Below are 72,089 nucleotides of genomic sequence, written 5' to 3'. Positions count from 1 at the left end.
TATATAATTCTGAAATTTATGATCAATTACTTATATAATTCAAAAATATCAAATTCTATATTCGTTATAGATAATTAAATTAACTTTAAATAACCGAATAGCAAAATTTTGTAGAATTGAATAAAACTTTCAAACATTTTTATGCATCAATCTTACTTCAAAAAAAATCATACTACAATTTACAATATACAGATAATAAAATTCCGGATTTCTCTTCAAAGCAAGAATATTTAATAGATTACCTTAGATAAAATCAAAATATAGCAAACATAATTTTTATTTTCTCCAAAATAATATTCTAATACTTTTCTTGTAATGCACAAAAACGATCAATTTCAGTTTAAATACATGAAAACAATGATATTAGATTATTTATTAGTCTAAACTTTATTAACTTCTACACCTCGAAATCCTCACAAGTCGGCAACTGCGTGCGAAAAACAGTTGATCAGAATGTGATCATCCGTTGTCGGATGATTAAAAACTGGGGGGAAATTGACAGCAGGTTTGGTCTGGAGAATACCGATTCGACCGCTGAGCAGCGCTTAATCATCAGCTGATATTTAACTACGGTTAGTGAATACGGCCGTCAGGTTTGTGCATACCATGATCATTGGTTAATGATCTTTCATTGATCATTGATTGAACGATCCGTTGTTTAGCAATCGGTTTGGTGAATACGGCCTTTAATTTGCAATTTTCTGAATTTACATCATATTCCATTATTCGTCCTACATACTTTTTCCTTAGTACTTTCCTGTGATGCGAAACAGGAAGTTCAATTCACAAAATATTGCATTTGAAAATACCAATGATATGCTGTATTGATTCTTAAAATGTTCTAATGCACCTAATGACTTTTTTTTTTCTTTACATAGAAATTCAGTTTTTTTTGGGGGGGGGGGATAATACAAATTTTCAAGCACGAAGAACTTTTTCAAAGTAATTGGGTGTGAATGAACGATTTCTTTTTCTTGAGGGACCTGTCTTCACTGCTCAGTTTAAAAAAACACTTATCTCTTAATTGTTCCGTATTCCCGGTCGTGTATCTACCATTCGAAACTACACAGGATGAAGTCTGAACTTTTCATGCGTTTTTCGCCGTACTATTGTCTTCCTTCTCACACTCACACATTTTTATTTTCATGTATACATACATATTATAGAGAAAATATTGCATTAGTCAAAAAATTTGAACTCGGTGTTTTAACAAATCTCCACATTTTATACCACTTTGAGTCCGGAAAACATATTTTTGGAAAATTTCAGTCTACCTGTAACAAAGACAACTCAAAACATAACAGATAGATGAAATGTGGTATACAGTCTTTACACCAAATTTGTTGATTTCTATCAAATTTTAAGCAAAATCCGTTCAGAGGAAGTCCGACTGTTCGAATATAATTTAACATGCTAACTACAAAACGAAGAGAGCTTGATGGATAAAATTCTGTTCGCAGAATTAACATTCATACCAAACGTTAATATTCCGTAACTATTGTACGCCACTGCCATGCAAGGCATTCTCTGAAAAAACACCTTTATTAGAGACTACGAGAGAAAGTTTTGGGTGGCCACTCTCACTGGTTTTTATTTTATTGCCATCGTTGAATTCATTTAAGTAAGATCGACAAGTTTTAAAATTAGGTCCTGAATGGTATTCAATTGAATACAGCTATTCAAGAGAGCTAGGATTGAGCAAAAATTTATTTATTTATCACGTCCGGGTCACCAATGTGGAGGATTGGAATGAGCGAGGTTGAAGGATCACGTCCGGATCACCAATGTGGCTGATTGTGATGAGCGAGGATAGAACTTGGGACCTTGTGGTTCGGAGCCCAGTAACATGACCATGATACAAAAGCAATTGCTCGTGCAGCGTAGTTGTTAACTGGCTTATAAGCTATTCACCACACTTATCCTTGCCAATGCACACATTGGGGCCCCGGTCCCCCACGTTAGAGGGGCCCCCAAATCGAATCGAAAGTTTTTTTTACGTTTCCTTCTTTAATGAACGTTTTTCATTACTGAAGTGAAGCAGAGGGAGCCCCCAAAGAAGTTTTTGCCCCGGGCCCCAATTAGACTAAATCGGTCCCTGGATTAGGAACTAACATTAGGTCAGAAACCAGAAATTAACCTGGCAATTAATAAGTGTTCACTCTACAGATATTAAATATGTTTACTGAATTTTATCTGTCAGCTCTCTTCATTCTGTAGTTATTACATTAACTTATATTCAAACATCCGGACAGTCAGACTTTCACTAAAAAATTTTCAAAATTTGAGTTATCAATAAATTTGGAATGAAGATCGTATACCAAATTTTTACTGTCTAGCTCAAAACGTTTTATTTGTTTTTTTATTGTTGTCACAGACAGACGGGCAAAAATTTAAAAAAAAGTTTTTTTTCAAACCTTGGGTTATTTAAAACATTGAGATTCGTCAAAATCTGGAATTCGAATTTTATGGGAGATACAATATTTTCTTTATATTTCGCGCACGATATGGTAAAAAGGAAATGGATGTCCTGAACTCTACTTTTAAAGGGTACTATGGAGACAATTAATAGTTTTTATTAATTATTATCTTAACTTTCAGTCTCAAACAGTTAGTAAAGGCAGTCAGTCCTTACAAATAATCTCAAATCAAGTCTTTGTTTCTGACTAATATATAGAATTTGTGATGAATTTCGTGTATTTAAATGAATGATTTTTCGTTTTGTTTCATTTTAATCTAATGCAGTGTTTCATTGAAATCATATCTCTAATGCATTTTTTCCCGTTTCCTTACAGGTAAATGCCTCATTCTAAATCAAAATAGAAGGAAAAAAATCATTCACATTTTCAAAGAAGTGGTGATAATGGATTATGCATAAAACCAAAGTATGTCAAATAGGTGAGATTATCTTACAAAGAGATGCATTTTGAAATAAAAAAAATTTATTTTATTAATAGCTATATGATTAAATACAGAACTTAAATTAAAAGCTTGAAACATTTCATTTGCACAAAAAGTATCATTTGTTTTGAAGTCAGATTTTTCAAAGTAACACTTTACTTTGCTGACGTCATAAAAATTACAGCGGTTACCCTCTATTCAATAACAATGGAGTCGCCACGCAGTTTCAGGTTGAAGTCACTCGAGGAAATGGCGCTCCGAACAGTGGTTGTAAATTTATGGGCTGAAACTGACATTTTATTTCAGATTAAGGATGCAAAATTCGAATATCATTCGAAGCATCTACATCCAACAAAATCTCGAATGACTTTTATTGATGAGGTAAAAGCCAAGATCACAAAACTAGTGCTACCTGAGCCACTGAAGAAAAGGATGATGGAAATACTCAAACCAATTGGTTCCGATTTAGTGGAATGAAAACATTCCATGAAAATATTTTATACTATTCGCATGATGAGTTGTCTGTGCATATTCTAAAACAATTGTGCTGGACATCAGCTGGAATGGTTGATTATCGAACAGCTGAAAACCTCATACGTCTTCATATATTAGAAGTTTTGAAGCGCTGTTTGTTAGCTTGTTTATATTGCTTCGTCGATTATTTTCCCATTCTTTGGAAAGAACTGCCTAAAGCTTGTAGAAAGTTTTACTTGTCCGCAGTGTTAGCTTTCCTCGCTCAACAAATGAAACTGAACCTTTATCGGTTGTCTGGACATTTCTTCCTGAAAGCGAATATGGCAGTCTTGTGCAAATGATGGCTAAAAGTATTACAGATTCAGGTTATTATTGTCCAGAGTCTTTCCGGAAATTTTTCCTGGACAGTCAGAACAAATTTAAAAGTCATTTTCTCAAGCGTAATGATCTGTTAATTCAGTTTTTGTTGGTAAATTTTTTAATGTGGAAGATACAGAAACAATCAGAATTATTTTAAGAAGTGTAGGTACAGAAGAAAGAATGAGAGTTATGTCTCGTTCTACTTTCTTTCGGTTTTGCGATCCTCTTATATTGACTGACAAGTGGCACTTGGTGAAAGCGTGCCTTGAAGTGGCCATACAATCTTAAGAAGACAAAGACCGGCTAAAAACATTTTACATGAAATTCCTCGCTAGCATTGGGGCGCACGATGCTTGTTTCAGTAAACGCCAATGGTGTCAGATTTTTCGGATAAGCGGCCAAACCGACTCTCGCCAAAGAAGCTTAATTGATGAGACTGTGACAAAAGCTAAAAAGTTCTGCGAAGAAGAGGAAACGAAAGCAAAAATAAGAGCACTAGAAATCCGAAGAAACATAATTGAATCATTATATCGAAACAAACGATTTTGAACGGAATTTTACTTTTGAAACAGTTTCAAAGAATAATTAATATTGATCACAATTGCAAATACTTTATTGATTTGAAAACTAAGATTTCAGTGATCCATAAGTATTTTTAATAAAGTAACAGAATAAACAATGATATTCTTATTACTCATGCTCAAAAGAAAGCGCACCATTAAAAAACAAACAAATCTGAGATATGTTTTTTTTTAATCCAATGTATGTATGTATCAAAATGAAATCTTTTAATTAATTGCATGACTTAAAAATGTATTCACTTTTCATTATTGAAGACATAAGGGCAGAAATTCAAGCATTTTTTTTTTTAATTTAATAGGACTTTCAATAATAAGTTATCTTTTATATAAGCCGCCTTTGGCGATCAACTTGTTCGCTGAGATTACTGATTTTTTTAGGTTGTTAAATGATTAATTTGGAATGTTATTTGATGCGACTGGAAAACATGAATTCGACTGAATCAGTTTACTGCAAATTAAAAAATAATATATATGACGTAAAACCAAATGTGATGATCTTATTATCGGAGTTATTAATCGTTGTACATGATGATTTGATGGATTTGAACTCCTTCATTACATTTCAACGATGGTCGTGTGTCAAATTAAACTAAAAATAATTGTTTTGAAAGATATGAACCCCAGTTTCTTTAGGCAAGTTATATCCATTACTTATTTGGCGACGGGGAGACCTATTTTTGTGCTCGATTAAACTTCTATTTCTTGATTTCTTTTAAATTTTCTTTCTGCTCACTGAATGTAATTGGACTGAGCCCTATATTTGGCCTACAACCTCCAACAAACACCCTCCAGAAAATTTCCAATAACATTTTGCAGCTCTATTAATAGCTAAGCGAAGAATTAAATTAAGTGCAGCTGTGAAAACATTAAATAAAGTTAGAAATGTTTGTATGATGCTTTGGCGGTTGCCATTGGACAATAAGTAATAATAGCGATATTTGCGCCACATATGTTAGTTTTTTATATATGTATAGATAATTAGAGTAGTAGGAGATTGAAAAAAAAAAATCGGCGAACATTTTCGAATCCTATTTAAAAATGATTGAAAGAACCATGCTTCAGTTTATTTGATCGGATTTTGTTTATTTTTTTCTTTTACTTAAATTGTATTATATAATTTCTATGTATAATCTAAATCACAACAAATAAGCCACTAAGAATGCAATAAAATAATTCGAAAATATGAATTTTCAATTTAATTTGAGGAATTAAAAATTATTTTACCTTATTAAGTACATTCTTTGAGTAATAAACAATTAGTTTTTTGGATTTTTTTTTAAATATAAAGGCAAAATGCAAATGAATCAAATGTGCATGAAACAAAAGCAATTTTATGTTCTTTTCTCTCTTAATTTTTGTGTCCCTTCACTGGCCGCATTTGGCGACCAGCCGGTTCGCCAATCTTAATGCTCGTTAAAATTTTAATAATTAAATATTTTATGTAATTACTACTTTAATAGCTTCTTCATCAAAATATTTTTAAAATTCAAATTTTGATAGTCATATGATTCACTCATAATATTATAAAGGCCTTTATTCATAACGTAATATGTATCTCCCTCATTTTCTGTTAGCTCCCGTAGAATTTATGCTTTAAATTAAAGTGGAAAGGATTAATCTGCAATTAATATAATAATACTGTTTATTGAAAGAAAGCATTTTTTTATAATATGATTACTGACAATAGAGTCACTGAGCATTTAAACTTTACGGGCAATAAAGGATATCTTAATTTATGTAATATCTGAAGAATTTGTCAACAAAATTTTCTCAGATTCATCATGAGCAGATCGATTAATTAACAATGTTTAATTTTCAATGCATCAAACACAAAGAAAATAAACAAAATCGTTTAAAATAATCGCTCGAAAACAGGTTTAAAAAACGATGTACTTAAAACTATAAGCATATACAGAATATATATAACTAACATGAATACAATTTAATTACAAAAGCATACAGCTAACCTAAAAATAATTTAAATCAAGTCCGCATCCGTTGAAAATAATTGTCAACAATCAGAACTCAATGCGCATGCGTGAATTTTTAACGCCTATTATGGCAACGCAAATGCATGAATTTTCTACGCCAGTTGGGGTTACGCTATGCAGATTAGAAATTTTTAATTTCCTTTATTCTGTTTTATTTTAATTCAAAAGTACTTCAGGATGAATCTGAAAGATCGATTAATTAACAATGCTTAATTTTAAATGCATCAAAATTAAGAAAATAAACAGAATCGTTTGAAATAATCGGTCGAAAAATGTTAAGCCTAATCTCATTAGCGTGGGGGAAAAAAAACCCTGAAACCTTACTCATTTGGCGGTGGGGAAATTAAGGTTTTTTCTGGCGAGAAGGTTAGTTTTCAATTAATGATTAAAATTATAATTAAAAATTCAAAAAAGGGACCCTAGGTGTACATTCCCGACCTCCAAGGTATACATGTACTATATTTGGTAGCTGTAGGTCAAACGGTCTGGCCTGTAGAGCGCCAACACACACACACACACACACACACATTGAACTTTATTATAAGTATAGATATAGATGGAATATAAATTGATACATAAAATTATTTTAGTCACAATTTAGCAGTGCAGCAATAATTTAAGATTTAGACCTGTAATTTAACATAATAATAATGTTTTTTTTTTTTTGAAATAATATTTACTATTTTTTAAACTAAAAATCTTTCAGATCACATTTTTTAAAACTCTCACAATATTTATTTTAATTTCAACAGTAATTTGTTTTTAATAAATTTACGATCACTCGTATTTAAGCTAAACAATTTTTTGAAAAGTTCACAAATTTTTCCAAAGTTAAAAGTCAAATTACATCTTTTTAACTGATTTTGCAGCATGTTATGATCAAAATAACATCAAATGATTTTATTGAACAAACAAAATAACCAACAAACAATTAAAATAAATAATACTTTTATTGCATAATATAAAATTCTATAAAGTAAAATTATTTATGAAGTTTATGTTTTTAATGAGAGGAATTTGTTAAACATTGATAAAAATTCTCATTTTAAACAGTGCAATGAAAATCCAAAAGCTAAGTATAATAGAATGACCTTCACATCTAGCCTGGCTTAACCAGGAGATTACAATCCTGGCACATTTTGTACAGTCTAGGAAAATGTTTTATTATGAAAATGCAAGTTTTCATTTCACATTATAAACATAATTTTTAGTGCAAAAATATAGCGGGAAATCTTTTTTTCCGTGCAGAAACAGCATTAAATTCAAAAAATTACAAGTGTAAAGCATATTTCCTTTTTTTTAGAACTAATGCAGGATTTCATTTTATCATTCAAACAAAACAGAATTTTTTTTTAATGACCTAAATGATTATTATAAAAAACTACTATATTAACAGTAAAAAAAAACAGTTTAATTTTTTTTTCTTTTTGTTTATACCACCTCTTTAAAACAGAGCATTGAAATATAATGAAAAAAATATCTTGTAAATTTATAACGTACTGTAATAAGCTTTTTACTGGCCATTTTAAACCAGATTTACTAACATATTCTTTAAAATACAAAAACCTGTATGATTATCTAAATTATTTACATCATCTCTCAAAAGCTTCTTACATTCTATGCAATCATGGCGATATATATTTTCTTCAATAATATGCAAGGTGTTTATATGTAAGCTCTCTGAATCGTGCTGTTACTGCTGTCAAACAATTCTTTTTTATTAATGGACATAAAAACAATCAATTAAAGTGTAAGCATTATCATCCTGACAATTTTTATTACTAAGTTGTTTTAATAAATTACTAATAATTATTTTAAAATAGTATGAAGAAACTGGTTAGCATACAGAATGCCAAGATTCTAGTACACAACGACAAGTTCATTTTGGTGCAACTTAAATAACATTGTACGTGATAAACCTCATTCAAATATTTTTGTCCTTTTAAAAGATATTCAAATTTTGCATTAGATTTAATTGTATCTTTTTAAGAATGTTTTAATTTTAAACACGAAAAGCACGTCTAACAAATGTTTGGCGCTGAATGACCAAAACTTGTGCCATAAAGCCAAAGCAATATCTCCACATTGCCTCACAGAAAAAAATACATTTTCTTAAGGATCATAATTGAAAATATTGGTCAGTAAAAATTGCATTTTTATTAACAAATATTTTGAAATTTATTTCACAACATTTAAAATAAAGATTCAACTATTTTACAAGCAGGTACAATTCTTCTTTTTGTAGTATTTAATTTCAGTTTCCATGTTTCAATCCATGAAATCATATCTTTCCAAAATACCAAATGGAAGCCATCTTTGTAACATATAATATTCTTTCGCTTCATGCTTCAATATTCTTGAATTAATTGAATCAAACAATTTTTTCATCTTCCATACAAATTCAGCTGTTTCAACTTTATGTTTTTAGAAGAAACATGTAAATTGAAACATTATAAGAAATTCACTGATAAGCAATTCTCCTTCCTAGTTTAAGATTTGTATGAACCTTTATTCTCTTTTAAAAAATTGTTTTAAACAGTTAATAAGCATATTATTTAAAAAAAGTCTAATTGAGAGTAAAGTGATTTATATTTGAAATACCTATACTTAAATATATAAGAGTGAAAAATGAAAATAATCATTTAAAAAAATAAGTTATCAGCATGAGCTCGGTAGCAAATATGGAAGGTTTTTAAATAGACTTGAACAAACAGAAAACAAAAGAATTAAATATTATGAATTTTCTTACTTGGACTGCAAGTTTCATATTCATTTTCTTGAGGCCTGTCACATAAATACTATGTTTGGTTAATTTTCTTCAAACAGGAAATTTCTAAAAGAAAGCAAATTGAAATAAAAATAAAAATAAATATCTGTAAAAATGATTCAAGCAACATTTGGAAAAAATATGAAAACTCATTATCTGTTTTATTTTGAAACGATTTTATTGGATCTAATTTTAAGTTTGAAGGACAGAAATCTAAAATAGATTTTTATTTATAAATTTTTAAATTTTACACACTTTTGAATTAATTATGAAAATGCACTATTTTAATATTTTAACAAATCAACGAGTTATTTACTAATAAATATGTTTTTTTTAAATACTGTATTCATTAAATTTTATCTTACATATTTTTGTATCTATCTACCGTTTTTTAAGTGACACCATGTAACACAGCATGAATATGGATCATACCAATACAAATTATCTTCAAAAAAAAAAAAAAAAGATTCCATGATTCTCGACACAGTTGCAAATAGACAACAGATGAGGTGGGTCATATATTACAAATATTTATTTTATTTGTGTCAAAAAATAAGGAGATTTTTTTTATCTACATTAAATTGTTTAAAAAGGTGTTGCTTAATTGGACCTGGAAATTGCACTTATAATACAGAAATAAGAAGCTGTATAACAGTATAATACATTCATTAAACACTAGTTGCACTTTTTAATTAGAAATTAATAAATTTGCCATATTCAGTGCATTATTTTATCAGTCATACTGTAAGCAACTGCTTAATTTTTCTAAGGATATTTTTTCATGTAATTAAATAAAAGAGCATATGAAACTTTGTTAATCTTGGTCACATATAACAGAGAAACTTCTAAATATAACATGAATGTAGAATGCCAAATACTTCATGTCCCAATTTCTTCAAAGAAAATGCTTCAGAATAGGAAATGAAATAATAACCCAATACATGAAATCAAGCCAATTCTTTTTAATTATTTGTTATCAATTGTATTTGTTATATCATGAAATCAAATTTATTCTTATAGGATAAATATTATTTAAGAATTACTGTAACATATCCGAAATTATTTCTCAACAAATATATATATATGTAATGATATTTTAAAATCTAATTTAAACTTAATTAATTTCCTAATTTTTAGCTCTACTCAGCAAATATTATCGAATCAGAAAATAAATGACAATAACCAATATGATCAAGAGAGTATTAATGATCCTGGTTTATGGCCCAGTATTATAACGGATAAATTTAGAATGTTTTATGGTAAAATCAGATCTGCACAACACAAAGAAGTTTTTGCTACAATTGCTGAAGGTAGATCATTTTCCACTTCGTACTGTTTTTTAAAAAATGCCAAATGATGAAACCCAGCTTCGTAGCTAGTTAATTTATTCAAAAACGTAAGACTCCGTATTTTGTTTATAGGTGGCCGATTTATAGGTGGCTATAATAGCTGTCAACTGTAATTCAAGATCATGATCTTTCTGTCATTTTGATTCGTTTATTGCTTGGAAAGAATTAGTAAAACGACTACATTTATGTTCGACTATTGATAAAACAAATCAAGCTAATATTTGAGTCATACCGTTTCCTTACTTATTACTATTTCAAAGAATTATAGATGTGCTTCTATTTTTAGCATGTAATAATCTTCCACTTCGAGGAACCCACGAAATAATAGGTACGCCTAACAATGGAAATTTTTTAAGTTTAATCAAATTATTACGTAAATACAACCCTGTGGTAATGGATCATATAAAAAAAAAATAATAAATTCTAAAAATGGAATTGTGCATCACTTGGCACATAGGTCACAAGAACAAACTGTTTCTGAGTTAGGAAATGAAGTCCTTAACAAAATTAAACACGACATAAAAACAGCCATGTACTATAGTATGAAAATGGATTGTACTCCAGATATTTCCCATAAGGAGCAATCATTATTATATATGTAAATTTTGAAGAGAAAAGTTTAACTATAAGTGAATTTTTTTATATGGTTTATTGAAGTCTGGAGAAGGACTAGCCAAAATTCTATTGGAGAGATTAAATGAGCTTGATTTAGATATTATGAATTGTAGAGGGCAAGCATACGACAACAGTAGCAACATGAAAGAGAAATATAAAGGTGTACAATCTAGAATACTTTCTCTAAATCCTCATGCAATTTATGTGTCTTGCTTATGACACTCCTTTAATTTATCAATTTTTGATTCCGCTTCCAGGAGTATATGTTGTAAAAATTTTTGGAGGATGTTGCAAGCTTATATTGCTTAATTTCTGCATCTACAAAAAGATGGGAAATTCCACAAAAGCATTTAAACATTTCTCTTAAACCATTATGTGACACTCGTTGGGAAGACAAAATAAATTAGGTGAAAGCAGTGTACATACACAGTTTGAACAAACTTGTAATTCCCTAGAAGAATTTATTAATGCAAGTAATGATAATACAGTGGTATTCGAAGCTAAAAGCTTATTGGATACAATACAAGAAATGTCATTTATTTTATGCTTAATAGTATGGTTTACAATATTATCCAAAATTAAGACTATCGATAAACTATTTCTAGCAAAAACAATTGTTCTTGACTCGGCTTTTAATTTAGTCAATAAAATTAAAACTGAAACCCAAAATTTAAGAACAAAATTTAACACATTTTTAGACGAAGCAAAATTGCTAGCATGTAATTTGAACATTTTTCTGCAAAACGAATTCGAAAAAGAAAAAGATTAAATTCGAATTAGCAGAAGACAAAGTTCTAAAAAACCTGGTTGAGGAATTTAGGTGTTATTTTTTTAACACTGTAATTGAACTGTTATTGTACAAATAGAATAGTATATCAAATATTATTTCTGATTTCAAATTAATCACTAATATAAAAACTTTAGAAAAACATAAATTAGAGGAATATTCCAAAATGTAGTTGAAAACTTAATCCAGGACACTGGTTTGGTATGGGATTTGATTTTGAATGAAAGAGATGCAAATAACGCACAAGACATATTGCAATACATACTAAATAATAATTATAAGGAGTTATTTCAAAATGTATTAACGGTGTTAAAACTTTTTTTTTTTTACGTTATCAGGTACTATAATAAGTGCTGAGTGCTCTTTCAGCAAATTAAAATTAATATCTTCGGTCAAGCATGTGTTCAGAATGCTTAAATGCACTTACTACATTAAGCATCGAATAAGAAATTGCAAAAAATTATAATTTTCAATAGCAGTAATCAATGAAGCAATGAATAGCAGTAATCAATAGCAAAACTAAAATCACACGTTAAATAAACATGCAATAGTAATCTGTATTAGTATTTTTTTTTTTTACTTTGCAAAAAGTTTAGGGCCCCAAACAATTTTTTTCACCTAGGCCACTTCCTAGAGAAGACAGGACCTGTCTCTACCAGATCTGAATGACAATATTCAGCGCCATATTGTTAATATTCCAGCAGACTCGCACTCACTCCAGTCATCAATAGAAAATATGATTCTCCAATTAGAGTACATTGTTGAAAGTGGGCATATTGAGCAATTTTAATTTTACTTTATTTAACAATTATAAACCATATTAAATGGTTTTATGTGTATTACAACGCCACCTACTGATGAATTTTTGTACTATTTTTAATTTAAAAAATGTAAAGCGCATCATCTCAATTAGTTCAAATTTCTGTAGTTCAAATTTTATTTCATTAGTTCTGTAGTTCAAATTTTATCTCATTTGTTTCAATAAAACGCATTTTAGAGCCCTCTGAAGTGGGCAACTTATTTCTTGCTAACTCTGTATTTGTTATAACTAGAAAGTAATTAATTTAGTTAATTATAGTTAATGCAACACATAATTTACATATTTAAAGGCATAAAAAATTGTTAGATTGATTTGAATTCATATGCTGAGAGCATTTAAGATTGTATTAAATGGATGTAAAAACCAAAAATTGATGAGAAAATGAGTATGGATATTAATCTTATATCTATAGTAGTATTTATTTCTATTTAAAAGATATTAATTTAACCACTAAAAGAGTTTTTTCAATAAATCAATTCATATAAAATTTTGACAAATGGAGGATTTTTTTATCTCATGTATAGCTAGCTGCCTTTCTTCGAAAAGCAAAAACTTTCTCAAAATCTTATAGGCACTTGGACTGTGGGCACATGTTTCAATATCAAATGGTTTTTCTTTGGCTGTCCAATGCCTTCCTTTGGTAGATCTACCCTGCATATGTAGTTGAAATGTAACAAATTCATACAAATATAGCTTATCTGCTAATTGCATTTTTAAATGACCCAAAAGTTGATAACAGAAAAAATTCTCTTATAATTTTTTTCAAAAAATTTGAAACACGTAAAAACAATCTTTTAAACCTTCCTTGTTTTAGGTTTTACCTGTAGATGATCTCCGATATGTAGGTGTAGGAGAGGACAAAAGATTTTTGATACATGAAAAGTATTTGCCACTAACTACAACAGATGTGCAATGGGATATTGCTGAAAGCAAGTCAGAAAGATTCGCATGTGATGTGTTTTATACATCATCTTCATCTGTAATGTGAGGACAGCCAATTTTATTAATCTTTGCCTAAAAAATTGTCGGTCACAACCTCGAGCATTTCTCAAAACATTATTGTTTCTTTTCAGGCACACCCCAATTTAAAGCTGAAAACCATTCTTTCATTTCCGGAGAAATAAAATCTTGCATAAAATATTCAACTCGGAAATAAAATTACATCTCAATAAATCTCAGAAATAATAGAAATAAATCGAGATATTGTAAATTAAAATACGAATAAAAATTACGAATATTACATAAAATGCACAAGACAAAATTTATACAAAATAGGCATAAAAAACATAGTATTTTATATATTATTATTTCCCACGTGTTAAACTAAGTTTTCTTTTGTTTTTAAACATGACATTGTCAGAATAAAAATAATCAAATGTAAATACTTCATAAAAATGAACAGAAATATTGGAGCTAGAAATATCCATCTGTATGATAAAAATTTATTATGAAAGTGATAATTAGCAAAAATTAAAAGGCAACAATTATTTCCTTCCAAAAACGGAAGTTATACATTTTTTTAAAGCAAAATCGAAACTCGCATTCTTAATTAACTTATTCGATTTTTTTTTCAATTTAAAACATAATTAAATACACATTTAATTCTTTTTAAACACACATGCTTTCATCTGAAGGAATCATAAATCCAGGGTTTTTATAAACTGAGCATTTCACATTCTTTTTTCGGCTTAACAGCTTTTTCATTTTCTTTACACTTTTGACGTTTGCATCCATATTGTTCTTGAAAAAATAAGTATACATAGAAAAGAACTGATACAAAACAACAAATCTAAGCAAAAAAAAATAATATTAAAATGTCAAATAGCAGGGAAAATAAATAATATTTTTATTGTCAAGTTTCGCTTCAACCGCAGATACCAAGGCACAAAAAGAACAATATGGCGCCGATGATTTTGGCCTGTAGTTTTAAAAGCTGCACCTGGGGGAATAATAATTTTTATTTAATTTTATTATTTTTATTAATAATAATAATTATTATTAATTTTATTTTTATTTATTGTTTTATTAAATTTTAATTAACATATCGGAAAGCGAGCAAAAAATCTATTGCAAAATTCCATTTCTAGAAGCACGAGATTAAAAAAAAAAAAAAAAAAAAAAACAAATCGAGTTAACATGAAAATATGTAAGAATACCAATTACTGTACTGGCTTTCAATTTATACTTTTCATATTTTAATTTGTAACTTTAAAAAAAAACATTATTTCTCGACAATGCATATTATTTATTCAATAAAAATTGAAAAGATTATAAATCCAGTAATAGAAATTGATCTTCTATCAAGAGGTTTTACCACTTTTTACTTTTTATCAGCTGCTTCCCCATTTGCATTGCCTTTTATCACAAATATTTTTTATACCATATTGTTTTTTTCACAAATTGACATATTCTAAAATCCTTTTTCCAAAATTGAATAAAAGTATGTACAACAAAATACAATGACAGTTCTTGGCATCATTTTAATTTAAAACAAATACATTGCCACAAACATTAACATAAAGCATCACAAACATTAGAAGTAAGATTTTGTAAAGTTGTCTAGGACTCAGAAGGATAATTTGAAACAAAATCGAGAAATCTTGTCCCCACATTTGCAGGAGTTTCCATAAAAATCGAAAAACTCTTATTATCTTCTAAGTAATAGGTTAACCGGTGGGAACCAGGTTCAGAAGATTTGCCTATATTCACCACAACTGCTGATTTTGCTCTCAAAACTGGATTGGTATCTGATGCAAAAATTTTACAGGGACAAAAGCGGAAGTAACAAGGTCATGGGATATAACAAAATGAATGTGATTGTCATTCATTTTTGTTTCCAAAATCGCAGAAGATATTTCTCATTTTATTTATTTCTATTAGATTATCAAATTCAGCTAATATTTTGAGGCAAACCCTGTGAAAATTTTAATTCTAGTCTCAAGTTGCTAAGCTTGATACGATTTAAATGGTCTCCTTTGCACAGATTTGCTGTTAAATTGAATGCAAATAATGCGTTCCCTTTTACATATTCTTATATTGACAGCACTATCCTTGGTCTCGTCTGAATTTATCAGTTCTAGAAAACAGACTAGAGTAGCCTTTAATGTGATTTTTTTTCTCCACAAAATTTAATTCAAGCGAATTATCAAGTACCGACTGACCATCAACATAAACTCGTACAAAACTGATATAAAATGTTTGAAATTAAAAGGACATTTTTGAAATGTATCATGCAAGGCATCATTTTCTACATATCCTATGATGACTCTTAAGTATTTGCCCCAAAACAATATTTTCTAGCTAAAATTTTTATAATATAACCATGAAAATATTTAATCGGACTTTAATAAGGAATACATATTTAAAAATCTTTTAAAATTCAATTCTAATTTAACACAATTCTTATTCTTTTGCATGTTTTAATATTCATAAAACATCTTATTAATAAGAAAAATAAAATAATCAAAAAGAGCTTGAATAATTTATAAATGTCTATTGTCGAATAATATAAAATAATATTTAATAAAATGAAATAATTCAATCTAAGAATGCATAAAAAGTATTTGTCTAAAAGTTACTAAGAATGCATGATTTGTTAAGTTTCTTTTCTCTTTCAAAATACAATTATACTAAAATGAATTAATACCTAAGAACTACCGGAATAAGCGGAAACATGGAAAAGTTAAATCGCATGTTTATTCTTATAAATCTCTCACAATTCAAAGGGGGAAAAAAATCACTTACCTTTGACAGCGGCACCTTGAAAAGTATTAGAAGTCTTATCATCTTCAGCTTTTGACGGAATAATTTCCCATGGATTCTTCTTTTTCTTCACATCCACTTCCAAGACTGGAGCTATCCGATTTTGTTGCTCTAGTTCAGGAGGTTTCACATTCATGTTCTTTTGGCGTAAGCATTGCCAAAGTGTTCTTTACACAGAACGCATTCAACTTTGGATCGATTGCACCTGGAAAACATTTCAAGTTAAATGAATGAAATGTATACTGTTATAATGATGGCAACATAAAATGAACATCGAAACTAAATCCAAACAGTATTATAAAAGAAATTAAGTTATAAATAAAGAAATAAATATATAAGAAATGAAGTTCAGGTTTCTTTCAAAGTTACCATTTTTATGTTCAAAACCTGCAAATTTCCTTCATCATATCTATATCCAAAACAAACATGAATACAATTTTAAAAAATATATAAACTTTAGAAAAAAAATTTCATAAGTATTTAAAAAACATTTTGAATACAGCATATTTTTTATTTATTTTTTTAATTTATATTACATTTTAACTAGCCACATTAATTTTAATGCAGTATATTAAAATAAAGCAAAATATAAAACAAAACCACGAATTCTTCATGTTCAAAAAACTTTTATATATAGAAACCTTCATTCAACATAAGAAATAAATGTGTTCCTAAAACAATTTTATGTAATGGTATTTTTATACTATTAATATATAATTAGTATTTACAAAAAAACAAAAAACAAATTGAGGATATAAAAAAATAAGTTCACTTAAATTATTTTATTCGTTTAAAATAAGTCATTGAAATTATTTCCATTTTGATAAGTAAAAATAACTACCGCCCCCCTCCCAACCTGACAAGAATTTCCAGTGAATTATTTAATGATGTAAATTATCTATTATGAAAATTACAAGTATGCTAGTTAATTTTTACTGTTTTTGGACTTTTACTTGAATGTCGATTTGTTACTCATTATTATTAATAATAGAATTTTTTTAATATAATTGAATGATAATTAACCATATTTACTTCTATTATTATTTTACACCTTATATTATATGTTTCGTATTTTACATTATTTTTTAAACATTACTGTAACCTACAAATTCCACGTACTTTATATTTTATAAGTACTGTTATTGTTCGGTAAATATAATCTAAATCTGTTAATAGACATTTAGCAAACGATTCCTTTTCAGACATTTTATAACTGCTACTATTTTTATTTTGTTGAAATATTATTAAAAAGTAAAAGCAAACGATTTTTCTTTGATAAATATATTTTGTTAATATTATTTCGTTTATTTTTTGTATAATAGCTGTTGTTGTTGTTGTGCGATTTTATTGGCGCAAGAGCCATTCTTGGCCATACTGCGCCAAGCGTATGGTTTTTGGTTTCATCTCATAATACAAGATATTTTTCTAGAATTTAAAATAGAAAGTTCTGATAAAAATTAATGAATTATTTTTTATTAAAACAATTGTCCAAATTCAAATTAACATTGAGTAAAGACAACAAAATTACTCCAAAAGAGAAAAATGATGCTGTTAAAAGCATAGTAATAGACAGTTGAATGATAAAAATGTCAGATACAAGTAAAAAAGCGAATAGATTTTAAAAATTTAAAAATATTTGGATGGTATGTTTCACCCACCAAGTCTTGCATGTTAAGTGACGAGTGGAAGAAGTGACGACGATGAACATTAAATTCAGGGCATTCGATCAAAATATGTTTAACGCTAAGTTCAGTACGACATTTGGAACACGTTGGCGCTCTCTCACCAAACAGGAGATGACGGTGAGTATGACGAGTGTGTCCGTGTGTCCTATACGGAGGCGAGTCATTTTGACATCAGCCTCGCGTTGTGGAAGAATGGGCCATAAACCAATTGTGGGTTTGATGAAATGTAATTTATTATTGATCTGCAGATCCCATGCCATCTGCCATTTAGAAAAGATTTGACATACAAGAGACCGCTTAGCATCACAATATGGAAGCGATTGCGATAGAAATAATGTTGCAGATTTGGCTTCAAAGTCTGCCCTTTCATTTCCGGATATACCTGCATGCCCTGGGATCCAACAAAAAATAATTTTGAAACCCCTATTTTCTAGGAGCCGTAATGTACACAAAATTTGAATGGCAATTGGGTGCATCTGATAATGATAATGAGAGAGTGTTTCTAAAGCACTCAGACTGTCAGTATAAATTATAAAATTACGCTCAGAAAGAGGCAAGATTTCGCGAAGAGCACAGAAAATCGCCACCAACTCAGCTGTGAATACAGAGGAATAATTATGTAGGCGATAGCTCAGAGTATCAGCTGGAATTATGATGCCGCAGCCGACATGCCCATCTGATTTGGAGCCATCTGTAAAGATTGGTGTGAAAGAAGAATACTGACAGCGATGATAAAGAAAAATCTGCTGGTAAACAATAGAAGCAGTAGAAGACTTATCGAATCCTGCAAATGGATTCAGAAAGGAGAAGTATGGGACATCCCAAGGCGGAAAGCAAAATGAATCCATTGTCATGATGGTGACATTTGAAAGACCCGAATCACGCAAGAGCAATTTTGCTCTCTCACTGAATGGAAGAATGTGAGAAGGACGGGCATCATATAGTCTACGAAGGCTAACTGGAAGGTTCATTTGACAAATGGGGTGATTGGGAACAGATTTTGTACGGTAAAAATATGAAATGGATAACTTCAAACGCCTTAAATGAAGAGGAAGTTGATGGCAAATGACATACAGGCTTTCTACTGGAGAGGTGCGAAACGCTCCGGAACAGATTCTTAGAGCAGCATGGTGAATGGTATCCAGTCGCCTCAAAACTGTAGAGCGTGCGGAGCCATACACCATGCAGCCATAATCAATGCGAGAAAGGATGACTGCTTGATAAATACGGAGTAGGGAGGTTCTATCAGCTCCCCAAGATGTTTTAGACAGAACTTTTAAAATATTCAATGCATTTTCACACTTCTTCCGTAGGTGTAAGATGTGCGGAAGGAAGGTGAGCTTCCGATCAAGAAACACTCCCAAAAACCGAATTTCATTCACAACAGGAATAGGGGTATTTTTAATGCAAATACTTGGATCCTGGTGAATGTTTCTTTTCCTGCAGAAATGAACGCATCTGCTCTTCTCAGGAGAGATAGTATGCCCATTGTTATCGCACCAATCTACAACTTTATTAATGGCATTTTGTAATTGTCGTTCGATTAAATTCATATTACTGCCTTCGCATGAGATCTGCAAATCATCGACATAAAGTGATCCCTGAACAGATGAAGGTAAATGAGTTAAAATTTGACTAAGGTGGACGATAAAAAGTGTGACACTGAGGACACTATCCTGTGGAACTCCCTCAGCTTGATTAAAATGAGTTGAATAAACATTTCCAACACGAACTCTAAAAGTCCGATTTAATAAGAAGTTCTGTAAGAATATGGGGAGGTTTCCCCTAAAACCAAAGTTAAAAAGTGTTGAGAGTATGCCAAAGCGCCAAGCACGGTCATAGGCCTTCTCGATATCGAAGAATATGGAAACTAGGTGGTTCCTCCTGACGAATGCGTTGCGTATTTGGGTTTCCAATAGTACGAGGTTGTCAAAAGTTGACCTACCTCTACGGAAACCACTCTGCAACGGGGAGATGCATCCTTGTTTCTCCAATTCGTGTATGAGACGTGCATTAACCATTCTCTCAAAGGTTTTGCAGAGACAGTTTGTCAGAGCAATTGGTCGGTAGTTCAGAGGGTTGGATGCGTCCTTACCAGGTTTTAATATCGGAATCACAATAGCTTCGCGCCATTGTGAGGGATACTTCTGTTCAGTCCAAATTCTGTTAAATAATAGTAACAGATTTGAAAGGGAAGTTGCATTCAAGTGGCGGAGCATATTGTATGTTATCCCATCTGGTCCAGGGCTTGTATCATGGGCATTAGATAAGGCCGTTTCCAGTTCAAACATCCGGAATTCACAGTTATATGGAAAAGTGCATCGGTCATTAAAGCGCAGAGGCAACAGTTCCGCGCGATTCTTAATTGCCAGAAATGAAGAGCTATAAGAATCCGTTGCGGAAACTTGTGCGAATGCTTGGCCGAGAATATTGGCAACATCTAATGGGGCTGAGTGCGCCACATTTCCTATATTTAAAATAGGTATGGTGGTTTCACTGTATATCCCATTAGCAGCCTTAACTTTTTTCCACAAATGTTTACTGGTAGTGGAGGATGTGATAGATGATACAAACTTAATCCAAGATTCCCTCTGACTACGGCGTCGAATTCGACGAGCAAGGGCCTTGGCACGCTTAAAAGCAACAAGGTTTTCTGTTGTCGGGTATCTTCTAAAAATATTCCAAAGTCGTTTTTGGTTTTTATAGCTGTCACGACAAGCTTCATTCCACCACGGTTTACGATATTTTCTTAGACGTGGGGAAGTCTTCGGAATGGTGGCATTTGCTGCACTTATTATGTTATCAACGACATGTTGCACTGCTTCCGTAATGTCGCAAGTGTTGACCATAGTCTCGGTGACATTTGCCAATCGCATGAAGGCACCCCAGTCTGCCCGCTGGAATAGGAAACGGGGAGGACAATGAGTCACACCACCTCTATCAGCATGGGAGACAATAATAGGGAAATGATCACTATTATAAAGATCTCTGCTCACTGCAAAGTTGTTGGTTGTTGGGTTTATTGGCGCAAGAGCCAATCTTGGCTATACTGCGCCAAACGTATGGTTTAATTCCATCCTAAAAATTATGTGGTTAAAATTTCAAAAGCAGACGATTCCAGTAAAAACCAGACATCTTTAAAAACAACAATGGATGTATCATTTTCAAACATAACAATGATTTCAAATGTACAAATAAAAAAATTAAACAAAAATTAATTTATATGTGGATATAGAGTTGAATAGCTTTTAAAAAGTTAAAAATATTCGGGTGGTAATTCTCACCCACCAGGTCAGCTAAAGTTAAAGACGGTGAATGGAAGAAACGAATACGATGAGAATTAAAAGCAGGGCACTGGACCAAAATGTGATATACTGTAAAATCCAGTTGACAAGTAGGACATGTTGCTGCTTTTTCGCCTAGAATCAGATGCCTATGAGTGAGGCGGGTGTGTCCTATACGGAGACGAGTCAGTTTGACATCCATCTCACGTATAGGGAGAACAGGCCACAAACTAATGGTAGGTTTGATAGAACGTAGCTTATTTTGAACTTGAATGTTCCATGTCTCCTGCCAAGAAGAATATGTGTGATTAAAAACAGCCGTCTTAACATCAGAAAATGGAAGTCCGATTCTTAAAAATTCCGTCGCAGATTTTGCAGCCAAGTCGGCCTTTTCATTACCAAAAATGCCCACATGACCCGGAACCCAACAAAAAATTATATTAAAACCATCGTTTTGTAATAAACGAAATGTAAACAAAATACGAACAGCAATCGGATGCATCCGATAATGATAATTAGAAAGTGTTTTCAAGGCGCTCATGCTATCGGAATAAATGATAAAATTACGCTGAGTAGAAGGCGAGATTTTTTGCAGAGCATAAAAAATGGCCACTAACTCAGCCGTAAACATAGAGCAGTAGTTGTGAAGACGATAGCTCACTGTCTCAGATGGAGTTACAATGGCACAACCAACATGTCCATCTGATCTTGAGCCATCCGTGAAAACTGGTATAAAAGAAGAATACTGATGGTGATGATACAGAAAGAGTTGTTGGAAAATTATCGGAGGAGTTGATGATTTATCGGTTCCAGTGAAGGGATTTAAAAAAGAAAATTGAGGGATATCCCAAGGTGGGAAGCTAAAAGAGTCATGAACTTTAACATGAACATCGTTAAGATTCGAATCGCATAGTATTAATTTAGTTCTCTCACTGAATGGAAGGATGTGAGAGGGACGGGCATCATATAGTTTACGAAGACCAACCGGAAGATACATATGACAAATGGGGTGATTGTGAACGGACTTTATACGGTAATAATATAAAATAGATAAATTCTGACGCCTTAATTGAAGAGGGAGTTGATGGCAAATGACATACAGGCTCTCAACCGGAGAAGTGCGAAAGGCTCCGGAACATATTCTTAGAGCAGTATGGTGTATGGTATCTAATCGCCGCAAAACTGTTGTACGTGCAGAACCATACACCATGCAACCGTAATCAATGCGGGAAAGGATGACTGCTTGGTAAATACGGAGCAGGGAGGTCCGATCGGCACCCCAAGTTGTTCTAGACAGCACTTTTAAAATATTCAATAACCTCTCACACTTTTTCCGCAAATATAAGACATGCGGAAGGAAGGTGAGCTTCCGATCAAGAATCACTCCCAAAAACCGTATTTCATTAACAACTGGAATTGGAATATTCCGAATATGAATATTCGGATCAGGGTGAAGATTTCTTTTTCTGCAGAAATGAACGCATCGGCTCTTCTCCGGCGAAATAGTGTGCCCATTGTTATCGCACCACGATACTAATTTGTTTACAGCAGTTTGTAACTGTCGTTCAATTATATTCATACTACTTCCGTGGCAGGATATTTGTAAATCGTCAACGTAAAGACTGGAATGTACAGATGAAGGTAAATGAGTTAAAATTTGACTAAGATGGACGATAAAAAGTGTGACACTGAGGACACTTCCTTGTGGAACTCCCTCAGCTTGATTAAAATGAGTTGAATAAACGTTTCCAACACGAACTCTAAAAGACCGATTTAATAAGAAGTTCTGTAAAAATATGGGAAGGTTTCCCCTAAAACCAAAGTTAAAAAGTGTTGAGAGTATGCCAAAGCGCCAAGCACGGTCATAAGCCTTCTCAATATCAAAGAATATGGAGACCAGGTGGTTCCTCCTGACGAATGCGTTGCGTATTTGTGTTTCCAATAATACGAGGTTGTCAAAGGTAGACCGACCTCTACGGAAACCACTCTGCAACGAGGAGATGCATTCTCTTTTCTCCAATTCGTGTATGAGACGTGCATTGACCATTCTTTCAAAGGTTTTGCACAGACAATTCGTCAGAGCAATTGGTCGGTAGTTCAGAGGGTTGGATGCTGCCTTACCAGGTTTTAATATTGGGATCACTATAGCTTCACGCCATTGTGAAGGATACTTCTGCTCAACCCATATTCGGTTGTATAATAGTAACAGATTCGAAAGAGAAGTTCCATTCAAATGGCGGATCATATTATATGTTATCCCATCTGGTCCAGGGCTTGTATCATGGGCTTGAGTTAAGGCAGTTTTCAGTTCGAATATTCTAAATTCACAATTATATAGGAAAGTACTTCGGTCATTAAAGCGTAAAGGCAACCGTTCCGCGCGATTCTTTATTGCCAGAAATTTACGACTATAAGAATCTATGGCAGAAACTTCAGCGAACGTATGACCAAGAATATTGGCTACGTCTAATGGGGAGGAATGCATCTCATTTCCCGTATTTAAGACAGGAATGGAGTTTTCACTGTATATCCCATTAGCAGCCTTTACTTTCTTCCACAAATGTTTACTGGAAACCGAAGATGTGATCGATGATATAAATTTAATCCAAGATTCCCTCTGACTACGACGGCGTATTCGACGAGCAAGGGCTTTGGCACGCTTAAAAGCAACAAGATTTGCCGTTATCGGGTACCTTCGAAAAATATTCCAAAGTCGTTTTTGCTTCTTATGGCTGTCGCGACAAGCTTCATTCCACCACGGTCTACGAAAATTTCTTAGACGTGGGGAAGTTTTAGGGATAGTAGCATTCGCGGCGCTTATTATGCAGTTAATGACATGTTGCATTGCTTCCGTGATGTCACAAGTACTGACCATATTCTCTGTGATATCTGCCAATTGTGCGAATGCATCCCAGTCTGCCCGACTGAATAAGAACCTTGGTGGACAAGGAATCGCACCGCCACCATCAGCATGAGAGACAATAACTGGGAAGTGGTCACTGCCGTAAAGATTATCGCTAACTGTTAGAGTGAGGAATGGCAGGAGTTCAGGTGTACATATGGCCAGATCAAGAGTATGGAAGCTACGTGTGGGTTCGTGGAAATACGTCTTCTCATCATTATTGAGCAAACAGAGACAGTTATTAGAAATAAACTGTTCTATCTGTTGCCCACGAGAATTTGTACTATCCGAACCCCACAAAGTACTATGTCCATTTAAGTCACCTAGTAAAATAAAAGGTGAAGGAAGCTGGTCCACGAGGTTGTCAAGATCTTGTAACTGAATGACATCATGAGGTGGTATGTAAATGTAGCAAACTGTGACCAATGTCCGTACATGGACTCGTACAGCCACAGCCTGTAAAGGTGTATGCAAAGGCAAAAGTGTGCTCGGATATGAATTTGAAGTAAAAATACAGACACCACCCGAAGGACGAGATGATATGTCTGCATCTTTCCGAGCACAGTTATAGCCGCGTAATTTTAGAGGAATGCTAGGTGTCAGAAAAGTCTCTTGGACACCAAAACAGATAGGATGAAATTTGTTTAAAATGGATTTAATGTCATTAAGTTTGGACCGAATGCCGCGACAATTCCAAGAGAGGAAGGTACCCATTATAAGACTGGTTTAGAAGAGGGGCGAGAAGAGGCAGTAGTTGGAGTTGCTAAATCTTCGCAACTCATTTCAAGCTCAGATTCATCCTCGGACGGATGTAATTTGATATCTGGGCTATTAGTAATGCCACCAAAAATCGACGTCAAGTCCTTGTGGACTTTACCTTGTGCCGCTAACCCCAAGGCAGCCGAATTTTTTAATACCGATTTTTTCAATTTTATTGGCAGGTCGTTTTGCTTAAGACCACGCTTCGCAAGCTTTAGCTTCAAAGACTTGCTAGATTTGGGTTTTTGTTTATTTTTTCCAGGCTTGCAAGTTTCAGGAGCACTAGCCGTTGATCTTTCAGTGTCAGAATCGGATGTTTTCTCGGGTGGTTTGGTTTTAGGCTTATTCTTAATGCAGTTTTGGCATGAACAATTTGCGCAGAATGTTTTTTGTACCGCAGAGGCATAACTCAAACCTGGCGTAGGAGTTTCAGCTAAAATCCTCCGTCTAGCTTCGGGATAAGAGAGGCTCTCTTTTATTTTCAAAGCTATAACCTGTTTCTCTAGAGTCCACCGTTTACAAGACCGAGAAAAGGATGAATGATTTCCATCGCAGTTCACGCATTTTTCTTGTGCGGTGCATTGTTGACTCTCATGGCCTTTCTCAGCGCAGCGGGCGCAAGTAACAGTCCCGCGGCAATTAGCTTTTGAATGACCGAATCTCTGACACTGGAAGCATCTCAGAGGATTTGGTATATAGTGCCTCACTGGCAATTTCATATACCCGGCATATATAAATTCTGGCAATTTCGGGGAATGGAAGGTTAGTATGAGATGTTTAGTGTCAAGGATTTGTCCATCCCGCCGAATGGTTATGCGGCGTACATGTGTCACTCCTTGACCCTGCAATTCCTTCAATATTTCCTCGAGAGGTACATTAAATAATTGACCACAAGTGATCACACCCTTTGAATAATTTAGTGATAAATGAGGCTGAACAGAAACAGGTATTGTGGCTAATGCTTTTAATTTTAAAATTTGATGCGATTGCTTTTTAGAACAAACTTCTACTAGTAAGTCCCCTGAACGCATTTTGCGGATTGAGGAGACCTCACCAACTGTTGCTGTGATAGCTTTCTGTACAAGGAAAGGAGATACAGAGTTAAATGATTCGTTTTTATCTGATATTCGTTTAATGATAAAGAAGATGTCAAATTTTTGTTCATTTGGAATTAATTTCATTGTTTTTTGATGCCCACTGAAGGGCGATTTTTTAGGAGGAGCCATGCGATATTAAGGGAGATTCGGGCCCGACGGCACCACCCACCACGGAGCCCAACAAGGGAAGGCAGCCACCGGCTCCGGTCATTTCCAGCCTCGGCGCTTACCTTAGTGCTAATCGGTTACCTATACGCTCGGAGTTACCCCCGGGGACAGTGACCACCCTTAACGCCAAGCCCAAGGAGTAACCCCTTTGCTTGATCCCTAGCACCCTAGCCACTCAGGTGACTAGGTACCAGCCGATTGATACACCGGGGACCACAGTGCACCACCTGTCTTTCAAATGGGTCGCCACGCACGGCCAACACGTGGGACATTGGCTGTCCATGAGAAGCAAGAAGCAAACAGAGCGGCGACAGCTTCTCATGGAGAGCTCCCTCGCTTGCCGTCGAGGGAAGGAAAGACATAGCAGACAGCAGAAGGCGGAGAGGAGAGCGAACTGAAAGGGAGTAAAGATCCCTGGGTACCTCGGGATTGGGACACCCGTACTCACCTATAGTAGGTGAGCCCCTGAGGGGGCTCACTGCAAAGGTCAGCAATGGCAGAAGTTCAGGAGAACATATGGCCAGATCAATTGTATGAAAGCTACGTGTAGGTTCGTGGAAGTACGTCTTCTCTTTATTATTGAGCAGACAGATACAGTTATTAGTTATAAACTGTTCGATCTGCCTCCCACGAGAGTTAGTACTATCCGAACCCCACAAGGTACTATGTCCGTTGAAATCTCCGAAAATAATAAAAGGCTTAGGAAGTTGGTCCACTAAATCATCAAGATCTTGTTGGCTAATGACATCGTGAGGTGGCAAGTAAATACAACAGACTGTGACCAAAGATCGTACATGAACTTGTACAGCCACAGCCTGTAGAGCTGTATTCAAAGTGAGAGATGTGCTCGGATATAAATTTGATGTAAAGATACAGACACCACCAGAACTGTGAGAGCCAGTGCCTGCATCTTTCCGAATACAGTTATAACCACGTAATTTAATGGGAATGCTTGGTGTCAAAAAGGTTTCTTGGACACCAATGCAAGCAGGATGAAATGTGTTTAAGATGAACTTGATGTCAGAAAGTTTGGACCGGAGGCCGCGACAATTCCATGATAAGAAGGTAACCATTAAGAGGTTCTTGTTGCAGAAAAATTTGGAATAGTGTTAAGGGGTTGCGAGATTTCGCAACTCATTTTTAAATCGTCATCCTCTTCTTCTGATGGATGAAGTGATATGAGCTCAGGGCTTTTGGACGTTCCACCAAAAATTGAGGTTAAGTCCTTGTGGACTATGCCCCGATTAGCAAGACCAAGAGCGACTGAATTTTTGAAAAGTGATTTTTTTAATTTTGGAGAAAGGTCTTTTTCAGATAGGCCACGTTTAGAAAGTTTTAGCTTCCGAGATTTATTAGGTTTCGGTTTTTGTTTGGAAGTTTTTGATTTGACAGGCTCAGGAGCACTGGTAGTTGAATTTTCTGTTTCTGAATCAGATGCTTTTTCAGGAGGTTTTTTATGGGAAGTGTGTTTTGAGCAATTTGGGCAGGAACAGTTTTCACAGAAGGACTTTTGGACCGCAGATGCATAGCTAAGACCAGGTTTAGGAGTCTGGGCCAAAACTTTCCGTCTGGCTTCTGGGTATGAAATATTTTCTTTTATTTTAGTTGCAACTATTCGTTTTTCTAGTTGCCAGCGTTCGCATAAACGAGAATATGATGTGTGGTTGCCATTGCAGTTTGTGCACTTTTCTGGTGCAGTGCACTGCTGACAATCGTGGCCTTTTTCTGCGCAGCGGGCACAAGTGATAGTCCCGCGGCAGTTAGTTTTCGAATGCCCAAAACGCTGGCATTGAAAACATCTCAATGGATTGGGGATATACGGGCATACAGGTAATTTTATATAGCCAGCAAATATATATTCAGGTAACTGATGGCTATGGAATGTTAGAATAAAATGCTTTGTTGGGAGGAGTTGTCCATCCCGCCTAATTGTTATCTGGCGTACATGTGTCACTCCCTGCGACGATAGTTCTTTCGTTATTTCTTCTATAGGTACATTAAATAGTTCTCCGCATGTTATAACCCCTTTCGAATAGTTTAGCGATGCATGTGAACAGACTGTAACTGGTATTGTGGCCAATGCTTTTAGTTTAATGATTTGCTGGGCTTGCTTTTTATAGCATACTTCAACCAGCAAATCGCCTGAACGCATTTTGCGGATTGATGCAACTTCGCCGACTGTCGCCGATATTGCTTTTTGGACCAAAAAAGGTGAAACAGAGTTAAATGTATCGTTTTTATCGGATACTCGCTTAATAACAAAAAAGGAATCAAAATGGTGAGTGAAGGATTTGTAATTAGAGTGATGCCCACTGAAGGGAGATTTCTTGGAGGAGCCCATATGACATTGTTGAATTTTCGGGCCCGACGGCACCGCCCACCACGGAGCCCAACAAGGGAAGGCAGCCACCGGCTCTGGCCATTCCCAGCCTCGGCGCTTACCTTGGTGCTAGCCGGAACCTATACGCTCGGAGTTACCCCCGGGGACAGTGACCACCCTTAACGCCAAGCCCAAGGAGTAACCCCTTTGCTTGATCCCTAGCAGACTAGCCACTCAGGTGACTAGGTACCAGCCGATTGATACACCGGGGACCACAGTGCACCACCCGTCTTTCTAGTGGGTTGCCACGCACGGCCAACACGTGGGGTTTTGGCTGTCCATGAGAAGCAAGAAGCAAACAGAGTGGCGACAGCTTCTCATGGAGAGCTCCCTCGCCTGCCGTCGAGGGAAGGAAAGACACAGCAGAAAGCAGAAGGCGTAGGGGAGTGGAAACATAAAGGGAGTAAAGATCCCTGGGAACCTCGGGATTGGGACACCCGTACTCACCTGTAGTAGGTGAGCCCCTGAGGGGATATAATAGCTGATGATCAATTGTAAACCTTTTGGAATCTGGCAATGTTTGCAAGATACGCTGTTATGTTAAAAGAATAAACAAGCCGATGGAATTCTAAATTGCTTGGAGTATTATTTTAGTTTTAAGAATTTAAGATGCTCTGCAAGCTATAGTTTGAAGCTTAAGAAAACGGGTAGTTTTCTAGAAAGCATGCAAAAGTTACAATACGCATTATACTTTCTAAATTCTCACTTATTACATTAATTTTTTTTTTTTTATATATTCTATGGATATCGTCGGAATCGATAAGATATAATTTGGTCGAAAGTTTCTGTCATATCTACCAGACTTGTTTTGTCTGTGAGGACTTTCGTTACTTTCTCACAAATCCATTATGGATTTGTTGCTTTCTTTATTTAGGGGATCATCATTAACAACAATAACAGAAGAAAAAATAGGACGGAATATTTGTAGCAATAAGGAAAAAGATCTGAGTTTATTTAACAAGAATCAAATTCATTATAATAAAGAAAGTTTTAAAACATCTTTAAAAATTAATGAAAAACAGACAAAAGAACCCACCCAGCAGCAGTTAAATTACAATAATTGAAAAAGATAATTTTTTGAAATTTAAAAAAATGGTGCGAAGTTTATTTTTGTACAGCCTTATTTTTAGCAGAAACGGAGGGGGGGGGGAAAGTATCAAAATGTTACAAAACAGCATCATATTTCCATTCACCAAAAAACATGTGTGACAAATTCTATTCGCTCCAAGTCTAACGGTCTGTTTTGTGGAATGCCAACACATGCGCAAATATTCTTTTTCATTATTAGTACAGAATAATGAAAATATTATTGATAGAGAATTCTTTCACGCAGAACATTGAAGTAAAATAGAACGAGGGTGCATGTGGCAGAAAACATTCAAACTCACGCTCTTTTGAAAGAACACATTACAAGCTACTTTTTCCTTCTTCCAAAGCTCCATTTTCGATATAATATTCACAAAGCATAACATATACTTCTTTATCCATTTTAAAACTTTCAGGTCCTGGAAAAATAATGCAGAAGGTAATGCAATAAATAAATTTATTGAAATAAATAAATGTATTTAAAACTTAATCATATAAATGGCATTATATCTATTCACATTTGATTTTGATCTAATTTCAACAGTTTTGATCTCTAGTAGAAATAAAAGTTCAGAACAATAAATGTAGAAAAAAAATATCCTTGAATTAATTTTTTTTAAATAGAATTAAAATTGCTGTGACTAAAACTAACACACCGCACATTTATTATTGCATATACTTAAACAGGTTTAGAAAAAATAAGCTGCAATTAGTATTTATTGTCGCTAACATATGCTCTAAGAGCAATTACAGGCTAACTTTTAGCGTTAAAAACCCAAAAAAAGTTCATAAATTCCTGAAAATGTTTCAATACTAAACATTTCATAACATGAATATGATTATATATTTACTAGAAACGGAAGCAAATTAAGAAAATATTATTATACTAGCCGCCTTTGGCGACCAGCCAGTTCGCCGATCTTAATGCTCCTTAAAATTTCAAGTTATGAACAAATATTTTATGTGTTTTCAATTGCTTCTTCGTCAAAATATATTAAGCTTCAAATTTTGATAGTCATATAATTTACTCATACTTTTCAAACGGCCTTAAGCCATATTGTACTATCTCTCTCTCTAATTTTCAATCAGTGCCCGTAAAATTAAAGTGGCAATGATTAAACTGCAATCAATAAAAACATTTTTTTACTGAACTTTTTAAAAAAATATGAGTACTGAAAACAGAATTATTCTACAAAGATTCATCATAAAATTAAGTTTTTAGTTTTTATTTTCAAAAGGATTTAAATATATATTTTTTTTATTTTGTTTTTGTCTATAAATATATTTAAAAAAAAGTTATGGAATCTAAATTTTATACAGTCCTTTGGTCCTAAGAGATCATATTCTCGAAATATTCTTGACACTGCAACTTTTAAATAAGTAAATGATCTGTCTTTTGCTGCCAGATACGATCGATTTATGAAGTTTTGAATAGAATAGTTTAGAATAATCAACTTTTTCATAATCCTAGGCCAATAAGTCTTGAGAAACCCTGGGCGCTGATTGAAATATCTTTGAGACGGTCGATGAAGTGTTCTAAAATCACCCATTTTTATTAAATAGTGATATTTAAATATTCATAAATAAGTTATATAAAATATAATTGTTTACTTCATTTAGACAATTTTACTACATGTATTTTTATTATTAAAGGCTTACAAATTAGCCGTTGGGAATTGAATTGAAAGGATATATATATTAAACCATGTTTACCTAAATTATAACTGATTTATGGAATTAATAATGTAGGTATTGTAAAAGATCACAGAAATCTTTTCTGTGCATTTACTTTTTATAAAATATCCCATTTCATATTTATTTCATTTTATACAGACACATGTTGGAAATTACATTTTGGTATGTTTAATTTGCAATAACAGTTGATTTATTTTTAATTAAAACTTTTGTCAATATGATAGCAACATTTTGATAAGAGCTAATAATTAGATAAATTTTTTCCTATGCACGCATAACGCTCTCGTGCAAGTTAATTTTTTTTTGTGTGTGTGCGAAATATAGTGTTGAAAAATCTGGTTAAAATATACCTTAAAAAATTCGTTAAAAATAAGAACTTAATTTATAGGTTAAAGCATTGGTATCATTAAAAAGATAATTTTTTGAACTGTAAATTGATGCAAAAATGAATTTTGTGCTGTAATATTTTCGAAAGTTACAGCGGAAAAACGCTGAAATTTCGATTGATTTTTAATTAATTAAAATTTTTAAAAAAATTGCTCCGAGGTGCACATATTCAGCCTCCAAGGTATAAACATGCCAAATTTGGCAGGTGTAGGTAAAACGGTAAGGTCTGTAGAGCGCCAACAGACACGCACAAACACATTGAGCTTTATTAACGACGAGTTAATTATATGGATATAGTTCATACAAAAATACTAAAATCGCGATTATAAAGGGGAAGGGTGGGGGTTGGAGGGTGAAAATTTGGGGTTATAGGTATTTTTTAATGCCAAATAAATAAAAAAAGATACCGAAATTATTGCTTTGCCACCTGAAGTAGATGAATTAACAGATGAAGAAGGTTTTGATGACACTAAAACTTTTGATCCATCTGTAAGAGACGTTGCAGGTAGTATTGAAATTTCTGTACCTTATGAAAACCATGATGATCATAGAGGGAAAGATTTATCAAACAAAAGTAAAAAGCGAAGTTGCTCAGAATCAGGATCAAATACACGTAAGAAAGGTAAAAAAGAGTTAATTGCAGATTGGAAAAAAGTTCCGCCAAATTATAATTTTTCTGGGTCTATCGCCCGTAGAAGTTTTTGAAGAATTTTTGTCTCCGACATATTTGGAGCATATTTCAGCAGAAACAGAAAAATACGCCAAACAATGGAAAACAAACCAGATTTTCCCTTAGCAACTGAAGAATTAAAAACGTTGATCGGTTTTTTGATTTTCGTTGGATATCATACACTATCAAATGAACCTGACGGTCAGATGAAGAAGATTTAACGATTCCTAGTAAAAAACTCAATGACTAGAAACAAATACTGTGAAATAAAATCTATGATTCATTTTGCTGATAATAATGAAGCCAAGTCCCAAACAAATGACAAGAGCTTTTAAAATTCGAAAATTAATTACTGAAATGAACGCAAATTTTCAGAAATGGGGAATTTTTGACAAGCATCTATCTATTGATGAAATGATGATTCGATATTACGGTCATCATTACTTCAAGCAATTCATTCAAGTTAAACCCATAAGGTTTGGGTATAAGATGTGGGCATTATGTGGGAACAATGGCTACTGCTATAATTTTGATTTGTATTTCGGCAAGGAAGTTGTCGATGTTGCTTCTACCGTGGTTCTTTCAAAAGAGCCCTTGGGAACTCGAATTGTAAAAAAAATGCTTCAGCCAGTTACTGATCCCAAGAGTCATATAGTTTACTTTGATATATTTTTTTTAATTCCTATAATTTGTTAATTGACCTAAGAAAGAATGGATTTCGAGCAACAGGAACAATAAGAAGTTACAGAATACAGCATTGTCTCCTTGAAATTGATTCTACTTTCAAAAAGACTAGCCGTGGTTCACATGATTTCTACTTTGATGTGAAAAATAAAATTACTGTGGTAAAATGTAATGATAACAAATGCGTTACACTTGCGAAAAATTTTGACATAATTGAACCACTAACATCTGTTTCAAGGCGTGAAAAATGAAAAGCTGAAAAAAATAAAATCGAACAGTCATGTCTCGTAAACAATTATAACAAAAACATGGGTGGTGTAGATTCTCATGATTGGCTTTTAGAGAAACATACCATAAAAATCCGTGGAAAAAATGGTATTGGCCAATTTTCACCCAAATTGTAGACATGGCTGTTGTAAATACCTGTGTATCTGCGCATACTACCGTCGCGCCATCTATATGAAAAAAAGAGTTTTTGTGTAAAACAGTGAGTTGAGTGGCGAGCAGCCGGGAAGAGATGTGTGTACCATCCGCTCTCGTCAAATTATTGAGTGTGGATTAAAAGTGAATGACAGTCAACTAAATGAGCATTAATTTATTTATTGAGTTCTTTTCATGAGCATCGCATACATGTGGTCCGCTCGTACAGAGTGAAACAGTTTAATTATCATTAGTGTGAAACAGTTTCGATTCACAATCAAGTTTCGTTTCTGGAGTTACTGAGATATCTTGTGGATAAAAATTCTTCATATGAGGTAGGATTGTTTTGTTTTCTTTATTGACTGTACCTTATTTCAAAATGTTTAAGACTTGTAGAAAGGATGATTTAAGGCTTATTGCCAAAGAACTTGGTTTGAACATAAGCGATGAAATGACAGTTTTAGAATTAATTGATATAATTAAAAAAGCGACAAATTTAAAACTGAGCCTGAAACTGTGAGTAAACTCGAAAATTTAATTGTTGAGGAGCGCAAGGCAGAAAATGAAAAAGAATTAGCATTTGAGAAGTTAAAATTAGAAAGAACAAAAATTGAGCTTGAAATAGCGCGAATTCGTGCCGAGGCAAAAGAAAATAATGCAGAATCATTTGAGCCTAATGATTCCTTAAACTCATTAGTAAAGAGTATTAGAACTCTAACAATTAATGTACCAAGCAAACCTGAAAATTGGGGTTTCTTTTTTTCATCTTTAGAGCGAGCATTTATGGTAAAGAGGGTACCAGAAAAATATAAATCTGAGATTCTTCTTAACCTGCTAGGTGAAAGATCGTCTAATATAATCACATACATAGATGATGGTGATCAAAATAAATATGAGAAAATTAAAGAAATTGTGCTCAGACAGTTTCAGCCAACAGCTCAGTCCTGTCTAGAGAATTTCAGAATGACTACGCGGCAGTTAAAAGAGACCTATGTTTAGTTCGCTTTCCGTTTAACCACAAGCTGGGAATATTACTTAAAATGTGTCAGATTACAAAACATTAAATCAGCTTATAATTTCTGATAAACTTTTCCAAACTTTGGATAGAGAAACCTCTTCACATAAAAGTGTAAAACAAGCAGATACCTGGTTTGATCCAATTACGTTGGGAAAGGAAATTGATTTATATTTGTCATCTCGGGGAAAATCCTTATCAAAGAGTGATTTTCCTCATAATAAAAATTATAATGTGAAAAATGTATCTAAGACCTTTTAATGCGATGTAAAAAGCTCGAAATGTTTTCTATGTTATGATGTTCATCCTCTTTATAAGTGTTTTAATTATACCTTTTCTCCGAGTATGATATAAAATAGAAATCTGTCATCCTCCCCTTTCTTCCCATTAGCTTCTACATTCATACCGGCAGCGAGCAATGAACAGAACACTGGCGCCAACGTCTTTGCAGCTACGACTACTTGTGTCGCGACTAAAAACAAAACAGTTCTCCCGAGTACAGCGTTTGGTTATTTATGTGATTCCCACGGAAATGAATGTGAAGTACGGATTTTAATGGATTCTGGCTCAATGTCTCACTTTATTAGCAAAGAATGTGCAGATCGACTTCAATTGAGAATGGATGGATGGATTGTTGGTTTTAATGGCACAAGAGCCAAAATAGGCTATACTGCGCCATACATATGGTCAATAAGAAAATTAAAATTGTATAAAAAGCTCAAAGAGCGAATAATAACGTAAAAGGTGCATTAAGTACAATGATAGAACTGTAGAACGATGCGGTGATGTGTTTGATAGAAATTAAAATAGAGTTTTAGATGCAGTGGTAAAAGCCAGTTGCTTTTAAAAACTTAAAAATGTTTTTGTGGGGATTTTCCCCCAGCAACGTTAGCATGTCCAGTGATGAGTAGTTAAAAAAATTTAAACGATGAAGATTAAAATCAGGACATTCTATTAAAATATGAAACACTGTTAAAATATCTTGGCATCTGGAGCAAAGAGGAGCTCGATCACCAAATAAAAGATGTTTGTGCGTTAAGCGAGTGTGACCAATGCGGAGTCGAGTCAATTTGACATCGAGCTCACGCACTGGAAGCGCAGTCCATAATGTAATTGTGGGCTTGATAGAATGTAATTTGTTATTGCTCTCTTGATCCCACGATTCCTGCCATATAGAATAAATACGACGCGCAAATAAGTTCTTCGCATCGTAAAATGGTACCTCACGCTGCATAAACAAAGACGCCGTTTTCGCAGCGTTGTCAGCCTGTTCATTTCCTGTTATCCCAACGTGACTCGGAACCCAGCAAAATAAAATTTCATAGTCCCTGTTTTTCAGAGTTCTTAAGAGATCCAGAATTTCCAGGGCGGTGGGATGAATTTGACCATGAAAATGAGAGAGTGTTTTCAAAGAACTCATGCTATCGGTATAAATACAAAATTTGCTCTCAGTAGAGACAGCAATTGTTTGTAGTGCATAGAGAATTGCCGTTAATTCAGCAGAAAATACTGAAAAAGAAGTATGCAAACGATAACCGATTACTTGTGTGTTTAAAATGATACCACATCCAACATGATCGTTTGACTTGGAACCATCTGTGAAAATTGGTATATGAGCCGAGTACTGACAGCGATGGGAACTAAAAAGTTTTTGAAAAATCACTGAGGCCGTTGTTGGTTTCTCAAACCCATGAAAAGGATTTAAAAAGGAAAATTGAGGGATATCCCATGGAGGAAATGAGAATAAATCAAGGGTGTGAATACTCACATCGCGTAGTTCCGAATCCTCGAGGAGTAATTTAACTCTTTCACAGAATGGAAGAATGTGAGAACGTCGAGCCATGTATAATCTCCGAAGACGAACAGGAAGCACCAAAGAGTGTAAAGGATGTTTTGGGATTGACAGAGCTCGAAGGTAGTACAATACAGACATTTTTTGGCGCCTTAAATTTAATGGCAGCTGGTGGCAGACAACGTAAAGACTCTCCACTGGCGAGGTTCGAAACGCTCCTGAACAAATTCTTAAGGCAGAATGGTGTATGGTATCCAGTCTGCGTAAAACGGAAGACCTTGCAGACCCGTACACCATACATCCATAATCAATGCGTGAAAGAATAATTGCTTCGTAAATTCGAAGCAAAGATGTACGATCTGCTCCCCATGAAGTTCTTGATAATACCTTGAGAATATTCAATGACCTGTCACACTTCTTCCGCAGATGTAAGACATGCGGAAGGAAAGTGAGCTTACGATCAAATATTATTCCCAAAAATTTAAATTCATCCACTACAGGAATTTTGACATTCCCAATATAAATTTCAGGATCCAAATGAAGGCCCCGTTTCCGGCAAAAGTGAATGCAACAACTTTTTTCCGGAGAAATCGTATGTCCGTTATGACCACACCAATCAATAAGTTTATTAACTGCAATTTGCAGTTGACGTTCCATTGAGCGCATATTGCTGCCTTGGCAGGAGATCTGGAGATCATCCACATATAAGGTGCTTTGAACAGATGAAGGTAAAACTTTGAGAATTTGACTAAAATGAAGAATAAAAAGTGTGACGCTGAGGATGCTTCCCTGCGGAACTCCCTCAGCTTGAATAAAAGGGTCTGAATAAAAACTGCCAATTCGAACACGAAATGATCTTAAAGATAAAAAGTTCTTTAAAAAAATAGGCAAATTTCCTTTAAATCCATAATTTAAAAGACTTGAAAGAATGCCAAAGCGCCAAGTGCGATCATACGCCTTTTCAACGTCAAAGAATATGGAAATTAGGTGATTCCGACGCACAAATGCATTGCGGATTTGAGTTTCGAGAAAGACGATATTATCAGATGTCGAACGTCCTCTGCGAAAACCACTCTGCATTTGAGGAATACATGCTCTCTTCTCCAATTCGAAAATTAACCTGGAATTCACCATACGTTCCAGTGTCTTGCACAAACAACTTGTGAGCGCTATAGGTCTGTAGTGCAGAGGGTTAGAAGAGTCCTTGCCGGGTTTGAGGATTGGAATAACAATAGCTTCGTGCCATTGTGCAGGGAACTTCTGTTCAACCCAAATGCGATTATATAAGTATAGCAAATTTGAGAGAGAAGTGTTAGATAAATGGCGAAGCATGTTATAGGTAATTCCATCCGGGCCAGGACTGGAATCGTGTGATTTAGAGAAAGCTGAAATCAATTCATACATTTTAAACTCAGAATTGTATGGGAGGGATCTTCGGGTAGAAAACTGCAAAACCTTTCGTTCCGCGCGATTCTTTATAGCCACGAAAGTAGGCTTGTATGACTCGACAGCGGAAACCTGTGCGAATGCCTTCCCGAGAGTATTTGCAACGTCTGTGGGAGATGAAACTGTCCCATTTTCTGTTTTCAGTACTGGAAAGGAGAAATCATTATAAATTCCGTTTGCGGCTTTAACCTTTTTCCAAAGCAATTTGCTCGAAGTTGATGATGTAATTGTTGATATGAAGCGAATCCAAGATTCCCTCTGACTAAGACGGCGAATTCGCAGTGCATTAGCTCTGGCAAGTTTAAAAGCAATAAGGTTTTCGGTTGATGGATACCTACGAAAAATATTCCATCTTTTCTTTTGTTCTTTGTAACTATCTCGGCAAGCATCATTCCACCATGGTCTTCGAAATTTACGCAGGCCTGGGGAATATTTTGGGATGGTGCTATTAGCAGCATAAATAATGCAATCAACAACTTTTTGCATTGCTTCTGTGATATCTGATACTTTAACCATTGCCTCGGTGATCTCTGCAAGTTGCGTAAAAGCAGTCCAATTTGCCCGCTGGAATAGAAAACGCGGAGGAGATGGAGTCGCACCACCTCTATCAGCATGGGAAACAATTAATGGAAAGTGATCACTATTATAAAGATCCCCTGCAACTGTGAGTTTCAGAAATGGTAGCATATCAGGAGAACATATGGCAAGGTCAAGATTATGGAAGCTAAGTGTAGGCTGATGGAAGTACGTTTTCTCATTATTATTGAGCAGACAGAGACAGTTATTTGTAATAAACTGTTCGATCTGCCGCCCACGAGAATTTGTACTGTCAGAACCCCATAAAGTGCTGTGTCCATTGAAGTCGCCGAGTATTAGAAAAGGTGAAGGAAGCTGGGCAATCAGATTGTTAAGCTGATGTTGATTAATCACTTCATGTGGTGGCAAATAAATAGAACAGACTGTAACAAGTGTTCTTGTATGAACCTGAACTGCCACAGCCTGTAAGGGAGTGTGTAATTTAAGAGGTGTACTGGGAAAAATGTTAGAAGTTATGATACAGACACCTCCAGAATTATTTATTCCTGTGTTTGCATCCTTACGGACTATATTACAACCACGGAGTTTTAGAGAAATTTCGGAGTTCAGGAAAGTTTCCTGTATTGGCAAACAAGAAGGATGAAAGTGATTAATTATGTTCTTAATATCATTAATTTTGGACCTGAGACCCCGACAGTTCCAGGAAATGTAGGTACCCATTAAGAAAGTGGAATGGGTTAGGTTAGGTTAGGTTATTTCTGATTTTGTGGCACAAGAGCCATATATGGCTATGCTGCGCCAAACATATGGTTGAAGATAAAAAATATTCAGTGAATTTCTAAAAAGTTAAAGTAAAATTTGCAAAAACCAAGAAATGTGGAGATAAAATTGAACAAGTTAAATAAAATGGAATACACCAATTTCTTTCAAGAAAGTAAAAATATTTGGGTGGGGATGTTCTCCCACCAAGTCACGAATATTTGAAGATGATTTACCGAATAAACGTAATCGATGAGAATTAAAAATTGGACATTCTGATAAAATATGAATGACAGTTAAAATAACATCACACGCATTACAGACTGGGCATCGCTCACCAAATAGAAGATGTTTATGTGTGACGCGAGTATGGCCAATGCGAAGCCGAGTCAATTTGACGTCCAACTCGCGTACTGGAACTACCGGCCACAAAGTGATGTCAGGCTGAATAGAATGCAGCTTATTAGAAATCTGCAAATCCCATGATTCTTTCCATAAATAAAAAATGCGTTGAGAAATATATTTTTTTAAATCTGTGTACGGAATAGCTCGTTGTAGAGAAGTGGATGCTGTCTTTGCTGCAGCATCAGCAGATTCATTGCCAACATGGCCAGGTAACCAACAAAATAAAATTTGGTAGTTCTGAGCTTGCAAATCTCTCCAAAGATGTAGGATATCTACAGCTATTGGATGCGTTTTAGTATGAGGATGGCTGAGGGCCTCCAGAGCACTCATACTATCAGAATAAATGCAGAATTTGTGGTAAGTGAGGTTAGACATTTTTTCAAGAGCAATCATAATTGCCATTAGTTCAGCAGTTAAAACTGAACACAGAGTACTCAACTGAAAGCTGCTTGTGTCCTCAGCAATGACGACAGCACAACCTACTTGATAAGCCGTCTTTGAGCCATCCGTAAAAACAGGAATGTGTGTAGAATATTCATTGCGGTGATATAGAAAAAGTTGTTGAAAGACAACAGATGAAGTGGTAGACTTGTCATAAGCGAGAAAAGGGTTAAGATATGATATTTCTGGGATATCCCAGGGTGGCAAAGCATAAGCGGTAGTATTATAAACCTGCAGATTTAAAATTCCTGGATCAGCGAAAGTCCTTGTTATCCTTTCACGAAAAGGTAGGATATTAGAAGGACGTGCATTATATAATCGTCCCAAACCAATAGGTAAATTCACTCGACGAATAGGGTGATTGATAAAAGATTCAATACGGAAAAAATATAGTTCAGATAATTTTTTCCGTCTCAGATGAAGTGGAAGTTGATGACAAATCACATATAAACTATGAACTGGTGATGTACGAAAGGCTCCAGAACAGATACGCAAAGCACTGTTGTGTACTGTGTCTAAATTTCGGAGAACACTAGAACGAGCTGTACCATATATTTCGCATCCATAATCAATTCTTGATAGAATAACAGACTGATAGATACGAAGTAGAGATGTTCGATCTGCCCCCCATCTGGTAGTCGAGAGGACTTTTAGGATGTTGAGGGATTTTTCACACCTCTTTCGCAAGTGAAGGACATGCGGAAGAAAAGTGAGTTTCCGGTCAAATATGATACCCAAGAAACGTACCTCTTCAACGACTGGAATATCAACACCTGGAATTTGTATCACAGGATCAGGGTGGAGACTCCGTTTCCGACAAAAGTGTACGCAACGGCTCTTCTCAGGGGAAAGCGTGTGTCCATGCTCATCACACCATGAAATGAGTTTGTTAACAGCCCTCTGAAGTTGTCGCTCTATTAAAACCATATTAGACCCCTGGCAGGAGACTTGTAGATCATCCACATATAGTGTTCCACAAACGGATGATGGTAAAACATGAATAATTTGGCTTATATGGAGAATAAAAAGGGTGACACTCAAAACACTTCCTTGAGGAACACCCTCACTTTGAATAAAATGATGAGAAAATGTATTACCAATACGGACTCGAAATGTCCGAAATTTAAAAAAATTTTGAATAAAAACTGGCAAGTTACCTTTAAAACCAAAATCTCCTAAAGTATGGAGGATGCCATACCGCCACGTACGATCGTACGCCTTTTCTATATCGAAGAATATAGAAACTAGATGGTTTCTCCGGACGAATGCATTTCGAATTTGAGATTCAAGCATAACCAAGTTGTCATTGGTAGAACGTCCTCGACGGAAACCACTTTGGAAAGGTGAAATATACCCATTTTTCTCCAGTTCATAGAGTAAACGGGCATTTACCATGCGTTCGAGCGTTTTACAGAGACAACTAGTTAAAGCAATTGGCCTATAGTTTGAAGGATTGGTAGGAACCTTTCCAGGTTTAAGGATAGGTATCACAATGGCTTCATACCATTGTTCAGGAAAAGTTTGCTCACTCCAGATTCTGTTAAACAAGTGCAGGAGGTGCAAAAGAGAGGTTTCGTCTAAATGTCGAAGCATACTGTAGGTAATCCCGTCGACACCTGGGCTAGTATCTCGAGTACGAGAAAGAGCATTCCTTAATTCCACTATCTTAAAGTTATTGTTATAAGAGAGGACCATGCGGGTTCTAAACTTCAAAGGCACTTGTTCAGCTTGTCTCTTAATCGCACGAAAAGTCGGATTATTAGGAACAGAGCTTGAAACATCAGCGAAGGTTTCTCCAATAACATTTGCAATATCAAGTGGCGAGGAGTATGAAGTCGTTTCTGTATTTAAGATGGGGAAAGCGAATTCTTTATAAATTCCGTTTGCCGCTTTAACTTTCTTCCACAACTGTGCACTAGATGTATTGGAAGTGATGGTGGATATAAAACTTTGCCAAGATTCTTTTTGACTGCGGCGCCGAATTCGACGAGCATTTGCTCTTGCTCTTTTAAATGCAACAAGATTTTCCGTGGTAGGATACCTGCGGAAAATACCCCAACATTTTCTTTGTTCCTTATAAGCCTTACGACATTCATCATTCCACCATGGTTTGCGAAATTTGCGTGGAAGAGGGGTACGCTTTGGAATTGAAGCATCAGCGGCCTTAATAATGCAATCAGTGACATTTTGTACAGTCTCACTAATATCGGCAGATGAAATCATTTCCTCTGTAATCAATGCAAGCTCAGTAAATGTAGCCCAATCTGCTTTTTGGAAAATGTATGTTGGTGGGCTTTGCATCAAATTACTATTATCATCATGAGAGATGACAAGAGGAAAATGATCACTATTATGTAAATCACTTTCAACTGCCAAATTCAATAATGGGAAAATTGCCGGAGAGCAAATAGCGAGGTCAAGGGAATGGAAAGTACGAGTGGGTTCATGAAAGTATGTCTTTTCGTTGTTATTGAGCAGACAGAGACAGTTATCAGAAATGAATTGTTCTATCTGTCGCCCACGGGAGTTAGTGCTATCCGAACCCCACAAAGTACTATGCCCGTTAAAATCACCAAGCAAAATGAAAGGAGTTGGAAGCTGATCAACCAAAGTATTCAAATCGTCCTGCAAAATAACCTCATTTGGAGGCAAGTAAAGGCAACAGACCGTGACTAAGGATTTGACATGAATCTGCACAGCCACAGCTTGCAAGTTAGTGCGTAGATTAAGGATAGTACTGGGATAAAAGTTGGAGGTTAAAATGCACACTCCACCAGAGAATGATGCACCAGTTTCGTTATCCTTCCTTGCACAATTATAACCTCTTAATTTGAAGTGAATATTTTGTTTCAAAAATGTCTCTTGAAGAGCTACGCAAACAGGATTTGATTTATTAATGAGAGCTTTGATGTCAGTTAGCTTTGTCCGAATGCCGCGACAATTCCACGAGAGAAAGGTACCCATTAAGAGAGTTTTTTAGCTTGGGAATTATAAAGAGCGTTAGTTTGAGTTGGCGTTATTTCGCAACTCATTTCAAGGTCATCCTCCTCTTCGTCGGATGGATGGAGAGCAATTGAATCAGGACTTTTGGACAATCCTCCAAAAATAGTAGGTAAATCCTTTTGGACTGTCCCCGTAGTTGCAAGTCCCAGAGCAACCGAATTTCGAATATTGGATTTTTTAAATTTTGATTTAAATTTTTCCGAAATCATTTCTTGTGAAAGGCCGTGTTTCGAAAGCTTTAATTTAAGAGCACGTGGAGGCTTTGGTTTTGGTTTACGTTTCGGTGGATCGTGAGATTCAGGAGCACTGTTTGTGGAAGGTTCTGTATCAGATTCGGATATTTTTGCGGGAGGAACTTTTTCAGCAACAATCTGCACACAATTTTTACATGAACAGTTTTTACAATATGATTTTTTAACAGCTGATGCATAGCTGACCCCAGGGGAAGGTGTCTGTGCCTCGATTCTTCTTTTCGCTTCTGGATAAGAAATTTGTTCTTTTGTTTTCAAAGTTATAATTTCTTTTTCCAACCTCCAACGTGGACATGATCTGGAAAAGGAAGTATGTTCGCCATCACAGTTGACGCACTTTTCAGATGAGGTGCACTGCTGGCTATCATGTCCTTTCTCTGCACAACGGGCGCAAGTAAGTGTCCCGCGGCAGGCGATCTTAGAGTGCCCAAAACGTTGGCATTGAAAGCATCTCAGAGGGTTAGGTATAAAAGGACGCACTTTCAATCTCATATATCCTATTTTAACTACTTCTGGCAAAGTAGGCATTTGGAACGTAAGAACGAGGTGCTTTGTAGGGAGGATGGATGGATGGATGTGATAATTCTCTGGCGCAAGATCCTTTTCTAGGATATGCTGCACCGAAAACACAGTTCATTTGTCGAGTTTCTATTTAGTTCCTTAAGATCCAACGTAAAAAACTGGTAAAACAGTAGGTAAAAGTACTATAATAGTAACTTTAAATTTCATTAAAAATTCCAATTTTCTTTAGGAACGGAAATAAATTTTTATGGGGTCTTTCTCCTATAAGGAAAGACAAGTTAAAATCAGAGGAGTTAAAAAAGGCTTTGTAGGGAGGAGTTGTCCATCCCGCCGAATTGAGATACGGCGTACATGTATCACTCCTTCAGGTTTTAGGTCATTTGTAATTTCTTCAATTGATGTATGAAATAACTCCCCACATGTAATAACACCTTTAGAAGAATTAAGAGATGTATGCGCGATTACAGAAATGGGAATTGTAGCCAATGCTTTCAGTTTGAGAATTTGATTCGATTGTTTTCGAGAATTAACTTCCACCAACAAATCTCCCGAACGAAGTTTGCGAATGGCAGAAACTTCCCCAAGTGTTCCAGAAACGGCTTTTTCTACAAGGAACGGAGAGACCGTGTGAAATGTCTCCTTATCTTCAGAAAGTCTTTTGATAACAAAAAAATGATCGTAATATTTTTCTGTATTTTTTCGTGTCGTTTGTTGATTTAAGTTTTTAGGCCCCATACGATATGATAAGTGATTCGGGTCCGACGGCACCGCCCACCACGGAGCCCAACAAGGGAAGGCAGCCACCGGCTCTGGCCATTCCCAGCCTCGGCGCTTACCCTAGCGCTAATCGGTACCTATACGCTCGGAGTTACCCCCGGGGACAGTGACCACCCTTAACGCCAAGCCCAAGGAGTAACCCCTTCGCTTGATCCCTAGCAGACTAGTAACTCAGGTTGCTAGTTACCGGCCGATTGATACACCGGGGACCACAGTGCACCGCCCGTCTAATGGGTCGCCACGCACGGCAAACACGTGGGGGTATTTGCTGTCCATGAGAAGCAGGAAGCAAACAGAGCGGCGACAGCTTCTCATGGAGAGCTCCCTCGCCTACCCTCGAGGGAAAGAAAAGAAAGGAGACAGCAGAAGGCGCAGTGGAGAGTAAACATAAAGGGAGTAAAGATCATTGGGTACCTCGGGATTGGGACACCCGTACTCACCTATAGTAGGTGAGCCCCTGAGGGGGAAAGTGGAATGGGAGGTTTGTCTTTAAAAACACTGTTTTGAGCATGCGAAGGATCGCAACTCATAGAAAAATCCTCCTCCTCTTCTGACGGATGGAGTGAAATATGATCAGGACTATTGGGCATGCCAAATAAGGACGGTAGGTCCTTCTGAACTAAGCCCTCAGTCGCTAGCCCCAAAGCGACAGAATTTTTTACTGTGAACGAAGGCAAATTTTTCACATCTGTTTTAGATTTATTTTTCTTTGAAAGCTTAAGTAATAAAGATTTTTGAGAAGTAGACCTGAGTTTCTTTCTATTGCGTTTGGTTGATATTGGAACAAAATCAGGGTTATGATCGGATTCGGTATCTACAATTGCAACTGGAACATCGGATCCAGAGCCCTGTTTAAAATCTTTTGTATCGTATTGAATTCCCACAGTTTTTAGCTGCCCCTTAACCGCAGAAGCATAGCAGGTTCCATATGCAGGTGTTCTAGCTCTCACAATTCGTCGAGCTTCAGGGAACGATACCTGCTCTTTGACCTTCACTGTGACTATTTCTTTTTCTAATTTCCAAGCAGGGCAGTCACGGGAGAAAGAAGTATGTTCTCCTTTGCAGTTCACACATTTCTCTTTCGATGAACATTCAGTGCTCTCATGGGCAACTACTGCACAACGGGCGCAAGTTAAAGTCCCACGGCAGTTAGTCTTTGAATGGCCAAAACGCTGGCACTTGAAGCATCTTAAAGGGTTAGGTATATAAGGCCTTACAGGCAATTTCATATAGCCGGCCTTTATTGAATCTGGCAATTTTGGAGAATGAAAAGTTAAAATAAGATGTTTAGTATTTTGTAACTGTCCATCTCGCCGGATAGCAATGCGGCGGACATGCGTCACTCCTTGATTTTATAATTTCTCAGTAATCTCCTCCAAAGGAACATTAAACAATTCCCCGCAGGTAATAACACCCCTCGAGGAATTCATAGAAACATGGGGAGTAATAGTAACAGGTATCGGTCCAAAAGATTTCAGCTTTAGAATTTTGTGGGATTGCTGTCGCGACGACACTTCAACAAGTAGGTCACCCGATCGGAGCTTTCGAACGGATGCCACCTCTCCAATGTTTCCAGTTAGAGATTTTTCGACCAAAAAAGGTGATACAGAGTGAAAAGTTTCTTTTTCCGTTGAAACACGCTTTACAATAAAAAAGATATCGAAAGGTTTTGGTAACGAAAGATGCCCACTGAAGGGAGCATTACGGTGAGGCCCCATGCGATATGAAAAGACTTCAGGTCCGACGGCACCGCCCACCACGGAGCCCAACAAGGGAAGGCAGCCACCGGCTCTGGCCATTCCCAGCCTCGGCGCTTACCTTGGTGCTGGCCGGAACCTATACGCTGGGAGCTACCCCCGGGGACAGTGACCACCCTTAACGCCAAGCCCAAGGAGTAGCCCCTTCGCTTGATCCCAAGCAAACTAACCACTCAGGTGGCTAGCGACCAGCTGATTGATACACCGGGGACCACAGTGCACCACCCGTCTAATGGGTCGCCACGCACGGCAAACACGTGGGGGTATTTGCTGTCCATGGGTAGCAGGAAGCAAACAGAGCGGCGACAGCTTCTCATGGAGAGCTCCCTCGCCTACCCTCGAGGGAAAGAAGAAAAAGGAGACAGCAGAAGACGTAGTGGAGAGTAAAACATAAAGGGAGTAAAGATCCCTGGGTACCTCGGGATTGGGACACCCGTACTCACCTATAGTAGGTGAGCCCCTGAGGGGCTTCAATTGAGAAGAAATTAAATAAATATCGTGGTGCCTGGGTTTAATGACTCAGCGATTTCCGTTCGATCTCAAGTATCCGCTACTTTGTGTAACAAGGCCCGAACCTTTGAGACTGAATTTAATTTATTAGTTGTTCCGAGAATTACGGATATTACTCCATCAAAGCGAGTAGATGAATGCGTAGGAGGGTTAGATAATATTAATTTAGCTGATGAGCATTTTTATATTCCACAAAGAGTTGCTTTATTGGTTAGAACGGAAGCCTTTTTTGAGCTGTTGAAACCAGGAAAAATATGTCCACCAAATTCCAATCTAATCTTGCAAAATTCGGTTTTTGGTTATCTAGTGAGTGGGAGTATTTCTAATACGGAAGAAAATAAAATACATTGCGGGTTAGTCAAAGAAAGTGTTGAAACGGAATTAATTGAGAGTAAAGAAAAAATAATGTGTGAAGAACATTTCAAAAATAACTTTTCGAGGAATTCGGAAGGACAATATGTTGTAAAAATGCCCTTAAAGGAAGACCCTAAGTGTTTAGGAAAATCTAAAGAGTTTGCGCTGAAAAAATTAAACTTGTTGTGGCAACGTCTAATTAAGGATCCAAATTATTTGTCCCTATACAGAGATTTTTTACGTGAATATTTAGAGTTAGGGCACATGTCAGAAATTCAGGATGAGGAGGAAGAAGCAACTTATTTTATTCTTCAGTTAGGAGTTTATCGACCTGATAGGCAGTCAACAATGCTCAGAGTTGTTTTTAATGCAAGTTATCCAACTTCAAACGGAAATTCTCTAAATTCCTTACAATATAACGGAGGGATAGTGCAAGGTGATTTATTTTCCATCATGTTAGGTTTCGTAAATATGTCTATGCCTTCACAGCGGACATAAAGAAAATGTACCGAATGATCTTGATTCACCCAAATCAGAAACATCCCAGGGAGGCAAAGCAAGAGCAGTATCATGAATCTGCAGATTTAAAATATTTACATCAGCAAAAATCCTTTTTATCCTTTCACGAAAAGGTAGGATATTAGAAGGACGTACATTATATAATCGTCCCAGGCCAATGGGTAAATTCATTCTACGAACAGGGTGATTGATAGAAGATTCAATACGGAAAAAAATATAGTTCGGATAATTTTTTTCGTCTCAGATGAAGTGGAAGTTGATGACAGATCACATTCAAGCTATGAACTGGTGATGTACGAAAAGCTCCAGAACATATACGCAAAGCACTGTTGTGCACTGTGTCTAAATTTCGGAGAACACTAGAACGAGCTGTACCATATAGTTCGCATCCATAATCAAATCTCGACAGAATAACAGGCTGATAGATACGAAGTAAAGATGTTCGATCTGCCCCCCATCTGCTAACTTTGGAGGATTTTTGGAAGCTGGGGTGAGATCCAAGTTTCATCTGAAAAGAGTAGTGGGTGGTCAGAAATTAACTTATGAGAGCTTTTTAACAGTAATTAATCAAATTGAATCCATTTTGAATTCTCGACCACTTACTCCTTTATGTTCGGCTGTCGATGATTTGAGCGCTCTCACACCAGGCCATTTCCTGATCGGAAGACCGTTTACTGAAATTGTAGAGCCAAATGTGACAAATATATTAGAAAATAGACTGGGTTTATGGCAAAAAAACCACAAAGTTTGTGCAACTAATATGGAAAAAATGGCACAATGACTATCTTACAACCTTGCATCAAAGATCGAAATGGTACTTTGATAAACAAAACTTAAAGGTAGGAGACATGGTTGTAATAAAAGAAGATAACATGGCTGTGTGGCATTGGGTAATAGGTAGAACTGTGGCGGTCTTTCCGGGAAAGGATGGCAAGATTCGGGTTGCTAATATTAAAACAAATAAAGGAGTTTTCAAACGTCCAATTTCTAAACTTTGTATATTGCCTATTGAATCTTAAATATTATTTACTCGTAATCTAGTGCATATATCGTATTTTATTTTGTTAACTTATCAAATTTTTGTGTGTCATTTGAGAAACTTATTGCATTTATTGTGAATTTTATATATGTTGATTTGAGAAAGACTACAATTTTGTTGAATGATAAAACATTGCAACGCCTGGCGGAATGTATCTGCGCATACTACCGTCGCGCCATCTGTATGAAAAAAAGAGTTTTTGTGTAAAATAACGAGTTGAGTGGCGAGCAGCCGGGAAGAGATGTGTGTACCATCGACTCGCGTGAAATTATTGAGTGTGGATTAAAAATGAATTACAGTCCGCTAAATGAGCATTTATTTATTGAGTTTGAGTTCTTTTCATGAGCATCGACGACAACCTGCGTTATTTACAACATTGTAAATGCAGAGAAAAAGAGTATCAAAGAAATAAGGAGACATATTACAAAAGCCTATCTAAAAAAAGGCAACACAGGACAAACACAAATCGGTAGACCAAATTATACAATTTCATCTCGAGCGAAGGAAATAGACACTGTTAGACGTGATGGAGTTGGCCATATAATTGGTAAAAGAGAAAAACAAAGACGATGTCAAATGCAAAATTGTTCGGGTAAACCTCTTACATTTTGCATGAAATGTAATTTAACTTTATGTACAAAATATTTTCCAAATTACCATAAATAGTGCGAATATGTTTAAACCCAATAAAAAATGTCAAATTTATTTGTTTCATTTTATTTTGCATTAAATATTAAAGTTCAATTGTTTGGGAACAGGAACGTAATCAAGTAACTGAAAACAAAGGAGAAGTACTAAGTGTTCAAAAACTTCCATATCCGCCCAGCGTCCTATTTATAGGACAGTAATTATCTTGGATCCTAAATTAATGGTGTGGATTTTAATTGCATATTATATATAATTTACGTGTTTAGAACATAATTTTAAAAGTTTTTAACAAAATTCTAATTTTAAATTAAGTTGGGCGTTAATGGGTTAATACTGCTATCATGTTTATTCATGGTCCAAAGAGGAAAATAAAGCTTCGTTGCGTTTTTGATTCTACCTCAGAAAATAATTATTTAATTTTGAAGACAGCAGATATATTAGGATTAAATAAAATAAAAACCAACTCCACCGTACGAGGTCTAAATAATTCTGTTTCAAGAATTAATCACTATGCAAAGGCAGCTCTTTCGAACTTTGATGACACATTTCACTTGAATGATGTTGACTTTTTCCTCACTCCAGAGATGATAAAAATACATCCTTCAAAAAAGATAAATATTTCGGAACTTACAATTCCTCCAGGTTGTATTCTTGCGGATAAAGATTTTAAACAACCTTCAGAGATTTCTTGCTTGTTAGGAAATGAACTCCTTTTTTATATTTTTGGTCAAAACCAAATAAAATTGCCTAACTAACTTCAGATTAGGGGATTCCTGGGAACCTCGGGATTGGGACACCCATACTCACCTATAGAATATGAGCCCCTGAGAGGATGAGTATGCACGGAAAGGGCTTCGTTTTCAACGATTTAAAATTATCCAACTACGACGAATTTGTGAAATGGAAAATATTATTTGAAAAACAAAAATCAAATTCAGTACATTAAACAATGTGGCGTAAAAAAAAAAGAAAGTTCAGCGATGTACATTATTTTTATTGTTTTAGAAGTGGACATTGTCTCAAAGAAGGCCAGGGGATAAGAGCAATAAAGAAATAAAAGCATTCGTGTATGAAAAGGGGAGAGTACTTGTTAAAATTTGTAATAATCATCACGGCTATGAAACTTCTATGCCTTTTTGAGCTGGACAGGATCAGAATAAAATAAAATTGAAAATTTACTGAAGATGAAAATCGATATTTCTGTCATCTTAGAAGACTTAAGAGACAACATGATTGCATCGGAAAAAATCCAAAGAATTCACCTGAGCAACGGACAAGGCATAAAAAATATACAGCAAAATTTTAGCTTTAGAGTAGAAAGGCATAAACACGATGCAACGAAGAGATGGTGAATTCTGAAGTCACAAAATCCCATCTTAGGATTTAAATTTCAAGGGTCAGTTGCCACAGAATATCAAAAACTTCCAAGAAGAAGTCTTCTTTCTGATATTCCATCATCCATTGCAGAGAGAAATGCTCCAAAAATTTGGCAATAAAGTAGTTTAGCGAAGTAATTCAAAGTTTGATTGGATGCAACTCATGGGACCAATACCTATAGTTTTAAACTAATAACAACTTTAATCGTAGATGAGGAAAGTTTTCCAACAGCATGGTTTTTAAAGAATCAAGAAGATTTTCATGCACTAAGAAATTTTTCTGAAATTGTCGAAAGAAATATACCCAAGAAGCCGAATCCTACTTTTTTTTTTTATGTGAGATGATGCCCCGACATTTTATAATGCATGGATTGATATTTTCGCCTCCTCTAGTCATGAATTATTATGTGCATTCCATTTCAATGAAACAATTAGAAAGCATGCGAAGTCTATAAGGCAATAACAACAATATTTTCAGAAAGAAATGAACAGCGAATTTTAGAAATGTATAGAAATGCTTAAAAAGACTTTTTAGACGAAAAGGAGAAACCGAAAGATTCTATAATTATTTTGTTAATAACTATGATCACAGACCTAAAGAAATTGCTGCATGCTATAGACTAGATTCAATAGTAACAACTAATAATCATTCCATAAAGATTTTAAATATCACTATCTTAATGGTAAATCCAACAAAAGGTTGGCGATAACGATATAAGCTAATGGAATACATCAAAGAAAAAAGGGATCAAAGAATTATTAAATTAGAAAGAGGAAAAATTTCTTATCAGTTATGAAAATTAATATTGCGACATAAGAGCAGTTTAACTCTAGATATTGATTCAATTCTCCAAGAATCAGATAATTCACATATAGTTAAAGATGAGAAAATAAATTACTATGTATAGCTAACACGGGAAAACTGCTCGGATAAATGCAAAATAAATGTTCAGTCTGCATTCATGAAATAAAATGCTCTTCTTCAGATAGTGTGCAAAATAACACCATTTGCAAACATTCACACCTTGGTTGAAGGAAAAAAAACCTCAGAAAGAGAAATAATACAACTACTTCAACTGCTAATAACGAATCGCACACCATGCTGCAAACGACTAATCACAGACAATAGAAACCGTAGAATTTATTAACAAATACAGAAGAATTACTTAATGAGATTAAAGAAAACGTAAAAAAAATTCGATTCAGTGAAGAACAAAGGAACACATTTAGAAGCAAATTCAATACCGAGAAGAATTATTAATTATATGAAAATTGATTCCAAACAAAATAAATTACCGCCCTCTTCCACTAATCGCAATAAAAAGTTATAAACACAGAATTCCTTTATTTTAACTAAGAAAAACAAAGAGAGGCTATAAGTTAGACTTGCCAAACCCTCTTGAATAGAATAGTGTGCCCATTGTTATCGCACCACACTACCAATTTGTTTACGGCAGTTTGTAACTGTCGTTCAATTATATTCATACTACTTCCGTGGCAGGATATTTGTAAATCGTCAACGTAAAGACTGGAATGTACAGATGAAGGTAAATGAGTTAAAATTTGACTAAGATGGACGATAAAAAGTGTGGCACTGAGGACACTTCCTTGTGGAACTCCCTCAGCTTGATTAAAATGAGTTGAATAAACGTTACCAATACGAACTCTAAAAGTCCGATCTAATAAAAAGTTCTGTAAAAATATGGGCCGATTTCCCCTAAATCCAAAGTTAAAAAGTGTCGAAAGTATGCCAAAGCGCCAAGCACGGTCATAAGCCTTCTCAATATCAAAGAATATGGAGACCAGGTGGTTCCTCCTGACGAATGCGTTGCGTATCTGTGTTTCCAATAATACGAGGTTGTCAAAGGTAGACCGACCTCTACGGAAACCACTCTGCAACAAACGATTTTAACAGAAAAGTGACTAAAGTTTTGTGTAGCGATCTCCTTGAACTGTGCTCGTACAATATTCCTCGTTATTTTTATTGCTTATCGTGATTAATTATGCAAAACGAAGCAAGTGGAAATATAGCACGTGTCGCCGTCAAAGCCCCTCCATTTTGGCGTGCTAATCCGGAGCTATGGTTCAAGCAAATAGAGAGCCAATTTATTCTCGCGGGTGTAACAACAGAAATTACGAAATTTCACATATTGTGTCGGTATTGCAACCGGAAGAATTAGAGGTCGTCGGCGACATTATGCAAAATCCGCCAGTAGAAAGACCCTACGAGGCATTATGAAGAAGATTGTGTTCTCAGTACGCGCAAAGTGAGGAGCAAAAATTAAAGGGCGTTATTTCCGGGATGCAGCTCGGGGAGAGAAAACCTTCCCGATTGTTGATAGAAATGAGGAATAAGGCCGGCAATAAGTTCAGCGAAGAGGTATTGAAGTCCTTGTTTCTTCAACGGCTGCCTAACCACGTGCAGCAGATCTTGGCTATCACCACCGACAAATTGGAGCGGTTAGCGGAGATGGCCGACGGAATCATGGCAATAGCAACAGATACTATTTCGATCCAGGCTGTGCCATCAGAAGCATCCATGCAAGCCACTCTAATGGAGATCTCATCCCGCCTATCTCGCCTAGAGGCACGTCCCAGGTCCCGCTCCCGAGAGTCTGGTAGACGATTTCGCCAGAGAGAAGCTAACAGAGAAGAGGGAAATCCTTCCCACTGCTGGTATCACCAGCGTTTCAAGCGGAGAGCTCAGCAGTGCAGACCACCTTGCTCTTTCTCGGTGGAAAACTGAAACGGCCGTCACTCGGACCATCGGGTGATGGCTCAACTGAAATTCACCGTTTGTACCCGTCTGATAGATCAAACTTCCTGATTGATACAGGTGCAGATATTTCAGTTATTCCACCCTCATCGTCCAAACAACGCTCTGAAAAGGCGAAACTTCAACTTTTTGCAGCAAATGTCACTGAAATACCTACCTTTGGTCAGCTTCTCCTCAAGTTAGATTTAGGCCTGCGTAGAGCTTTCCATTGGCCGTTTGTAATTGCAGTAGTTTCGCAACCAATTATTGGTGCAGATTTTCTTCGCCACTTTGGACTGTTAGTCGACGTTCGCCAAGGATGCTTAATCGACCCTCTTACAAAACTTCAGTCATGAGGAATAGTGAAGAGTGATGAAAGTGTCAGCATCAAAACAATCAAGGGAGATACAGAGTTCCATCAACTGCTGTCCGAGTTTCCTTCGCTCACTGAAGCTAGTTCGATGCACCAGACTAAACACGATGTCAAGCACTGCATTCAAACAACGGGACCCCCCCCCCCCCCGAGTATTCTCAAGACCGCGAAGACTCCCCCCTGACAAGCTAAGGGCTGCGAAGCAGGAGTTTGAATTTCTGGTGGTAACAGGGGTTTGTAGGCCTTCGAAAAGCTGCTGGGCTCACCTCTTCACATGGTTCCCAAAAGCAATGGAAACTGGCGTCCATGTGGAGATTTCAGGAAGCTGAATAGTGTGACAATTCCAGATCGCTATCCAGTCCACATATCCAAGAGTGCTTGCAAGTGCTCGAAGGAAAGAATATTTTCTCAACTCTGGACCTGGCAAAGGCCTATCATCAGATTCCAGTGCAAGAAGAGGACGTTCCAAAGACAGCCGTTGCTACGCCCTTTGGACTTTTCGAATTTTTGTACATGCCGTTTGGACTTTCCAACGCTGCTGCTACTTTCATCACGTCTTGAGTGGTATGGACTTTTGTGTGCCATATTTCGACGACGTCGTCCTGGTCGCATCAGAAAGCAACAGCCAGCATTTGGAACACCTGAAGAAAGTATTCCGGCGCTTGGAAGAGTACGGCGTGCGTCTAAATGCTTCCAAGTGTGTCCTGGGGAAATCATCCGTGAAATTTCTGGGCCACATTGTTACGCCTAATGGCATTATCCCACTCCCAGAAAAGGTATCGGCAATTACGGAATTCCCTGAACCAAGTACGGTGAAAGAGCTCCGGAGATTCATGGCACTCATTAATTTCTATCGGCGTTTCGTACCACAGGCAGCTAGAACGCAGGCGGCTATGAATGCCTTCGTAAAGGGAGCTCAACCTGCCTTCTTATATGCTCAACCCTGCCTAGAATACATGACAGAAAAATGCTTTCTGAGCTTGCTTCCAGAGGAATAAAACTTAGATGTTGGAAGAGATTCCCCACCTATACGAGATCTTTTGGGAGCTGATATACATGATCTTGGAAGCATTTTGACTGACAGAATAGAAGTATTATCTTCAGGAGTATCTGCAGTTGAGACCTTGCTAGGTTGGACAATTTTAGGACTGGGGAAGAAAACGGAAGTTGTTAACAAAGTCACAGTAATCTTACAAAATATGGACGTGCCTAAAATGTGGGACTTGGAAGTTTTGGGCATTACAGATCCCATAGAGAAGATAAATGAAAGCCTTCTTGAAGAAGAAACTTTGACCAATTTTAAGGAAACAATTAAGATCTGTGAAGATCAAAGATATGAAGTGGCTTTACCATGGCTAGCAGGACATCCTGCTCTATATGATAAATACGACGCAGCAGAATCCAGACTTCGTACAGCAACTAAGCGTTTGATAAACGAAAATTACTTTGAAGCCTACGATAACGTATTTAAACAGTGGGAGGAACAAGGTATTATAGAAGCAGTCCCAATAGATTAGCTTGCCAAGGAAGTCCATTACCTACCTTAGAGACCCATCATTAAGCCATCAAGCAATACCACAAAGGTTCGCCCAGTTTTCGAAGATTCATTCAGGAAACCGGGATTTGCCTCCTTGAATGAATGCTTAAGTGTGGGCCCAAGTCTTATACATAAAATACTGCCTTTACTATTAAGATTCCGTTCTGGTGCCATAGTGTAATTGCAGATGTGAAACAGGTATTTCTACAGATACCTTTGAGAACTGAAGATAGAGATGTCCTAAGATTTTTATGGTGGTAGAACACTGGATGCTCGGATTTATCGTCATTGTCGAGTAGTCTTAGGCGTTTCCTCCAGCCCTTTTCAGCTGAATGCCACTATAAGTTACCATCTAGAACGAGAAAAATTCCAGACAGAGAGCCTCAGGAAGACAATTGGTCATTTAAAAGAAGGATTCTACGTGGACAATTTAGTTAGGAGTGTTAATGACGCTACACAACTGGAACAACTGAAATCGCAATCCTTAGAAATGAAAGAAGGCGCATTTGAATTGCGCTGTTGGGCTTCTAATGACTCTAAGGAAGCTCAAGATAAGCAAATGGTTCTTGACCTGAGTTGGTGGGATGCAGTCAGCGACGAACTCTCTTGCAAGCTACCATCAAATATAGATTGCACCCAAGAAAAGCCAGTTACAAAAAGGGTACTGCTATCTGTGATCAACAGTGTATACGATCCGATTAGCTTTACGGCTCCAGCTTTATTGTTACCAAAATTGCTTATGCAAGAAGCTTGGAGAGGAAAAATAGGCTGGGACGAGGTGTTGCCTTACGGTGCAGTAGATCGGGAGTTATGATTATTTTTGTGTTTATGTGCTTTCCGCCTGGTAACGATGCCATGTTTACATCACGCAATGTGCGCTATCGTTATCAGGAATCGACACAGTTTTAAATTTATTGTGTTTTTAATTTATGTTTTTGCATTATTTATCTCTTGCATAATGTGTATCTTTTTACGGGCTATGAGATGGTATTTTTATTTTTTTATTTTTGAGTTCATTAAGTGTTTTATTTTGCAATTTGTGTGAAAATCGTAGCACGTGGTCTCGCCGGAACACGTGGTCGCGTTTCCAAGTTGCGTTATTTTTCTGGTAATAATTATTATTTTTGTGTATTTCATATTTAAATGTGTATTTAATGTATTTTATTGTATTTTGTGCGGATTGGGATGGATCGAGCTGGATTAACGTCGCTCGTTGCCCCCGATCCATCCCACGTGTCCTCGCGGAAATTTTCTCTATTTTCATTAATATTTATTTTTGTGTTTAATGCTTCCTCATAGCCTTCTTATTTAACCTAGTATAGTTATTTTTTGTTTATTTCGCGGATTAAGGCCGATGGAGTCGGATCAGATTTGATTGCTTTCCCCTTTCGTTAACGAGAGAGCTAATCTTAGCGATCCGCTGCGGAATTGCAGGATGCAATTGAATTTGTTTCTTTCTCCGTTTCCTCTCCCCCAATAATTCTAAAACCTGTATTTCTATATCCTAGATCCCTTTAAACGTGTTCTCATTTATTTTTTATATGTTTTGAGTTAATTAGGTGCATACAACTAATGCTTTTCCTCGCGTCTCTAAATGTAAACAATAGTGGCGGGAGTGCGGATCCGAGATTAAACGCTCGGATTTCTCTCCTATTTTAATTGTTTTTGTAGAATTTTTTCCATTAATCTATCGCGGGGGACAATCTTAATGGATACAGAGTGGTTTTGATGTGTATTTTTGCCTAATTTTCCTCCTTTCCTGGCCGTTGACCAATCACAGCGCAGTATGACATCCTAGTAGGTGCAGGTGATAGCGCGCGCGGAGAAACGATACGTTTTGACGATTCGCGTCCCCCCCTCCCTCTATGTTTGTTTACTTCTGTCCGCGTGGTTGTGTCAAACTGTCAATGTTGTCATCCTGTTGGTTTGATGTGTTTGCGATGGGTTTAATACTGTTTTTAGCACTTGCGTTCTCTTTGTTATCTCCGTTCCTTATTATTTGTATGTGCCCGTTTAATGTGATAGCTATGTACGTAGTTTTGTTTAAATTTTTCTTACATGTTTTTATTTTTTATTTTGTCTTGGAATATTTTCCTCTCGAACCGAGTTGGTTCGTGAGAATTCCGTGTTTTGTTTCAGGTCACTAAATGCATATTATGTTTATGTTTTTTGCTTTTATTTATTCCGGCATTATTACTATTTTTATTTCTTTTTTTGTTTGTGTGTGCTTTTTGTTTCAGTGGGGTTTGGTAATTTGTTATATGCATTATATCTCATTTTTATCTGGTTATTTCTCCCACTGTGCCAAATTGTTCATTTTATGTGATTCTTTTTTATTTGAGTACTGATCTGCGTTTTGCGTCACTCAATTATGCTTGCGCTCCTGATCCCTGCAGCGAGTACAATTCCTCCTCACTAAATATGTTTAATGTTTTACCTGGGATTTAATCTTGATTAGGTTATTGTTCTCCCCCACTCGTTAACTTTGCATTTTTCCTTCTCTTTTATTTATTATTTTTTAAATTTGTTTTTAAATTCTTTTTTTTCTTTTTTTTTTTATAATATTTCAACCTGTTTATTTTTGGTTTGGTCTGTCTGGTGCCGGTCCCCCCCCCCCGGTTTTTGATTCATTTTTTCTTCAGACATTTTTATTAATTTTTTTACTCTAATTTTAATTTAATTAATTTTACGCTTGTCATCCCTGTGCCATGATGATCGGTCTTGGGGGGTCTCTGTGCTGGATCTGGTGATTCTGGGGTGTGTGAGGTGGCACCCAATCTTGTCTTCCCTGCTCTAAATAATTTCCTCAATAATGTCAAGTTTTGTAAATTCCTCCCCCCCGTCCCTTTGGCTAATCGTTTAATTTATTTTTTACTTTTATAATTATTTTTTCATTTCCCCCCTTAATTGTTTTCTTTTTGTCAGGTTTTTTGAACTCCATTTTCTTAACTTATTTGTTTATTTTTTTTAACTACCCCGTGTAAAGTCTGTAAGCTTTCCGTTTCTACAGTATTAAGATCTACCCTCTTGCACGCTCCACCATCCTCGGATTCTAATAAACATGTGATCTAGGTGTGTGATTATGTTCTTATGTCTCACCCAGCACTCCTATTTGTTCATTTCTATTTTTGAGTGTGAATGTTATCCAGAAAGAAAAATGTCTACACCGTCTAAGGTTTCGGGAAATATGTCTTTCCCTGCTACTGCCTCGCTCGTAAGCCCCCCCCCCCAAAAAAACTATTGCTCTTCCGAGTGTTGTGCTTTCCCCGCGGTCGCCCAATGTGGGTCCGCCACTGCCCCTTTCGCCGGACAAAATGTGCATGGGCAACAAACTTTCTGCTCTCGATTGTGCGCAGCCTCCTTCTCCAAACTCCGATCCCAGTACAGCCTTGAATTGTCCGGATCCCTCCCAGTGCGATACAAAAGTTCTCTCTGTTAGTTCTACGCCGTGCTCGGGTCTGGGAACAATTGAAACAAAACCTGGCTCCGCTGTGTGCGAGAGGACCCGATCAAAATTAGCAGCGAAGAAACAAGTTGAACCAGCGCTTCGCCTGTATTGAAGCCCCAAGCTGTGCCCTCTGCTTCACAGCAGAACTCGACGTGTGTTTCCCCGAATCTGCCGTTAGGATCTCCTCTAGCCACTGATGAGTGTGCCGACTTGGTCGCAACCCCTGTGTCTGGCCAACCTAGTGTCCTTGTTGCGAAAGCTGTTCCCCCGACGCAGCCACCTAAGATCGCTGATAGAAGTAACTCCTCTTCCTGCGTGAGGAACTTGAGTGGTGCTCTCGGACTGTCTTCATCATCCACTCCACCGGAGCCTAGGCCTCTTTTTCCCTGTGCGGACTGCAACTTCCTGGCTAAAACAAGGAAAGGGTTGCGGTTCCACAGATACCGGCAACACTCTGTCCCGATTGCCAAGAGGTCCACGTCCAGATCTCAGGAACACGTCCTGCTTCCCACACCACAGGATGCTAACATCGTTTCTCCGCCCTCCTCGGGAGCCTCTATTCTGATCCCCCCAGACCGAGCCGGCTGTAGCTCTTCAAACAAAAATTTAAATCTGCCTAGCACCTCACAGTGAGAGATCAGTCCCCTGATCTCTCACAGGAAAGCTCTTCGCCTCGACAGAGTTCTCGGCACATTCCTGCGCCAGTTTCCATCCCCTCGGAGTTGTGCAGGATTGGTAACTCCGTGAACATCCTATTCCCTATCGAAGGCTGCCTCTCCTGTCCTGAACCAGACTGTTCTTCTTCGTTCGTTTCCAAGTCTTGGAATTCGATGAAGGGAACTTGCTGCGTCACTTCAGGAGGGAACATTTCATCCAAATTGAGAGATCTTACTTCTGGTGCGCCCTGCGCAAGGGTCGTATTGCAAAAGCGCCATCGAGCCACTCGTGCCTGAAGAATTCTGGGCCCATCCTTCCCCCACTAGTGCCTTTCAATTGGAGGAATGAGACTTGCCCGGCCTCTTTTACGACAGAAAGTGGGCTGAAGAACCACTCTGCCAGCCACGTCAAGGAGTCCATTGCAAGCTCTGGCCCCCAACTTCAACTCGCGGTGCCAAAGAGGAGAAGGAGACGTCGCTTGGGCGTTAACCCTAACGCTGCGAGTAACGTGGATGAGAGCATATCCCATCCTTCGGCTGTGCTCTTGCCCCCAAATACCATCCTTCCCCCTCCTCCTCCCTCCAACAATGCAAGTGGAGATGATACCAGCCTGCTTGATCCTTATATTGCGGTTTTCGATGAAGTGTTGGCGGTGGATCCTGACGAGAATTCGTTCAACTATTTCCAGTCCACCTTGGAACAGGCCCTGGCTGAAATCTACTCCTCGGTTATTCCTGGAGGCCCTGGCCAGCGAGGACCATCCAAATTAGGAAATGCCAACATCGATATTGAGAATGCAGGTCTGTCAGAAGCTATATAGAAGAAACAGACGAAAGGCGATCAGGGAGATCACTGGTGTCTCTGGGGATAGATGTAGTATTCCCACCTCCACCCTGGATGCCTACTTCAGAGACGCTTGGGGTCAATCTGACTTCGCCTCTGGCTTCTATGTAGCTTGCTCCGACCAGCGGGAGCCCCTTCTGGCCTCGCAGTTCACCCCGGCGGAGGTAGAAAAAAAGATCAAGAAAGCTGAAAACACTGCACCTGGACCGGACCGCCTTACTTACCATCATTGGAGGTCGGTTCCAGGTGCCCCGAAATTCTTAGCCAGGGTTTTCAATGTTTGCTTACACCTGAGGAAAATACCTGACAACTGGAAAACCTCTACCACCATTCTCCTGCCAAATCTGGCGATCCTGCTCTCCCCGCAAACTGGAAGCCTATAGCTCTTTCTTCGACAATTTACAAGATCTTTACCAAGTGTCTCACGGCTAGGCTGAGCACTTGGTGTGAAAAATACTCCGTTCTATCGCGCTGCCAGAAGGGGTTTACTCCTCATGATGGCGTGATAGAACACAACTATTCCCTCCAGAGGAGATTAGACGCCGCCAGGTACCTCAAGAAAGACCTCTGCATTGGGTGGCTCGATGTGTCGAACGCTTTTGGCGCACTTCCACACCAGGCTATTTTTGAAACGCTCGAAGCTGCTGGGACTGGACCACTATTTGTAGATATTGCCCGAGACCTGTACAGAAACTCGAGGACAAAACTCCTTTCGGACGGCGGCGCTACTTCCTACATTCCCATTCTCAGCGGGGTCAAGCAGGGGTGCCCTATTAGTGGTCTCCTATTTAACATCTGTATCGACCCCGTGATTAGGAGCATCCAAGGAGACCACGTAGAGCACAAAGTGCTGGCCTTTGCTGATGACTTGTGCCTCCTCGCTGCCTGCTTGGATGAGTTACAACGAAACCTTGACTCTGTGCAGGCTCAACTTGCCGCACTTGGCATGAAGCTGAACCCCAGCAAATCTGTGTCTCTCCACTTCTTTGGCTGCACCCCGGTCGGCGTAAGAAATACTTGTTTCAGATTGGGAAGTGATACAATCTCTCCACTGAAGGAAGGGGAATTTACAAAATTCCTGGGTAGACCTGTGGGCTTCAACGCCTGGCCTGATTTCAACAACTTGAACGACCTGTCCGGCATTGGGGCCAAGATCCTCTCCTCTGCCCTTGCTCCATGGCAGAGACTGGATGCCTTCAAATCCTTCTTTTTCCCGGCACTCCAGTTCCCAATGCGGACAGCGCAGTTTCAGAAAACTGCATGGCAGGCGTTAGACTCCACCATAAGAAGCGAGATCAAAAACACCCTTGGCCTCCCGGAGAACGCGGCCAACGAGTACCTGTATGGCCACAAGAGCAAGGGCTCCTGTTCAATCCCTATTGTCGCTGAGGAGTCAGACCTTAACAGGATAGACACCGCCTTTAAGCTCCTGACTTCCTCAGACGAGGAAATTGTCCATCTAGCCTCAGAAGACCTCCGGCAAACCATCTCGCACCGGCTGAAGTTGCCGTCCCCCTCTGATGCGGACCTGGAGCAGTTCCTGTCGGGAGTGACGGAGGGCCCGTTCTCCACCACCGACAACGCCTACTCCAATGTCTGGACTTGTGCCAGACTCGCCTCCAGACGTCTCGGAGTAGCGTGGGAGTTTGACGACGAAGTGCCAAGGGTCAAGTTCAACGACCTAGTGGTTCGTGCATCTGGTAGGCGAAAGGTAATCTTCTCCATTAGGGACAGGTTGAGGAACAACCGATCCACCATTTTGATCAACAAACCCAGTCAGGGCAAGGCAATGGAATGTGTGGCCCAGTCACCTGCAAGCTCACACTTCATTGCGGATGGCACTTACACCCGCTTTGCTGACTGGCGTTTCATCCACCGGGCTTGGTTGAACCTCCTCCCCCTTAATGGAAGTCAAGTGTGTAAAGAAAACAAGAGGTGTCGGAGGTGCAATGAGGCTGACCTCGAGACTCTGCCTCACGTCCTCAATCACTGTAAGGGCAAATCTCGTGGCTGGCAACTCCGGCACGATACGATTGATGCAAGAGTGAAAAAGGCGCTCGCTAACAGGTGCACGATTCTTTCAGAAAATCAAAGCGTGGGCCCCAACAATCTTCGTCCCGACTTAGTGGTGCAGTTGGGGAACAAAGTTTACATAGTGGACGTCACCATTCCATTTGAGAACAGAATGGAGGGTTTCGAGAAGGCTAAACGTCTCAAACATGACAAGTACGCGAGTCTTCTCCCCTCTATTCCTCAAATGGAGTTCAAGTCTCGATCGTCCCGATTGTAGTTGGTGCACTGGGATCCTGAGAACGACAGGTTTCTCTCGAAGTATATGTCGCGGGGCTACCTCAACAAGTTCCGCAAGCTATGTGTGAGTGATTGCATCAAGTGGTCTCGTGACATATACGTCAAACACATAACTGGACAAAGGCAATTTACCGATGGGGTCGATCTCACGGAACACCTGTCCCCACCGGAGCCACCAAGTGGCATGTAAGTGACTGCACATTCTGAACTTGTAGCAAAAATAGCTTCAGCTCAAGCTACAGATGAATTCATTTTAAATCTTAAAAATCTGTGTCGTGATAATTCTGAGTCTGAATTTTTTTTGAGAAATGAAGTTCTGTATAAGTATGAAAATGGAACAGAATTGTTGGTAATTCCGCAAAACATGCAAACCCAAATAGTCAGAGAAGCTCATGAGAAAGGTCATTTTTCAATAGTAAAAACATAAAATCTTGTCAGGAAACAATTTTATTTTCCAAATTTAAGAAAATGTGTTGAAATTGTAATTGCCAATTGTGTCCATTGTATTCTTGTCAATAGGAAACGAGAGAAATCCGAAGGATTTCTTCATCCTATACATAAAGAAAATGTTCCCTTTGAAACTTATCATTGATTTTTTGGGTCCTCTTCCATCGACCAACAAAAACTACAATCATATTTTTGCAGTAGTTGACTCCTTTACTAAATTTCTATGGTTATACCCTGTTAAATCAACATCAGCTAAAGATGCTATTCAAAAACTTCAGTTGCAGCAAATTAATTTTGGTAATCCATCCCGAATAATCACTGATAGGGGATCAGCCTTCACGTCCAATGATTTTCAAAATTACTTCCAAGAAGAAAATATAAATTTAGTACACATAACAACAGGTGTTCCTCACGCTAATGGTCAGATAGAAAGAATGCTGGAAACCATCATCCCAGTCTTATCCAAACAAATGGTTTCTGCATGTCCCTGCAGTACAGAGAACCATCAACAGTACCACCAACAGATCAACTAAAACGACTCCCTTTCAGCTTCTCACTGGTGTTCCCATGAAGTGCAAAGAAGACACACAGATACTGCAAATTCTCGAAGAAGAATATCTAAGGACATTCCAAGAACAACGAGAGGAGATGAGGGAAAGAGCGAAGGAAGATATTCTCAAAATTCAAGAAGAAAACTATCGTTCCTTCAACAAGAATAGAAAAAGCCTCATTCATACCAAGTTGGAGATGTCGTGGCAATTCAGAGAACAAAATTCGGGACAGGTCTGAAGTTAAGACCTAAGTTTTTTGGACCTTACGAAGTTACAAAAGTAAAGCCCAATGAAAGGTATTATGTGAAAAAATTGGGAAACCATCCAGGCCCAAACTTCCCCTCATCAGCTGCTGATCACATGAAGTTGTGGACTTCATCTGTGCCTTAATTTGGATAAATTTTTTCTCTTTACTTTTTATTTTTCCCCTTTCTCTTTTTTTTACCCCTCTCTTTAGAATATGCTTTCTTTTCCCCTCTGTTTTGCTTTTCTCTTTTTATTTTTCAGCGCTACAGCAAATATCCACTGCCCGGAGGACCGCGCATATGGCCGAGTCTTGTGGGAAAGAATCCTTACCAGAGCAACCTATAAGAAGGCCCCAGCTGATCACGCGAGTCCTCTCCACGTGATGCAAGCCAGCCAGATGCCTCTTAAAAAGGCAGATCCAGAGAAAGATTTGGAAGAGACGTGGCGTTTTTACCTTACGCTGTGGAATAGGCTCTGCATCCTTTTGTTATTTACGCTCTTAAATGTTAAGCTTATGGTTAATTAAAAATGTTTTAAAGACACTTCCTCGTCTTCATTTAGCCTATCCCACATAAAACATGAATACATAATATTTATAAATGTTTAAAAGAAACAACAAAACATTTTGAAAAATAAGTAAAAAGGAAACGAGAGATGAAAGGAGGTTGAACAGGCCACGGGCCAATGTTATTCTTCATTTCATGCAATTTGTTATGGATCTGCAGATCCCATTTATTTTGCCATGTAGAATAGATGTGATTAATGAGAGACCTCCTAATATCATTATAGGGACGCCATTAGTTCAAACACGACAATGCAGATTTTGAAGCAGAATCAGCCATTTCATTTCCATAAATGTCGACATGACTGGGAACCCAACAAAAAATGATTTGGAAATCCTCATTTTGCAAGAGGCGCAAAAGGGATAAAATTCGTACTGCTGTTGGATGCATGCGATTATGATAGTGAGAAGGTATTTCCAGTGCACTCATGCTATCGGTATAAATTATAAATTTTCTCTGTGGCAAAGATGAGATCTTCTGTGGAACGCAGAATATAGTAAGCAACTCAGTAGTATATACTGAGCAACAATAACGAACCAGATGGCTCACTTATCAGAAGAAAATACTATGCCATAACCGACATGACCATCTGATTTCGAGCCATCCGTGAAAATTGGATCAAAAGACGAATACCGATGGCGATGACAGAAAAAAAGCTGTTGGAAGACAACAGGTGCAGTTGAGGATTTATCAAAGTTGTTGGTCATCAGTAGTGGGATCATTATGAAAAGTGCCGTAAGGTAGCAGATGATTTCAATTGCCATTGAGCTCACGATACAAGTGTATTTATATAGATGAAAAGACGATGGAAAGAGGTAGACGGAGATGGCTATAGATGACATGTACCAAACATGCCCTAATGTTCTACAAAATCTTCATTTTTAACTTTTCTTTTGAACCTTATTACGTTTTATTCAAGACGAATAAACAAATTTGTTTCGAAAACCTGTTCTCTGTTATTTCTCCAACAGAAGCCTTTGAATGGATTCGCAAAAGAGAATTTCGGGTATCCCAAGATGAAAAAATAAAAGACTCAACAGTTTTACCACTAACAGTATTGAGGTCCGAGTCACTTATGGGCATTTTGGCACTCTCACAGAATGGTAGAATGTGAGGTTGGTTGGTTGGTTAGGGTTTTTTGGCGCAAGAACCATACTTCATCATGCTGCGCCAAGCAAATGGCAGAATGTGAGAGTGACGGACATTATACAGTCTACGAAGATTACTCGGGAATGCCATTTGACTTAAGGGGTGTTTCAAAATAGTTATTTCGGATTTTGCAGCACAAGAGCCATATCTGGCTATGCTGCGCCAAACATATGGTTGAAGATAAAAAAAATATACAATGAAGTTCTAAAAAGTTAAATTAAAATTTGCAAAAACCTAGAAATGCGGAGATATAATTATTTCTAATTAAATAAAATGGAAAACACCAATTCCCTTCAAGAAAGTAAAAATATTTGGATGGAGATGTTCTCCCACCAAATCACGAATGTTTGAAGATGTACCGTTTGTTGGATTTTTCTGGTGCAAGAGCCATGTTTGGCTATGCTACGCCAAGCTTATGGTAAGCCACCAGCAAGTCACCAGAGCGCCTTTTCCGTATTCCATTGATATTACTCACAGTTGCCGAGATGGCCTTTTGTACCAGAAAAGGGGAAATTCAATGAAAACTTTCGTTATTGTCAGATACTCTTGTAATTGTAAAACTGTGTCGAAATTTGGTTCAATATTTGATTTAAAGTGACGATGATGGCCACTGCAGGGAGATTTTTTTTGGAGGTAATAGGAAATTGCAATAAGATTCAATCCCGAAGACACCGCCCACCACGTAGCCCAACAAAGGAAGGCAGCCACCGGTCTAGACATTCCCAACTTTGCTCTTACCTTAGTTCTAGCCGGAACTTATACGCTCAGAGTTACTCCCAGGGACAGAGACCACCCTCAACGCGAAGCCCAAGAAGTAACCCCTTCGTTTGATCCCTAGCAGACTAGCCACTCAGGCGACTAGGTACCGGCCGATTGATACCGCAAGGACCACAGTGCACCGCCAATCTAATGGATCGCCAGGCACAGCGACAGCTTCTTATGGAGAGTTCCCACGCTTGCCTTCGGAGGATGGAAGAATCAAGCAGACAGCAGAAGGCGTAGAGGACATAAAGGGAGTAGAGATCCCTGGGAACCTCGGATTTGGACACTCGTTCACACAGATAGTAGGTGAGCCCCTGAAAGGTAAAATGTCCAAATGAAAATTAAAATTTCCTAATCTGAGTGACTGTTTTTAGCTGGAAAGATATGGATAAAAGTACCAACAGTATTTTTATTATGTCGTGGAGTTTGAAGACTTTAAAAAATGGAACCACTCATTATTTTGAATGCCATCGCTCTTTCTATTACGAAGCCAGAGGTGCAGAAAAAAAGACAGCTTAACCCTCTAGGCCACGGGTTTTTCAACAGAGAGAGCCACTGAAAGTGCGAGGAAGATTTTTTCAACCCCGCTCTACTTCTTGGGAGGTCATGAGTTCCCAGGCTTGACACAAACTACCGCTCATTCAAGTTAATATGGAATCAATTGAAGATGTTTTCGATAATTCAGCTTAATTTTAAAATTCTGAAGTTCTCACACTTGCTGATTTCGGTGACCTAACCACAGAGCAATTAGATTCTCCATTTGACGACGATGATTCTCCTAAGCAGTTTCCATGCACTTAGTGTGAAAAACGTTTCAATCTACAATCTAATTTGAAGAAGAACGGAAGGATCATTTACAGAACCAAATCTCACGAGTATTTCAAGAATAAAAATACTTTTACAAGCATCGGCAATCTAAAACGTCACAGTGAACTCCATGATGATGACGACCGAAGAAAAAGACAGAGGCAAAGTACATCTTCACAGCCGGGTTCCTCCGGTCTTCACACGGGTGGCGCCACACTAAGCCGGCCTGTGCAAAGATATATATCAACTTTCAACACATTCGAAACCATTGAAATATATCGCAGTGCCGCCGTTTTGAAGGACTTTGAACTCTTCTTACACGAGTGTAAGTCAGAAACCATACAAATCATTGAAAGGAAAAACACGAGATTAGCGAGGTACCAAATTTTAATTGGATGCTAAAGTTCGTTTCGTGAGAAATGTAACAGAGTAACAGAAACGCAGCTCGAGTTTTCTGAATCTCATTTCCGCTCTAATTATGCTACTTGCGTACTGAACAAACCTGTTGAGGAGAAAGTGAAGCATGGATTTGAAAAAATCAAAACATCATGCTAAGAATTCGTAGGTTGAGGCAGTGGTCGGGTAATCGATGAAATATTATTTCTCGAAGTGAACACCTGTGTATGTCGCCCTTTAGCCGCATCGACTTATATTCCACTCCCACCTTTTATAGCGAAAAAGAAGACTGTCAGAAATATTAGAAATTTGGACAAGTACTTCCTCTGGCGGCCGCTCTTCATCCAACTGAAAATCCACAACGAGTGAAAAATTATCTTCCATTTCCGAGAGACATAAATATCTCTAATTTATTCTTCCCCACTCCAATATCTCACATCAAGCTATTTGAGAAACTGAACAATATTTCGATTAATGTGTCCGGGTTTGTTAGAGAAGTTTTCCCTTTAAAAATTACAACTGAAGCAAAAGAAAGACATTTTAATTTGCTAATGATTCCCAGTGGAGAAAAACGACAAGACACTCTTATCAAAAATATGAGTCGTTTATTGTCTGATTTAACCAAACATAATGGTGCCAGATTTTATTGTGACTTGCCTCCACCGATTTCTTAGCAAAGGAGTCATGAACCATAAGCTTGATTGTATGAATCAGGAAATTCAGAAAATTAGAATGAAAAGTGTGGAAGAAAAATGGTTACAGTTTAATAATTACCATTTTCAATTATCATTGCCCTTTACCATATATGCCGATTTCGAATGCATTTTCGAAACAATTGATACCTGTGACCAGAATCCCAGAATTTCTTTTGCACAACCTATAACCAAGCACGTACCTTGCGGTTATGACTATGTCATTGTTGGACCCAATGGTAAAATGGTAGGACCTCAAATTGTCTATCACGGAGAAGATGCAATCGTAGATTTCTTGAAAAAAATGATTGAAGAAGAATGGATTTTTCAGAAAATAAGAAGTGGAACCGATGGTTTTTATGTCTGAGGATGAGAGAAATTTCCTCGAAGCAGTAAACCATAGAATTTGCGCATAACCTTTGAAAGGAGATAGTGTTCGAGATCATGATCATCTTATAGGCGCTTATAGGGGTGATGCTCATAATAGCTGCAACTGAAATTTCAAAATTGCTAATCATACTCCTGCTCTCATTCATAATTTGCGAAATTATACTCGCATTTGCTGATGCACGGAATAGGAAAATTTAAGGACCGAAAAATCTGTTGCACCCCCCAAAACAGTGAAAAATATATTTCATTTTCATTTGGATCTTTTATAGACTTTTCAATTTTTAAATACTTTATTAGAAAAATTAGTGCAAAATTTAAAACCTGATCAACTTTGTCTCTGCAATAGTTTTTTCAAAGCAAATTCTGAGCTGAATACTAGAAAGGTTGCTATTCCTATGATTATTTGAATACCTTTGCAAAATTTACCGAAACTCTCCACCCAAATCGGCATTTTATAACAGCTTTTCAAACAAAGATGTTTCGGACGAAGATTATGATTATGAATATGAATAAATAAAAATAAATACGTTATTCCCTATCGAAATTTGAAATTTTACGATGGAAAATCTTCGTAACAGAGTGATTACTGATTTAGTGAATGATGAAGAAGAAAGCAAAAAATTAGTTGCTTCCCCTGCGTTTCAAGCCTTTTCACTTATAGACGATGATCTCGTTTCTGTGCAGAGAAAAAAAACTTCGCTGCTTTTAAAAAGACCCATATATGTTGATTTTCACTATAATTTTATTAAAAATTTGTATGGAGAACGAGCAAAATTACTTTTCACTGACACCGATTCTTTATGTTATAGCATTTACACATTCGATATATATATAAAGATATTTATGAAAATATCAGTCCATTTGATACATCTAACTATCCCCCGAATCATATTCTGCATAGTTCTATAAATAATAATGTTCTCGGGAAAATGAAAGATGAATTAAGTGGTAATATTGCATGCGAGTTTGTCGGCTTAAAAGCCAAAATGTATAGTTTAAAAAATTTATAATTTGAAAAACAAGTAGCAAAAGGAGTTGCCAAATCCATCTTGAAAAATAAAATTTAACATGAAGACTTAAAAAATTGCATATTTAATATTCAGAGAATTCACCATGCTTTTAAAACTATCTCGAGTTCTCTTCAGGTATTGAATACTATTCAATGCAATAAAATTTCACTGTCTCCTTTTGACGACTAACGCTATGTTCTTCAAGATAGTATTTCTACTTTAGCCATAGGTCACTCTGATATAAAATAATTATGTTTTGTATATATCATTATTCTTATATTATTTATTTCATGTCATAATTCAGTGTGTCCTTGACAGGAGATCTGAAGATCATCCACATACAAGATTCCCTCGACCGATGCTGGTAAAATGTTAAGAACGGGCATTAACCATGCGCTCAAGCGTCTTGCATAGACAACTTGTGAGTGCAATAGGTCTATAAAGCAGAAGGTTAGACGAATCTTTCCCGGGTTTGAGGATTGGCATTACAATAGCTTCGAGCCATTCCGAAGGAATCTCTGTTCAATAATTATACGATTGAATAAACGCAGAAGATTAGAGAGAGGACGTAGATAAATGGCGAAGCATGTTAAACGACGACGAATGCGACGTGCAAGGGCTTTGGCACTTTTAAAATTTACTGTTCTCTGTCGTTGGGCACCTTCTAAATTTGTTCCAAAGTCTCTTTTGATTCTTACAACTGTCGCCATAGGCTCCGTTCCACCACGGTTTACGAAATTTTCTTACATGTGGGGAATACTTTGGAATACTATTTTAGCGGCATTCATTATAACATCAATGACAAGCTTTGAAGCTTCCGTGATATCAACTACATTCACCATTTTCTCAGTAATATCAGCTAACCTCGAGAATTTATCCCAGTCTGCCCGATGAAATAGGAAGCGCGGAAAACATGGATTCCCAAAGTCGCTATCAGCATGGCAGACGATAAGAGAAAAATGGTCACTATTATACAAATCAGTGCTGACTTCAAAGGTCAAAAACGGCAGAAGTTGTGGAGAACATATGGCCAGATCAAGGCTATGGAAGGTACGTGTGGGTTCATGGAAGTAAGTCTTCTCGTTATTATTGAGCAGAGACATTTATTAGTAATAAACTGTTCGATCTGCAGCCTACGAGGTTGGTTGGTTGGTTGGTTTTTGTGTTTTTTTGGCACAAGAGCCATTCTTGGCTAAACTGCGCCAGACTTTTGTTGAGTTAAAGTTCAATTCTAGAAACCATTTGAATTAAAAGCGATAAAGGTTTTAAAACACAAGACACATATGATACGCAAAAATGATTATCAAGAAAAAAGAAAAATGTTAAATACTCATATAAAACCCAATTGATTTTAAAAATTTAAAAACATTTGGATGGTGTTTCTCACCAATCAAGTCTTTTAAGTTAAGAGAAGTTGACTTAAAAAGGCAATGACGCTGATGATTAAAAGAAGGACATTCAACAAAGATGTGCTTTACACTAAAATTCACATGACACGTGGGGCAAATTGGCGCTCTATCACCAAAAATTAGATGACGGTGAGTGAAACGCGTATGACCTATACGGAGGCGAGTCAATTTAACATCAGCCTCTCGTATAGGTAGAACAGGCCACAAACCAATTGTAGGTTTTATTAAATGTAGTTTGTTCTGGGTCTGTAGGTCCCATGAATCTTGCCAAGTTGTACAGAGTTTATAAACAAGTGACTTTTTGATGTCACAATATGGGAGGGCCTGAGACTGAAATGTTGATGCAGATTTAGCTGCAACATCAGCCCTTTCATTGCCCGCAATACCCACGTGAGCCGGAACCCAGCAGAGAATTATATTAAAACCCCTGTTTTGTAGTAACCGCAGGTTAAACAAAATTTCTAAGGCGATTGGATGCATGTGGTTTTGGAAATGAGCAAGGGTTTCCAAAGCACTCATACTGTCAGTATATATGATAAAATTACGCTCAGTAGAAGGGGAAATTTCCTTTAGTGCGTAAAAAATTGCAATCAACTCAGCAGTAAAAACAGAACAAACGTGGTTAAGACGGTAGCTGAGTGTATCAGATGGAGTTATAATGGCACAACCAACATGTCCATCTGATTTTGAGCCATCTGTAAACACTGGGGTAAAAGAGGAATACTGACAGCGGTGGTCATGGAAAATCTGTTGAAAAATAACAGAACTAGTTGAAAATTTATCAAAGCCAAGAAAAGGGTTCAGAAAAGACAAATTTGGAATATCCCAAGGAGGAAAAGAATAAGGATCAAGAGATTTAATGGCTATGTTATTAAGATCCGAGTCATGCAGGGCACTTTTGACTCTCCGACAAAAAGGTAGAATATGATAAGGTCGGGCATTATAAATTCTTTGAAGGTTTTCAGGAGAACC

General features: G+C 36.9%; 1 protein-coding gene across 1 annotated transcript; it reads right to left on the bottom strand.

Annotated features, from left to right (window-relative positions):
* Positions 1–27,371: 27,371 nt before the first annotated feature.
* On the bottom strand, positions 27,372–28,640 carry LOC129956610 (uncharacterized). Its single transcript, XM_056068542.1, has one exon. It carries the CDS (start codon positions 28,638–28,640, stop codon positions 27,372–27,374), a length of 1,269 nt encoding a protein of 422 aa, XP_055924517.1.
* Between the last annotated feature and the right edge of the window lie 43,449 nt (positions 28,641–72,089).

Source organism: Argiope bruennichi, chromosome 11, assembly GCF_947563725.1.
Source record: "Argiope bruennichi chromosome 11, qqArgBrue1.1, whole genome shotgun sequence".
NCBI classification, from domain to species: Eukaryota; Metazoa; Arthropoda; class Arachnida; order Araneae; family Araneidae; genus Argiope; species Argiope bruennichi.
The sequence above is the reverse complement of the archived record's forward strand: the minus strand, read 5'-3'. Positions and strand labels throughout refer to the sequence as shown.

Coding starts and splice junctions, on each gene's coding strand:
- LOC129956610 (XM_056068542.1), bottom strand. CDS start 28,640: ATGGGCTCCTCCAAGAAATCTCCCTTCAGTGGGCATCACTCTAATTAC.